General features: G+C 36.5%; 1 protein-coding gene and 1 non-coding gene across 2 annotated transcripts; one reads left to right on the top strand and one right to left on the bottom strand.

Moving 5' to 3' along the window:
- The first annotated feature begins 56574 nt into the window (after positions 1-56574).
- LOC141705527 (uncharacterized) lies at positions 56575-57234 on the top strand. Its single transcript, XM_074508471.1, has one exon. It carries the CDS (start codon positions 56575-56577, stop codon positions 57232-57234), a length of 660 nt encoding a protein of 219 aa, XP_074364572.1.
- A 2082-nt stretch (positions 57235-59316) lies between these two features.
- Positions 59317-59423, bottom strand: LOC141681595 (small nucleolar RNA R71). Its single transcript, XR_012559028.1, has one exon. It is a non-coding gene; the product is annotated as a small nucleolar RNA R71 (small nucleolar RNA).
- Positions 59424-72089: the final 12666 nt, after the last annotated feature.

Below are 72089 nucleotides of genomic sequence, written 5' to 3'. Positions count from 1 at the left end.
TCCAAGCCACCAGTTGCAGATGGTATAGATCTTATAAATGCAGCAACAGCAAATTTGAAAGATGCTGATAAAGAAGAGTTGACTCTGATCAACTGGAAAAAGATTGATGAGGAAATACAGAAAAAGTTTCAATTAGTCAAGGAACCAGATCAGTCAGCCATCCATCACTCTCATGTCAAGCCAATCAATGTGAATGAGATGAGCATGAACTATCTGGAGAAAGGACAATCTTCCTGCATCAAGACTAAAAAGGCTGAGATAATTCTTAAACCAAGGGCAAACTATCCAAAGTCATCTTTGAAGAACCCTATGGATACTGTGTATGAGACACCCAAGCCTGATGAAAAGAAGCTTCTGTCAAGATCTATTCTCCTCTACAAAGATCCAGCTGATTCAGCCTCAAGAAAGAGAATTGCAAAGATATTCAGAAATGGGAAGGAAATTTGTGTGGTAGCTGGACATCCATAATTTGCTCATGCAAAGGAAGAAGAAAAAGTCAGATTGAAGCAGGAAAAGAGGCAAGCTGCTCTAGATGCAAAGAAGTCTAAACAAAAGAAAGAACAGTTTGCTATCTTGACCAAGCTACAGGCTGTGAACTCTTCTCAACAAATTCCCTCTCAACCAACTCAAGCTACTGAATCAAAGAAGAAGATTGAAGAACAGAAGAAATCTCCAAGAAAGAAAGAACTGGCTAAAAGAACAAAAAGAAAGTTGGATATTGTTAACAAGGAATTGGAAGATCAATTTCCAATGGAATCCACTAAAGCTAAAACTCAAGCATCAAAGCCCTCTGTGGTATTTGAAGACATAAGGGTGGTGGACCCCTACAGGAACATACATGGAGAGCCTATTGTGCCAAAGGATGAGCCAATAGAGTGGGATAAATTACCAATTCCTGACTTCAACTTGCCAATTCTCACCAAGCCAAGAAGGACAAAATCAAGGGCAGTCAAGAAAGTGAAGCTGTCACCTCTCAAATCCAAGGCAGTAGTCAAAGCTCAACTCAAGATCAACAAGGGAGACTACTTGTACTTGTGTGACATCGAAGAATTCTCAGACCTAAACCTTTATCTGGAGGAGCTGGATGAGGTAAGGGAAATTGATGCATACAGAAACCTACCTGAAAGGTTGGTATTCAAGTACAAAGGAGGAAGAGAGATTCAGTGGCCTCTTCACAGGATACTTCAAGAAAGCCAAGCTGTGTTGATCAAAGTCTATTCATCCTTTAAGAAAAACTTTGGGTTTAATGTATCTGCAAGAAGATTAGTATTGAAGAAGATTGAAGAGCTAAGGAGTGTTAGAGCCAAAGATGCACTACCCAAAACTCTTAACATCCCATACACAGGGAGAATAGTGCATCTAAGGCCCTACTGGCTGATGGAATTCATGGATGACAAGGGTGTGAGAAGATTCTTCAGATTAGAAGACCAATTGAGTATCTCTAGCAATGAGACTCTCTTGGAAATGCAAGAAATGTTAGATCTCTCAGAATCTGATGAATTAGAATTCCACAGACAGCTCCAGAATCAAATTGAAGAAAACAACAGAAAGCTTGGAAGAAGATCCAGACCTTCAAGAAACTAGAAAAATCTGCTCAGGCTAGAGGAGCATCTTGAACTGACTGTGAGCCAAACCTTGTATATCCTGTTTAAATTGAAGCACTCTCAGTTTTATCTACTTATCTTTAAAGATATATATTTAGGATGTTTTGTTATCATCAAGTATCTCTTAATTTATGGCTACAATTCGAGTAGACATAAATTGGGGGAGAATGTTGTGAATATGTTGTGTACTTGATGATTACCTAAACAAAACATCTAAGTAAATTTTACTTAGTGAAATAATGTAGCACTCGACGGATAAGAATTATAGTCCCGACGGATAACTTGTTTTAGTCCCGATGGATGAGTAACTTATTATCCATCGAGTGAGTAGCTTATGTAATAATAAGTTTGTAGCACAGTGTTGTATGCACCTTTGTATAGAATCTGTAGTAGTATATAAGTCATGTTGACTTTAACTAGATATGCAGAATAGGTTGATTAACTGTACATAAGCAATGTCTTGTAATTCTGTATAAGTGAAATGAAGTCAAGTGCCAAAATAGCTATCAACGGATGCTTAACAAAGCTTCGACGGATGATCAAATGACTTTCAACGGATGTTTAAAATAGCAGTCGACGGATGATCAAGTAAGTCATCGACGGATGATCTGAAAGTCGACGGATGATCTGAAAGTCGACGGATGATCATATCAAGATTCAAACATCAGTTGAACAGTGAAAGCTGACACACAGCCGTCGAGTTGGATACAAACACACCGTGGAAGCCCATTAACTGGGTAATAGAGGACGAAAAGCAGCAAAGATCAAGACTGTTAGATTTTATATTTATTCAGTTCTTTTGACTTTGTAATCTTGGTAATATATAAACCAAGTGAGTAGCAAATAGAAAAACAACTAAGAGAGCTAAGAAACAAACACAGAGAAATCTTTGTAAGCACTATCTTTAGCATTTCCTGTGTTCTTAGTAGTTCTATTTTGTATAAGCAGCTGTGAGCATTTCTGCACACAGAGTCCTCTCGATATATTAAATATATCTCTGGTGGAATTGTTTAAATCCACCAGAAATTTTTAAAGACTCTTGTTTTTAATTACTCTTGTTTTGATTCATTAAAGTTTATATTCCGCATTGTGCTAATCAAAACAAATATATCTATAATCGAGTTGAACATTTTTATTTCAAGAAAAAGTTCAAGAATTCCATTTAACCCCCCTTCTGTAATTCTTGCTATATTGTTAAGGGACTAACATTTATAGAATATTAATACCCGTTGGATCGTATTGGATCGAAAAATAAGTTACTTAGCCGTTAAGTAACTACAAAAATAATCTGATTTGAGACCTGTACTGGATAATTATCCAAACCGGGCTTCTTATAAAACACTTTATATGAAAATAATATAATGATATCCCGTCTTTCGAGAATACGGGTTTTGTTGATGTATCGAAATGATTATCGTATCGAAAATTTTGCATCGGGACTCGTACGAGTCAAACCGTACTCCAGATCGAAAAAGTCAAAACACGAAAAATGTCAGGAATTATCAGATTAGGTTAGGAAGGAGTTTTTCGAAGAGTTTCGGGTTGTAAAAATGTCAAAATGGTTGAAATTGGATTATTCTTGGCTTTATAAAATAGTTTTGTAATTATTCAGAAAATAATTAATAAATTCATAAATCATTATAAAATCATTTAACAGGCCAAAAATTACAAGAAAAATACCATAATTATCTATATTTTATTCTGGACATAATAAATTAACATACATATACTTTACCACATATAAACACCCACATATCAATACCCGTCATCAGATAATTCACCAAAAATCACATAATAATCACATAATAATTATTTATTGATAAAAATAATTACACGCTATGTCATGGATATTACACCAAATGAGGCCATTATATTCCATAACATGTTACAGAAGATGTCATGAGAACACTTCTTTTCGCATTATGTTCCTCGCAATTTCTAGATGAACAAATTTGTAGTAACTTTCAAAATGAATGCATATTTCATGGTGTGATAACGATTTTAAAGTCTGACAAGACAACTATGAAATACCTCAGTTCTTACAGAAGTCTCGACTCATTATATTATATTATATTCTTATCCTCTATATAATTGGAGTAAGGGGGTTTTCGTGGTATGATTTGGTCGTTACAATAGATCAATGTGGGTTGCATTGCACGTGCTAATTAAGTATAACTATAATATAAATTATATTTCATTTATTTTATTATTCTACTATAATATCTAATAATCTGTATAACAAATACAATAAAAAATTAATTAAAAATTTGAACTATAATTATATATTTCTAAATGATATAAAATAATATTAAAAATATTATATATAATGTAGAGGAAAGTTCTATGGAATAATTATCTTAATAAAAATAAATATAATAACAATTAACAAATCATTAATAATCGGGTTAAAATTGTATCATTTTTTCTAAAAACATTGGAGTGGGTAAGTTTGATTTAAAATATTTTTAAATAGATAATTTTTATTTGTATCTTATAAAATAATGAAAGTATTTAGATTATATTTAAGTATAAATATTACATTGTTTTGTTTCATTTTGTTAAAATGGAAAGTTACTAATTGCCTTTAAAAAAATTTTAGAGAACATGAATCCTCAAAAATATAAAAATGAAAAATAGATATAATAAAAATAATAATAATAATAATAATAATAATAAATCTATTGCAATTCAAAATTGAAAATACATATTTAATAAAATACATTATAGATTATATTTATTATATTTATTATATTATACAATTATAATATTTAATAAACTGTATAACACACAGAATAGGTAAATAATTAAGAAATTGGACTATAATTATACATTCTTAAATGATATAAAATAATGTTAAAAGTTATATATATATATAATACCAGCAACAATTATCTTAATAACAATAAATATAAGTAACAATCAAGAAATTATTTGTTTTTTTTGCCAAATTTAAAGCAGATTTCATTAATAACTTTAAAGAGACTCAATCAGAACAAATCCCCAATTGATCATGCAACCAGGTTGAAAAATAAATAGAGCTAAATAATTAGCCGTTTTCTTCTCGGATTGCTTAACAAACTGAATACAAATATTCTGGAAATTAAAAATGAAGGTAATGATTTCCCGGACAATCCAACATGCATCTCATCCGAAAGCAGTAACTTCACAATTGACCCTCTCATTAATTCCATTGACAGTGCAATGTTTAGAAGACTCGGTTGCAACAACTGAGCTTAGAGGTCTCATGTTATGAACAATTTTTTTTTTGTGAGAGGTGAACACGTGTGATTTTCACCACCGTTCCAACCACACCCCAATTATCTACCTTCCGGACATCAGCTATAAACCTGTCGAAAGTGTTATTGATGCGCGATATCTAGATCTCTCAATACACCGTCAAATTCATTTTCAACACAAATACCACATTGCACAAAGCGAGACTCATCGCATAAAGCGAGACAATCAAACACACAAATAATAACTTAAACAAAACAATACTAAATCAAGAAATTATTTGTTAATCGGGCTAAAATATATCATTTTCTTTAAAAAAATTGGAATGAGTAAATTTGATTTAAAATATTTTTGAATTGATAATTTTAATTTTTATCTTATAAACTAAGAAACACATTTATATTAAATTTAGGTGTAAAATATTACATATATTTTATTTCATTTCATAAAATAAGAAAATTACGGATTATCTTTCAAAAAAATTAGAGTACTTGAATCCTATAAAACATAAAAACATGGAAGAAATAAAATAATAAAAAAATATTGCAATTCAAAATTGAAATACAGATTTAAAAGAATACATTTAAATGTACTCTAACAACTGATTAGTAAAAAAAGTACTATGACATTCAGATGTAAAGTATTTTTTTTAAAATCATTATTTGAATAGAAAAAAATTATAAAATATTGTTACAAACACGACAAGATTAAAGCCCAAACAACTTTTCAATCTTTGATCAAACTCCTAAAAAGAAAATATATATAAAAAGAAAAATAATTACTTAAATATATTATGCGGTATGATTAAAGTATTCTGCTTACAAATTTTTAATGTGAAAAAAATTAGACAACGAAGAAATAAAATAAATTATAACACATATGTTATATTTAAATTAGGACACATATGTTATATTTAGGTTATCGATATCAAATATAAAAATTTAATTTTGAAAAATATATTATTTTCAAAAAATATAAAATTTGTTTAGGGAATAAAATTATTATATTAAAATTTAGTTAAAAAATATAACTAGCTTACAACCGGTGTGATACATGGATCTTTTAGTAATAATTTATTTTTATATATAATTTGATGTATAAGTAATTAAATACTAAAATAAATTAATATATAATTATGATCTTATTCTGATTTTTCTGTGTGTACGATTTCTGATTAAGATTAAATAATATAAATTAATGTGACTGATGAGATTTGAATCATTTACCTTTGTTTCTAATTTCAAAAATAATAATGTTAATGTATGATATAACCCGTTGGTGCTGGGATTCGAACATTGTAATTTAAGAAATTAGTTAGATATATTTGAGATGTCATGTCTAATCTGATTTGTGTTTAGTTTTCTGAACTTAACAACAGGACATATCAGGACTTACTGGAAATCAAAATTTACTGAAGTCAGAACTTAATATCAGAACTTAAGGCGTCAGAAGATATATATCAGTACTTAAGTGCGGGAAGACTTCAGATAAGGAATGCGGCTGATTTACATGAGAAGATCTGGACTAAAACAAAAGAAGATATGCATGAAGAGTTAGAGGACTAGAAGACTTGTAGAAGATATCTGATTGATATATTTTAGGAGACATAATTATATTCCATATCAATTAGAATATATCTTGTAACTGTGTACTATATAAACACAGCTTAGGATTTACACTATAAATGTTATCATTATCGAGAAGATTATACATTGTAATCTAGCAGCTCTTTGTGATATTGTTCATCACTGATAGAGAACAACGGTTCTATTGTAATAGAGTTTATTTGAATATACTTGATCTTTGTTATATACTTGTGTTGAAATCAATTTGATTGTATAAACACTATATTCAACCCCCTTCCATAGTGTTGTGTGACCTAACAAGTGGTATTAGAGCCTTTTTGTTAACACACATACAATAAAGATCCAAACAAACAATCATGTCTGAAGAAACACAAACCCCAACTAAGCCCACCAAAACTCAAGAAACTGAAAGTTTATCTGAAGTTGATGTTGATGCAGAGATAATGCAACTATGTGCTCTTATGGTGAAGGGTATCACAAAGATAGCCTACAAGAAATTCAGAAAAGGCAAGAAGTTTTCCAGGAAAGGTGGAAGTTCTGATAAGAAAGGTTTCAGAAATTCTAACGGCAAAGGAGGAAAGTCTGACAGAAGAGGCCACATATCTCCTGACTGCAAAAAAGGAAAAGGTGATAAAGGCAAGGCACTTGTCACAAAGAAGAAAAGTTGGACAACCACTTCAGATTCTGAAGATGAGGTGAACTATGTCTTGATGATAAATGTTGATAGCAGTACTGACACTGCTGAATTGAAAGTACCTCAAACTACCTTTGCTTTTCATACTGATGATATTACTGAGTTGAGATTATATCTTAAATAAATGTTCATTAGTTTTAGAGATCAGACTTTAACATGTGAAAGATTAACATCTGAAAGTCTTGCTCTTAGAAACAGGAATGACTATTTAGAAAAAGAGTTAGTTATCTTCCATCAAACTCAGAAAGAAAGAGATGATGCTTTGTATGTTAGAGATGAAGTGCTAAAATTGAATGAATCTCTAAAAACTGATTTAGAAAAGGAAAGAGAGATCATCAGAACTTGGACTAACTCTGGCAGAACAACTCAGAATTTACTAAGTAGTGGAAACTGGAAAGAGGGCATAGGTTATGGGGATGATAAAAATGAGAAAGGAACTGTGCAAATTGAGCCAATTGTTGTTAAACAGACTGCTAAGCCAAAGGTAAATCCTGTTAAATTTGTAGCAAAAAATGTTATGTCTGATTCTGAAAAGATGAAAGATTCTAAGACAGAAGTAAAAGGAAAGTCAACTTCTGACAAATTAAAACAGGATAAACTAGCTGAAGTAAACATAGGCTTAATGAAAAAGAAGTAGCTTAAGCATAAGCTGAAAGAGATTAGAAATGTGAACAAGGTAAAGGAAGCTAGGAAAAATAGGAATGGAAAGGAAGGTGTGAATAAAATCAATAATTATATGCCTGTTCCTAATACTCCTAGAAAGAAATGTTACAACTGTGGAAACTCTAACCATCTTGCTTCTTTTTGCAGGAAAAATAAAGATATAAACTCTTTACCTCCGAAATCAGGAGTTAAGAGTCAGTCTGTTAGGTTTAAACCACAAAATCCTTGTTTTCATTGTGGTAGTTTATGGAATTCCATTTATACTTGTAAGGAATATCATAGTTGTTAGTCCCTTAACAATATAACAAGAATTACAGAAGGGGGGTTGAATGGAATTCTTGAATCTTTTTCTCGAAATAAAAATGTTCAACTCGAATATAGATATAAATGTTTTGATTAGCACAATGCGGAATAGAAACTTAATTGAATCAAAACATAAGTAATTAAAAACAAGAGTCTTTAAAAACTTTCTGGTGGATTTAAACAATTCCACCAGAGATATATATTATATATCGAGAGGACTCTGTGTGCAAGAATGCTCACAGCTGCTTATAAATTGAACTACCGAGAATATAGGGAAATGCTAATAATTCTGCTTACAAATTGAACTACCGAGAATATAGGGAAATGCTAATAATTCTGCTTACAAAGATTTCTCTGTTTTTGTTTATCTCAGCTCTCTCTTTCTATTTACTACATTCTTGGTTTATATATCACCAAGATTACAAAGTCAAAAAGACTGAACAAATATAAAAACTATCAGTCTTAAGCTTTGCTGCTTTTCGTCCTCTATTACCCGGTTAATGGGCTTCCACAGTAGATTTGTATACATCTCGACGGCTGTGCTCAGCTTTCACTGTTCAACTGCTGTTTGAATTCTTTATTAGTTGAGTACATGATCATCCGTCGGGTTGTTAATCATCCGTCGGGTTGTTGATCATCCGTCAGTTGCTTTGTAGGTTATTCGTCGGGTAGCAATCAAGCATATGACCTCATTTCACTTATACAGAATTACAAGACATCATTTATGTATAATTAATCAACCTATTCTGCATATTTAGTTAAAGTCAACATGACTTATATGCTACTACAGATTCTATACAAAGGTGCATACATAACTGTGCTATAGACTTATTATTACATAAGCTACTCACTCGATGGATAACAAGTTAACATCCGTCGGGACTATAATGAGTTATCCGCCGGGACTGTAATTCTTATCCGTCGAGTACTACATTATTTCACTAAGTAAAATCCACTTAGATGTTTTGTTTATGAAATCATCAAGTACACAACATATGCACAACAATAGTTTGTACTATAATTATTATCAAATAAAACCTTCTTTGAAGAAAGTTAATGTAATTCCTTCTAGTGTAAATTCCGATGCAAAGTCTGATATAAAGTCTGATAATCAGCATGTTAGCATAAACTCTAAAATTAAATCTGCTGCAAATACTGACAAACATAAAAAGGCCAAAGGATCCAAGCAAGTTTGGATCCTTAAAACAAACCAATAGTGGTCTTTATGATTGCAGGGCAACAGGAAAAATATCCTAGTTTTGGACAGTGGATGTTCAAGATATATGACTGGAAATAAAGCCCTGCTATCAGACTTTGTGGAGAAAGCTGGCCCATGATTTTCTTATGGAGATGAAAACATGGGAAAAACTCTGGGATAAGACAATATCAATCTTGGGAATGTCATCATTGAAACAGTAGCTCTTATCTCAGGACTTAAACACAATCTGCTAAGTGTAAGTCAAATCTGTGACAGAGGTTATCATGTGGATTTCTTTGAAGAACACTGTGAAGTTGTAAGTAATTTTACAGGAAAAGTGGTTCTGAAAGGTTACAGACATGGTAACATATATGAAGCCATACTTTCAACAAACTCTAATGATTCTGCAATCTGTCTGTTAAGTAGAGCATCAATTGAAGAAAGCTGAAATTGGCACAAGAGACTCTCTCATTTAAATTTCAACAACATAAATGAGCTAGTAAAGAAAGATCTTGTGAGAGGACTGCCAAAATCAGTATTTGCTCCTGATGGCCTTTGTGATTCATGTCAAAAGGCAAAACAAAGAAAATCTTCATTTAAGAGCAAAACTGAATCCTCAATTCTTGAGCCTTATCACTTACTGCATGTTGATCTATTTGTTCCATTCAATGTCATGTTAATTGAAAAGAAGAAATATGCTATGGTTATAGTGGATGAGTTCACAAGATACACTTGGGTGTATTTCTTGCACAAGAAGAATGAAACTGCATCTACTCTAACTGATCATGTCAGACAGCTGAATAAATTGGTCAAAGATTCTGTTAAAATCATAAGAAGTGATAATGGCACTGAGTTCAAGAATTCAATCATGGAAGAATTCTGCAAAGAGCGTGGAATAAAGCAGGATTTTTCTGCACCTGGAACTCCACAGCAAAATGGAGTTGTAGAAAGAAAGAACTATGCTTGATGAAGCAAAGCTGCCAACCTACTTTTGGGCTGAAGCTGTGCAGACTGCTTGTTTTACACAGAATGCTACACTCATAAACAAGCATGGAAAAACACCATATGAGATGGTGAAGAAAAAGAAGCCAAATCTGAAATACTTTCATGTATTTGGATGTAAGTGTTTTGTTCTTAAGACTCATCCTGAACAGATGTCAAAATTTGATCTAAAAGCTGATGAAGGAATTTTTGTTGGATATCCACTTTCCATAAAAGCCTTCAGAGTCTACAATTTAAGAACAAGGGTTGTCATGGAATCTATCAATGTATCTTTTGATGATAAAAAGATTACTGGACTTGAAGATTTTAAAGATCATGATCAGCTGAGATTTGAAAATGAAGATTTAAATTCTGATTTTAAAAATTCTGATGGCTTAAATCCTGATCCTGTAAGTTCTGACGGGTTAAATTCTGATGTCATCGAAACTGTGGTAACTACTCCAAGGGAAACTGCACCTGTTCAGGGGGAGCATGCTGAAGATCCTACCACAACTCAAGACTCTCAAGAAGTATCAGAACCTGTCACTGGCTCTTCAAGTTCTGATTCATCAAGTTCTGATGAGCCAAATTCTGATAATTCTGGAAACTCTGATTCTTCAAATCCTGAAGGATCCAACTCAAATTCTGAAGTCTCAGAGAGCATAACTACAGGGGGAGCATCCGAAAATGCTGATGGAGACAACATGGATCATGGGGGAGGATCCAGTTCTAGAAATCAACTTCCATCTGCAAGGAAGTGGACCAAATCACATACACCTGACTTAATAATTGGAGATCCTGAAGCAGGTGTCAGAACAAGAACATCAACATCAAATGAATGTCTCTATCATTCCTTTCTATCTCAGACTGAACCAAAGAAAGTGGAAGAAGCTCTTCAAGATACTGATTGGGTGCAAGCAATGCAGGAAGGGTTAAATGAATTTGAAAGAAATAAAGTCTGGACCCTAGTGCCAAGACCAAAGAACAGATCAATTGTTGGCACAAAATGGGTGCTCAGAAACAAAACTGACAGTGATGGCATAATTACAAGAAACAAAGCAAGGCTGGTTGCTAAAGGTTACTCTCAATAGAAGGGTATTGATTATGATGAAACATTTGCTCCAGTTGCTAGATTGGAAGCCATAAGAAGTTTGAAAGTCTTTTAAATGGATGTGAAAAGTGCTTTTCTCAATGAAGAATAGGAAGAAGAGGTATATGTTGAACAACCTCCAGGATTTGTAGATCCAAAATTTCCTAATCATGTCTACAGACTTGATAAAGCACTTTATGGCCTTAAGCAAGCTCTAAGAGCATGGTATGAGACTTTAGCTCAATTCCTTCTGGAAAGTGGATTTAACAGAGGCACAATTGATAAAACACTGTTATACCTCAACCATGGAAAGGACTTACTTTTGGTACAGATATATGTTGATGATATCATCTTTGGTTCTACAAATGCCAAACTCTGTGAAAGGTTTACAAAACTAATGCAGTCAAGATATCAAATGAGTATGATGGGAGAACTTAGCTATTTTATAGGACTTCAAGTCAAGCAAAATGAAGAAGGTAATTTCATAAATCAATCCAAGTATACTAGAAATTTACTGAAGAAATTTGGAATGCAAGACTGTTCAATGACATCCACTCCCATGGCCACTGCAACCAAGTTAGATAAGGATACTGGAGCATCAGTAGATATTACTAACTACAGATGTATGATTGGCTCTTTACTCTATTTAACTGCAAGTAGACCTGATATCATGTATGCTACCTATCTTTGTGCAAGATTTCAGGCTGATCCAAGAGAACCTCATCTAATAACTGTGAAAAGAATTTTCAAGTACCTCAAGGGTATAGCTGATCTAGGATTGTGGTATCCTAGAGAATCAGATTTTAAGCTAATAGGTTACTCAGATGCAGATTTTGCAGGATGCAAAATAGACAGGAAAAGCACTAGTGGAAGCTGCCAATTTCTTGAAGGCAGATTGGTTTCTTGGTTTAGCAAGAAACAGAAATCAATTTCCACATCAACTGTAGAAGCAGAATATATTGTTGTAGGGAGCTGTTGTGCACAGATTCTTTGGATGAAGAATCAGTTACTGAACTATAGGTTAGAATTTTCTAAAATACCTATATACTGTGATAATCAAAGTGCTATTGCTATGACAGGTAATCCAGTTCAACACTCAATAACAAAGTACATCATCATAAGGTACCATTTTATAAGGGAACATGTGATGGAAGGTACAGTGGAATTGCATTTTGTTCCAACAGATCAACAACTAGCAGATATCTTCAAATAACCACTATGTGAAGCTACTTTTACAAAACTGATGAATGAACTTGGAATGGTTTTAGGTTCTTTCTCAAAATCTACTTAGTTTTTGTTCTCATGCATTAGACTTTATGATTAGTGTTTACAGATTGTCTTATCTCTGTGTGATCTATGCTTAAACTCTAATATATTAAATACTGATTATTATCTGATGTGATTCTATATACTCTGATAGTATTTTGAATGTTCTGTGACTATTCAATCCAATGAGGATTACTATGCTAGATGTTGACCTAGTAGTCTTTAACATACTAGAAATCTCATGTTTGAATTAGTTGTTTATGTGGAATTACATTAACACAAGCAAATTCTGATTTTGAATTTAGTCATATTTACTTTGTGTATCTTATTACTAAGTCACATACTAGATTCTTGCTTCTTATCTTTTAAATTCTGATGTCAGTAAATCTTGAGGATGAACTACAAGCTTGATAAGCCTCACTTATCTGATGAAAAGAAAAGAAAAAAAATTGAAGTCAGGTACTCCTTTGAGATCTAGAGTAAATATGTGAAAGGAAAGACCCAAGTGCATTGCTGGTATTAAGTAGTATGCATTAGAAAAGCAAATAAATTTTTCTTGGTGACTTTTCACATTCTCTGATTAATGGAGAAATACACTGATAATAGCATAAATTCTGATAGCAGTTGTGACTCACGTACACTGAGAAGCCACTGTAAAAATTAAGTCAAAAGATGCATAAAATGAGCACAAACAGTTGAGGTGGACTCTTGCATAAATTTATTCTATAGTAGACTTCAAAATTAAAGACAGATTTTAGGCACTTTTCTTAGTTATGCCTTATTTCTAAGATATGCTGAAGTTTATCAGACTTTAATCTTTATCTGATCATTTGCAAATGCACACACTCTCACTCCATATGAATGATGAAAATTACTATGGTGATTAAGTTGTTTTTGACAAACAGTTAAGTATTATTTGCATAAATTCTGAGAACAAGTTCTGTTGGAAGTTTTGATGATTAAACTCTGAAGAAACTAGTCAGTATTTGTATGAAGAATCACAGAAACATACATTCACTTTTTGAGTACAGAAACCATATTTGATGACCGTTAAATTCTGATAATAGTCAAGTTCTGATGCAAATCCTGATACAAATTCTGATGCTTACGTGGCATTATTTAATTACTTGTCTTAGTTTTAATATTTACAGTAACAGTCATATTTTATCAGAATATATTTAAGTGAGATAAAAACAGTCATAATCATTTGGTTAGTGGGAAACGTGTTTGCCTTGACAACTGCATGTACACAATAATTACTGCTTATTTCTCGTGCCCACTAACTTCTGCTTTAACTATTTACTAACTGACAGGTGTAAAGTGTCTGTTTTACTTCCAAAAAGAGCTGTTGAGTGGAGAGAGTATATATATGGGAGTTAAAAGATTTTACAATCTTTTACCTACTTTCTAATTCTTTTCTTATCTCTATTATTCTCTTTCTCTTTCTAATATTCTCTAAAGCTCTATTTTTCACAGGCATTTTATCAAACACTTTGCAAACACACATTTTCTCACTTATTTCTCTACAGAAATGGCACCAAAAGATATCATTTTCAATGGAGCAAAGTTTGTTCCCAACAACTACATGGTTATTCTTACCAAGGATGAAGCTCCATCAGATCTTCACTTTGTTCAGGACTTTCTTGCTAACAGTGAGATTAGGTATGTTTTGACCCAACCAGAAGCACTCTCAGGAACTCAAGTGCTGGAGTTTTGAAGGAGTGGTGTATATGATGATGGTGGTGCAAATGGGTCCCCAAGTATCATATTTACAATAGGGGAGGATGAACATGTGGTGACTTTGGCTACTGTTTGACAAGCTTTACATCTTCCAGAAAATTGTGTTTACAGTTCACAAGTTGGGGAACCAGCACTTCAACAGATGATGGCCAACTTGGGTTCTGAAAAGTCTTTGGCAAAGCTGGGACAATTGAAGAGACCTCACATCAGGAGGGAATGGAGTTTCTTCTTTGACTGTATTACTAAAGCTTTTGCCAAGTGCTCCAATTTTGATGCAATCCCAATCCTGAGTCAGTAAATCGGGTATGCTCTCATTAATCAAACTCATTTTGATTATGCTAGTGCTGTGCTAGGATTTATTGGGGATAGGATGCAAGAGGACAGAAACACTGTATATTTTGCTAGATATTGCCAACTTATTTACAGTTTCCTGTAGTTCTGATAAGGCCCAACTAGCTAGTGAGTTGATTGAACCCTTTAAATTTGCTAAAAGGGCTTTCACTAACTTATTATCTACTGATAATAAGAAGGTTACACTAAGACCCCTCCAAATTCCATAGTCAGTCAAACAAGTCTTAGTAAATTCTGATCCAGCCACCTTGCTGTTATATATCCTGATGTACAAACATTCTAACCTCCATCAGCACCTACAACTAATCAACCATCTACCACTTCTCAACCTCAACCAACTCAACCTTGTTGGATTTTAAACGCAGCGGGGGCATGGTAAAATACTTTTACACATATAAAATCCAAATAAAAGCATATAAATCGTGAATAAAAATTCGAGGGATCGAATCTAACCTTTTAGAATAATTCGGAGACAACGATCAGAGATCCTTAGCAGTTGCTCCTCAAGTGTGAAGCACTCCACCGGTATCCACCAAGAAAACGATGTTAAGGAGGAGGAAGGAGGTGGAGAGAATTGGGTTTTCCAAACTTTTTGGGTTTTGTGTTTCAATTATAAAAATAGGGTCTATAATAGTATATTTATAGGCAAAATTTTCAGTTGAAATTTTCCCATAAATAATATTATTATTATCCCATTTATTATTCTCATTAATAATTAAAATACCTTTTAATTATTAATCCTTTTTTCTAAACACTTTAGAAATAATTCTCTCTCTTGATTTATTTTCCAAAAATTAAATCCTTAATTAATAATATTAAGAACTTTTCTTAATAAATTTATAATCAATTAAATCTTATTTAATCAATTATTAAATTTGCCAATTAATTATTTATTTCACAAATAAATAATTATTACTCATTATTAATTAATTCCTCCACCATTAAATCATTCTCTTTTTATGGTGTGACCTTGTAGGTTCAATATTAAGCCGGTAGTAGAAATAAATAATAATAAAACTATTTTATCATTATTTATATAAATTCTCTAATTTATTAAATATGATTAATTAATCAATCACATTTATTCTACAACGTGAGGGATACTTCTCAGCATATCGCGACTATCCGGATAATATGAATTCACTGCTTAGAATACCAAGAACCTATTCAGTGAATAGTTACCATACAATAAACTCCTTCTACCCTAGAATGTCCCGATTAAATACAAGGCATGGATCTCGTGTCAAGCCTATCTAATTTAATCACTTGCTTTCCATTTACTATGCTTAGTTCTATGCAAATTAGAAACTCCTTTCTAATTTCATTCACTCTGGCCAGAGATTCCTGAACTAGCATAAGTGGATCAGCCTTGAACATTCGCTTCCTTTACTGAAAGGAGTAGATCCTTTATTGATCATACACTATCTTCGTGTACAAATTCCTATACCCAGAAGATCCCTAATAATTATCCCTGGAGACTAAGAACTAAACCAAAGCATAGTTCAGTGTACACAAGATGACTATGATGACCTCAAGTCTAAGGATACTTGTACAACTATCACTATGTGAACAACTGCTGACACGTGAGCGAACTCCATCAGTTGTTCAGCTGTGCGAGTCATGTTCAGTGAACTTATTCTATAATAAGCACCTACATACTAGCTGTAGTGTCACCACACAAATGTCTATGAGAACAGACATCCTTCATAATGAAGCAAGCATAGTATGTACCGATCTTTGCGGATTATTAATTACCAGTTAGTAATCCTATGACCAGGAACTATTTAAGTTTAGAGTTATCATCTTTTTAGGTCTCACTATTATGATCTCATCATAATCCATAAAAAGCTTTACTCTAAACATTGGTATATCTTATTTAAACACTTAAATAGATAGAGCCCGTAATAAAAACAAAACAAGTCTTTTATTAATATCAATGAAATCAAAACAGATTACATAAAAGTTATTCCTAAATCCTAATACATGATTGGACTTAGGACATATTCCTTTCAATCTCCCACTTGTACTAAAGCCAATCACTCTGGTATCTAATACCTATCCCGTCTTTATGACGATCAAAGTGACTTTCATAAAGTAGCTTTGTGAGTTGGTCTGCTATGTTGTTATGTGTGTCAACTCTATTTCAATACAATACAAGAAATGTTACCGCGCTCCCACTAACCCTTTTGTAGACCCATGGTTCATCTTCGTTTTTGATAAAATCAAACTCTTTGATTGTCTCATCAAAACGAATGTTCCATCTTTCGAGAAGCCTGCTTTAAACCACATATGGTTCGCAGCAGCTTACACACTAGGTTTTATTTCCCTTGGAAAGAAAACCATCTGGCCATCTGCCAGATTTCATAGTCGTAGTAAGCAGCATTCGCAAGCAAAATCCGAACTGATTTTAACAGGGCTACAGGTAAAAAGTTTCATCAAAGTCAATCCATTGCCTTTGTTTGAATCCTTTTGCCACAAGCCTGGCCTTAAAGGTCTCCACCTAGCCATCTGCTCTAATCATTCTTTCGTATATCGTATACATAGATTCCATTCCGGATTTCATTGCACTATACCATTTCTCTGAGTCAACACTACTCATAGCCTCATTATAGGTCACAGGGTCGTCATCTTCAATGATCGACAACTCATTGTCATTCTCAATGATAAGGCCATATTACCTCTCAGGTTGGCGAGACACTCTCCCTGATCTATGAATGGGCTGTTCCACAAAAGGTTATTCAGTCAGAACAGGTGTTTCCACTTGATCCGTAGTAGTTTGTGCTTCTTGAACTTCATCAAGTTCAATTTTGCTCCCACTGTTTCCTTCAAGGATAAACTCCTTTTCCAAGAAGGTAGCATGTCTGGAGACAAACACCCGATGATCGGTATAAAAGTAATACCCTAAAGTCTCTTTAGGATATCCCACAAAACTACATTTTAGGGATCGATATTCCAGCTTATATGGGTCAACTTTCTTGACATAAGCTGGACATCCCCAAATCTTAACGTGTTTAAGACTCGGTTTCCTTTCTTTCCATATCTCATATGGAGTTTGAGGAACACATTTGGAAAGCACCTTATTCAGTAAATATGCTGAGGTTTCCAATGCATAACCCCATAGGAATACTGGAAGATTTGCATAGCTCATCATGGACCGAACTATGTCTAACAAAGTTCGATTTCTCCTTTCAGATACCAATCTGGAGGAGTCCACTGGGAGACTATACCATTTACTTTGAGATAATCTAGAAACACTCCATTAAAGTATTCACCACCTCGATCTGATCGAAGAGTTATAATACTATGTTTGGTTGTTTCTCCACTTCATACTTATATTCTTTGAACTTTTCAAAGGCCTCAGACTTGTGTTTCATCAAACACATATCCGAATCCAGATCTATCATCTATGAAAGTAATGAAGTATGAAAATCCACCCATGGCTTGCGTAGACATTGGTCCACATACATCTGTGTGTACCATTCCTAGCAAATTTGCAGTCCTCTCTCCATGTCTACTAAATGGAGACTGCAGTGCCACTATAAAATGAGATTTTCATCATCCCTTTTCTTTTATTAGTTTGTTCAATCTGAAGTAAATTATGTCACATATATACAGACCATTATTTAAAGCACCACGTCCATAAAGAATATTATCTCTAAGAATAGAACATTCATTATTCTCAATAATAAATGAAAATCCAGCCAAGTCTAACATGGGAATAATATTCCTCACAATCGAGGGAACAAAATAACAATTATTTCAAACAATAGTCTTGCCCGTAGGCCTATGTAAATGAAATGATTTTACATCTTCAGTAGCAACTCTTGCTCCAATTCTCATCAGTAGAATCACCTCCTCTTCCTCAAGAGTCCTAATTCTCCTTGGTCCCTGCAACAAATTGCAGATATGAGAACCACGGGCGGTATCTAATACCCAAGTAGAAATTTGATTTAATGACATATTCACTTCTATCATGAACATACCTGAATCAGAAGCGGTAGTCTCACTACCTTTCTTCTTCTTCAATTCTGCAAGGTAAACCTTGCAGTTCCTCTTCCAGTGCCCCACCTTGTTACAGTGAAAGCAAACAACTTTGCTCTTGGGGTCTTCAGCTTTTGGTGGAACCGGCTTTTCTTCACCTACTTTCTTCTTCTTGGAAGAGTTCCTCTTTCTTTTCTTAGGATTGGAACCTTCACCAATTAGAAGAACAGAACTCTTCTTAGGGGGGAAATTCGATTTCGCAGTCTTCAACATGTTATGGAGTTCAGCCAGGCTGACATCCAACTTATTCATGTGAAAGTTCACAACAAACTGCGAGAACGAACTCGGAAGCGATTGCAAGACCAAGTCTTGGCTCAGCTCCCCATCCATGGCAAAACCAAGTTGTCCAAGACGTTCAATCAAATTGATCATCTTAAGTACATGATCATTCACAGATGATCCCTCAGACATCCTACAACCGAACAACTCCTTCGATATCTCATATCGAGCTGTCCTCCCCGCCACATCATACAACTCTTGTAGATGCATGAGGATAGTGTGAGCATCCATATGCTCATGTTGCTTCTATAGCTCAATGTTCATGGAAGCTAGCATGATGCATTAAGCAACATTTGCATCATCTATCCACTTACGATACACAACATGTTCATCATTATGTGGATCACTAGCAGGTTTAGTAGGCTTAGGTGAGTCAATCACGTATTCCAGCTTCTCAATCCTGAGAACAATTCTCAAGTTTCGAAGACAGTCAGCATAATTAGGACCAGTCAATTTGTGAGCATCTAGTATGCTCCTGAGTGATAGTACAGAAGACATAACGTACAAAGTAAATCTGTAAATGATAAACACATAACAACACTTAGCAAATATTCGATTTCATTTCAAAACACTATATGAATCGGGTCTTTATTTATAAGTGGCTCCCACTAGTTTTCCTAATTTATTCAACCCCCTACATGAAAAATTAAGCATTCATAACGCTAGTGGGAATAGGGATCCTACATTCCATTACACGACCCCGGCTGTAGCACGAACCGCCATGTAATGTCCAATAGGCAGACAACTCTTGTCAATTACATCTCATGTTATTCTCTAATCAAACTTTAGCCTCTTGAATAATTGAGTCTCGCCTGTAGCACGACAAACTCAATATTCTAAGTCAAGTCTAACCCAACATTCCGTACAGTTGAATCAGTCCCCAAAGGCCCACGGCTGTAGCACGTACCGACCTTTAGATTCTTATTCAATGTACACATCTCTATGTAATAGACAAGTATTTCTTATTTTGAAATCAAAGCCCTCGGCTGTAGCACGAACCGACAATGATTCAAAAATAAGAACTACTTTTCTATCATGTTGGAAGGCTATGACCGACACAAGCCCGTTGTGTCATTGGCCAATTACTACTTGATATTATTTAATTTTAGAGGGATTATATTACGTTACAATCATAATCATATTATAAAGAAATTCTTCCTTTTAAATTAAATATTTCAAATCAATAATCAGATGATTCCCAGATCGGGTGGAGCATTGTCAAGAGGCGTCACTTAATAACCCTTTCTTACAGATAGAAATCTGTTGTTGACAGAATCATCCTTTCTCTCATATCGAAAATTCATATTCAATTACGTGTTTCATAAACACAAGAATCTCATGATTATATTCATAATATTATTATTAAGGTTATGAAACAATTTCACTATACTAGGTTGTCTAACAAACGCCTTATGTTCATTTAAGTTCACCTAAATCTATCATCGCATGATAAACTAAGCATATATCACATATATCAACATGAATAAACATCAAAGTAGGCATGTTACATCATCTAGCACATTAGAACAAGCAATATACATCTCTATGTATCACAAGAAGCATTTAAAATCAATTCAAACGATCAAAAACAACTTTAAAACACTTCATGGAATATAAACAGTTCAAAAATTTTATATAAACTAAAATTGATCACTCCATTAGATCTGTCTCGGAAAAACGAATCCAACGGTATATTGCACGCCCAAAACGGAGTTACGAAACTCCCAGAAAATCAATTTTAAAATCAACAGACGGGCTGTAACGCATTACAGGAACGCGTTACAAGCCCTGTAACGCATTCCGGTGATGCGTTACACCCCTTTTAAGCCATTAAAGGGTGTAACGCATTCCATGAATGCGCCACAGGTGTGTAACGCATTCCCGGAATGCGTTACACCCCTATATTTTTTTTTTCTTTCAGCATCCGCCGCTTTATCTTCTCGGAAAATGAGCCGCCTGACATTCTCTGTCCTTCTCCGTGCAGCATCAACAGCAGACAACACAGAGATGACTTACAGATGATATATATATATATATGATTTATTTAATTACGAATTTAATTGTAAGAACTTCAAAAATTCATAATAAAAAATCTATACATCATAAAATTATGAAAAAAATACCCAGACGATCTACAACACTTGTAGAACCCAAATCAACATTCAAAATTATTATGAGAAATGATTTCTCATCAGACAAAATTAATCCATAATATAACTTGTAAAAATCATAATTAATTCATACAAGCACATAAAATTCTAAAATTTTTACCACAGATCTATATGCATACAACCTATGCTCTGATACCATTGTTGGATTTTAAATGCAGCGGGGGCATGGTAAAACACTTTTACACATATAAAATCCAAATAAAAGCATATAAATCGTGAATAAAAATTCGAGGGATCGAATCTAACCTTTTAAAATAATTCGGAGACAACGATCAGAGATCCTTAGCAGTTGCTCCTCAAGTGTGAAGCACTCCACCGGTATCCACCAAGAAAACGATGTTAAGGAGGAGGAAGGAGGTGGAGAGAATTGGGTTTTCCAAACTTTTCGGGTTTTGTGTTTCAATTATAAAAATAGGGTCTATAATAGTATATTTATAGGCAAAATTTTCAGCTGAAATTTTCCCATAAATAATATTATTATTATCCCATTTATTATTCTCATTAATAATTAAAACACCTTTTAATTATTAATTCTTTTTTCTAAACACTTTAGAAATAATTCTTTCTCTTGATTTAATTTCCAAAAATTAAATCCTTAATTAATAATATTAAAAACTTTTCTTAATAAATTTATAATCAATTAAATCTCATTTAATCAATTATTAAATTTGCCAATTAATTATTTATTTCACAAATAAATAATTATTAGTCATTATTAATTAATTCCTCCACCATTAAATCATTCTCTTTTTATGGTGTGACCCTGTAGGTTCAATATTAAGCCGATAGTAGAAATAAATAATAATAAAACTATTTTATCATTATTTATATAAATTCTCTAATTTATTAAATATGATTAATTAATCAATCACATTTATTCTACATCGTGAGGGATACTTCTCAGCATATCACGACTATCCGGATAATATGAATTCACTGCTTAGAATACCAAGAACCTATTCAGTGAATAGTTACCATACAATAAACTCCTTCTACCCTACAATGTCCCGATTAAATACAAGGCATGGATCTCGTGTCAAGCCTATCTAATTTAATCACTTGCTTTCCATTTACTATGCTTAGTTCTATGCAAATTAGAAACTCCTTTCTAATTTCATTCACTCTGGCCAGAGATTCCTGAACTAGCATAAGTGGATCAGCCTTGAACATTCGCTTCCTTCACTGGAAGGGGTAGATCCTTTATTGATCATACACTATCTTCGTGTACAAATTCCTATACCCAGAAGAGCCCTAATAATTGTCCCTGGAGACTAAGAACTAAACCAAAGCATAGTTCAGTGTACACAAGATGACTATGATGACCTCAAGTCTATGGATACTTGTACAACTATCACTATGTGAACAACTGCTGACACGTGAGTGAACTCCATCAGTTGTTCAGCTGTGCGAGTCATGTTCTGTGAACTTATTCTATAATAAGCACCTACATACTAGCTATAGTGTCACCACACAAATGTCTATGAGAACAGACATCCTTCATAATGAAGCAAGCATAGTATGTACCGATCTTTGCGGATTATTAATTACTAGTTAGTAATCCTATGACCAGGAACTATTTAAGTTTAGAGTTATCATCTTTTTAGGTCTCACTATTATGATCTCATCATAATCCATAAAAAGCTTTACTCTAAACTATGGTATATCTTATTTAAACACTTAAATAGATAGAGCCCGTAATAAAAACAAAACAAGTCTTTTATTAATATCAATGAAATCAAAACAGATTACATAAAAGTTATTCCTAAATCCTAATACACGATTGGACTTAGGACATATTCCTTTCAAACCTACCATCAGAACATATTTCTAGCCAGCTCAATCATCTCAACCTCAACCATCAGTACCTACCATCAGAACTTCATCCTCCAGGCCTAAAAGAGCAAAATTAGTTCCTAAATCTCCACCAAGGAGAACAAGGATGATTCTTAGGGATGAATCTGATGATGAGGAGCAAGTCCAGGTTCATGCATCAAAACATATGACATTGGAAGCTGAAAAGGCAACTTCTCAGAAAGCAACTGAAGCTGAAAATTCTGATATTTTGAAGAGAAAAAGAACTTCAAGTTTTGATGCTACTCAAGCAACTCCTACACCATCTAGGAGATCAAAGAAACAGAGAGCAGGAAGGCATTTGGCACAACCTCACTCTGAGGATACTGAAGAAGTTGAGGAAGAGGATCAGGAATCTCTGATCTCATAAGAACTAGTTATCATTGAAGCCCTTCCAGAACCTAAAGACACTATTCCAGATACAGTGCTTACACCTCATGTCTCTCCAATCAAAGCTAAAGATAATGTTGAAGAACAAGACACAAGTTCTGATATAGATATTCACAATATGAATATACCATCTATTCTCTATCTGGAAGCTCCTACTGTAGCTCAGCCAACTATTGCTACTTCTCCTATCTTACAGGCTGAGATACCAACAACTCCAATTCTGGAGATAAATTCTGATGCTCAGAATTTAGATGAAGTTACTGTAGAATCTCCTTCTGTTACACACACTCTTGTGTTGTCAGAAAATGAGGAGATGTTAGCAAGTTCTGGAGACAGTGCTCCAGTAAATGCTCCCATTCTTGGAAAGGATGCACTGATTGAAAAATTTGTTGAACAAGCTGCTCCTATTCCTTGGAAAGAAACTCACAGAGGAGTGGAGTGGAATAAGAAGTGGAAAAATCTGATAAACTGGATATGGAGATCAAGCTGGATAAAAAGAGGTTTATCAGACCTATTTCTGAGAAATTTGAAGCTATTGAGAAGATTTAAGAACAGCAACAGGCCCAAATTTCTGCGGTCCTGCAGAATCAAGCTTCTCAACAAGCTCAACTTAATAAAATTCAATCTTCAGTAGAACTTCTTCTCTCTCTCCTACTACCAGATGATTCCAAAAAGGGGGAGAAGGTAGTTAATTCCAAATGCTCTAATACTCAAGTATTGAAGAAAAAGGATGACAAATGTGATGACCAGGGAAACCCAAGCAAGGGTCAAGGTCAAGGGCAAAGCAACAAAGTTTCTTCAAGGAAACTAATTACTGATGTTAGCAAATCTTCTACTTCTACTGAAAAGAAGACAAATTCTGATGTTGTAAATGCTCAAGCTCTGATAGCAAGTTTTGAAAATCAAAATCTGATATCAAGTTCTGATGTTCTGATTCAAGGAGTAAGTAAAGACTCTCAGAAGTTTTTGCAAACTCTGAAGCTCTAGGGAAAGCAGACTACTGTCTACTACAGAGTCCCTAAAACTCAGACACTTGATGAAGAGATTGCTAGAAGACTATTTCTCAAGCATAATCCTGGAATGGATTTAGAGAATCTCAAGGAGGAAGAAGCTAGATTTGCAGCTGAGAAGACAAATCTAAAGTCTAAAGCTTCTGATGCTAAGAAACCTCCAAGGCCTAAGGTAAAAGGCATTGTGATCAAGGAAAAATCAAATTATGAGGCTTCAAAGCTCAAAAAAAGATCACAGATTGATCCCAAAGATAAAGGGAAAGGAAAAGTTGATGAACCAACAAAGCCACAAGAGATGAAGATTCCTCAAATCCTGATGAAACCTGTGTGCAAAATGGTTCAAGTTTATGATGATACTGCTGTTAAAGATGAAGATGTTCAAACTCTGAAAAGAAGGAAGATAACTGAAGAATCCAAGACAACCTCTGACAAAGCTCAAGTTGTTCAGAGTGAAAAATAACAAGCTACATAGGAAAAAGCAAATTCTGATCAAGTCATCAAGAAATCAACCTCTGACAGTGCTCAAGTTGATTTAGACAAGATGAAAGTTGCTGATAAGAAGAAACTCCTATGGAAGAATGTTAAACCATCAGATCCAAAGAAAAAGCCAATTGTTATCTGATTTCATGACTGTTGGATTGAAAGCCAGAGAAGCAAGAGATATAGCTGGACTAGGATCTGATGAAGCCAAGATCAAGACAGGAGTTGAAGTGCCTACAAGAGATTCATTCTTATTGACTGACAAACCTCTTAAAGAAGTTACACAGAAACACCTTGATAAGGTTATAACCGTTCAAGTGGTACTGAATGCTCATGATAAGCATAATGTCAAAGAAAATCAGATTCTATTTCTTGAAGATGGAAGAACATATCAAATGTCAGAATCAGATGTGCTGAACAAATCTCTGAAAGAACTTCAATTCTTTCATTATCTTTTAAAGATAAAGTCTGAGATTACCAGGAGATGGTCAAATTTCATTATGAAGACCATAAGAGATAAAGCAAGAATTTCTGGTTCAAGGGTTACAGAATTCATTCCAAACATAATTGAAGATGATAGAAATGAAATTCCAATGAAGAAGGATTCTGCTAAACTTGAAGTGATTTTGAAAGAGAAATGTTTGTGCTACAATGAAGACTCTTCTCATCCAAGAGTAATCTTACTTGGTGATGGTTTAGAAAGAAATCACATCTTAACACTTAGGACTGCAATCTACCAGGTTGGAAGTCAGGGTGAAGAGTTGAAGCAAGTTAAAGCTACAATAGCTCAAGTCCTGAGGAATAAAGAAGAAAAGCCGATATCAAACTTTGTCGAGAATTACTTTAGATTCAGATTGACTCAATGAGATTGATAAAAGCTACAAGGACTGTAAGTTGTAGTTAATTGTCTATTTAAACTCTTATTGCATTTGTACTTAAAATGTTTTTGACATCATCAAATCTATTAACTTGTATATTTTGCATAATTTACAAGTTGGGGGAGATTGTTAGATATATTTGAGATGTCATGTATAATCTGATTTGTGTTTAGTTTTTAGAACTTAACAACAGGATATATCAGGACTTACTGGAAATCAGAACTTACTGAAGTCAGAACTTAATATTAGAACTTAAGGCGTCAGAAGATATATATCAGTACTTAAGTGCGGGAAGACTTTAGATAAGGAATGCGGCTGATTTATAGGAGAAGATCTAGACTAAAACAAAAGAATATATGTAACACCCCCAACACCTTTTTCTGGCACAATATGCTCTTTTCCAATAATTCGGTCTCTATTGCAATCTCAAACAGCTTTTCGGTACCGGCTCCGGTTACCTTCACTTCTATTTCCATTTTCTCGAAATCTCTTATAAACTCTCCCAAAGACATTATTATCTTGAGTCTCTCCTTTTTACTAAGGGCATCAGCCACCACATTGGCTTTCCCTGAATGATAAAGAATCTCCCAATCATAATTCTTGATTAGCTCTAACCACCTCATTTGGTGCATGTTGAGCTCTTTCTGCGTGAAAATGTACTAGAGCTCCTATGGTTTGTGTAAATCTTGCACTTCTCTCCGTACAAGTAGTGCCTCCAATCTTTAGGGTAAAACTATTGCCACGAGCCTAAGCTCATGGGCGGGGATATCGAATCTTATATTCCCTTAATTGTCTTGACATGGACGCGATTATCTTGTTGTGCTGTATAAGAAGCACCCAAATTCCTTATGCGAAGCGTCACTACAAATCATAAAATCTCCTTTTTCCATCCGGCAACGCCAACATAGGGGCCGTCACCAACCTTTGCTTCAGTTCTTAACAGCTGTTCTCGCATTTCTCTGTCTATTCGAACTTCTCAGTCTTATGAGTAAGCCGCGTTAAAGGGGCTACTATCTTTACAAACTTGAACGAACCTCCGGTAGTGACCGACCAATCCTACCTCTGGGAGTTGCCCTAACCATGGTCATCAATTCCTCAGTGGTCCTTTATTCATTCTTGTCAGGATCCTTCACGAGATCCTCCTCAGCAACAATCCCTTCTAGGATAACATCCTCAACCGTTACATCCTCAATATCAACATCATCCGGTCCTGCGTTAGGATGCTCTATCAGATCCACAATCCGATCTCCAATTAGTAATAAAACATCATCGCGTTGTTACTCCTCAACCTCAGGGTTCGGTGTCCCGCTACCATATACGATAATGAACTACGCTTCTATCACGATATTTATAAGGGTTCCCATAAGGGTTTTAACTGTCAGTACTACGTTAGGTAGCCCGACTATGAACTTGGCAAGAGTTCTTATTATCTTAGTGAACTTATTATCTTAACGTCGCATCATCTCTGAGGTTTATAACGCTTAGCTCTGATACCATTTCTGTAACACCCCCAAATCCGGGGTCGGGGATCCAGGTTGTCACGAGTTCCATTTCCCTTAATAACACCCAATCTTAATACACAATCAACTACTCTGAACTGTGACCCCACAATAAACACACACACCACAAGTTATAGTCTCAGAGATGAATATCCAAAAATAATCACAAGTCATTTTATTCCACAATTATATGTCAATACACCTTAAAAAGGTTTCTGAATAAATTTACATTTCTTTGCCATTATTACAATTCATAAATATACATAATCTGGTACGTCAAAAGTTGAAAGCCTAGCCTATTGGTAATTTCTACCTCAGCTACAGCGGCCTCAACGCTTCCCGAAAGCTGCGGAACATTTCCTATCCGCTTGCGAATTGGGAGCTTGGTCCTGTTCATCTTGTCTATCTGATGTTGTGTGATGAAAGAAGAAAGTAAGGGTGAGCAGCAAGCCCACCAAAATAATATGTATAATGATTAACAATATATGAGCCTTCTCATAGTACTCATGAAAATCTTGGTCAAAAGAAATGAACCAAGTTTGATATCTTAATGCGATGAAGTCGCAAAATATTCAGTATATATATATACATATATACTTTCAAAATATTGGAAGTTCTCTTCCATGCATAATACACACAGAGTTCCAGTGTATAACTGTATAAAAATATCGTTGCAAGGTGATCTCATATATCTAACCTTGTCTCAACGTTTTTCTGAAAATCTTTGTCATGCATAAGTTAATCATTTACTAGATATAAGTTTAAAAGATGAAGTTATAAGATACTCCAATATACTTATATCTTTTCCAAATACTACTTGAACTACCACCATTCAAGTTATAATTAGTTTCAAAAGTTCATCACACTGATGAGACTACAAGATAAGACTTGAATAGATTCAATCTTTGAAATATTTTGAAGGAAATGAAGTTATGATATACTTCAATAAGTCCCGATATATATATACACCTATATATATACATACGTTTCCTGAAAACCTCTGTCATGTAAAGTATGAACAGAATTGCAATATCCAATAAATTTGGAAAGGAAAGAATTTTGGCATAAACCTGATATCTTGCTGATCAGGCAAAGATACCAATAAGTAACCTTTTCTACTAGTAGATGGACGAATTCCCCACTGGTCATCACCCTGGTCGCAATAGGACCTAATGTTGGACTGCCACTCAGCCACTTATGCATTTGATGGACTCCCACTGAGCCACTTACACTATCATGGACGCCCACTGAGCCCATGTTGCTTATGCCGACTCGATAGATGGACTTACTTCCCGAACGTTGGGTAAGTAATCAATTCATTTACCAAAACTGCAACCTTGTTGCGAATATAAAATACACCATAGAGCCGGATCCCTCAGGTTTTGAGCGAGTATTTAAATCCCCTTTTTAAAAAGGAAGATCTTAAATATAAAAATGAGTTTTGGGATCCGCTCTAACTTTTAAAAATCATTTTGAAGACTCGAAAACACTTTAAAGAGTGTTTGGAGTAATGCTGATTTAATGAAGTAAATCAGTCCCAATATATTTAGAAAATGTCTGAATATTATTATTTAAATAATATTCCCATAAAGAATAATCTTTATACAAATAATTGAAGTAGAAGTTGTAAGACTTATACTTGAAATGAGTATTAAATAACCAAAGATATACTTATATGAAAGTACTATCTTTATTTGAATAATCGAAAATAAGTTTGATTATCGAAACATTATTCTTTAATAAAATAAAGAATATTATTAAATAATAAGCGGAGTCATAATACCTCGAATGAATATTATAAATAATATTCATTAAATAAAATAACGGAGTCATACATCCTCAAATGAATATTCAAATAATATTCAATAAATAAAATAAGCTGAGTCATAAGCCCTCGAATGAATATTCGAAATAATATTCAATAAATAAATAAGCTGAGTCATAAGCCCTCGAATGAATATTCGAAATAATATTCATTAAATAATAAGCTGAGTCATAATACCTCGAATGAATATTATAAATAATATTCATTAAATAAAATAAAGGAGTCATACATCCTCAAATGAATATCCAAGTAATATTCAATAATAAAATAAAGGAGTCATAAGTCCTCGGATGAATATTCGAAATAATATTCAATAATAAAATAAAGTTATCGAATAAACCTTATTCGATTAATAGTTTTGAAAACTATAACCATATATATATATAAATATATATATAAAATCTACTCGGGATCCTCGACTCCCGGTTTTAGAAAATGTTTTCACCTTTGGGTCCCTATACTAAGGGTATATGCAAATTACCACTATTCTCTAGCATAGGTATTATCAACTGAACCAACAGATATATATGGAAAGAATACGAAACAGGCATGCATATATATACCATATCAGCATGCTTCAATATATCGCAAAATTTGCTAATTAACCAACATGCATCTATCACAAGATAATGCATATACATATATACATCACAATAACAGTATAACGGGTAGAAAACTTGCCTGAGCGACTGGGGGTTACGAATGGCTCGGGAGGAGTCTGGTAGAACGGCTGCTTTTTCTGATGTTCCTGAAATTAGGCTTCCATATTTCAGTTATCTCTGACAACCCATGTGCCTCTGTCTGCTGTTACAACTACCACTTATCAACTGCTATTTAACAGGACATCCGTTGAAGCCTTCATCCGTTGATGGCTTTATCCGTTGATGTGTTAGCAGTTGAAGCTCTATCCGTTGAAGCTTTAGAGACATCCGTTGAAGCTTTGTTTCTCATCCGTTGAAGGTCTTTAAGATATCCGTTGATACCACTTCATTTATACAAAATTACAAGGCATGAAATATTTACAATTGGCCTTCCTATTTGCATATCTTCTAGTAGTCAACATGACTTATATTTTCTCTCAACTTCTAAGAATTATATCTCAAATACAGAGACTGAAATGTGCTACAACACTAGACTTATTTCTAAGTAAAGCTGCACCATCAACGGATAGCCAAAGTGGTCTTATCCGTTGAGGCTGCAAACACTAAACTTCTACTTAAGTGTTTTGTTAAACATATCATCAAACTAATGCACATATATTCCTAACAATCTCCCCCTATTTATGTCTATAAGAATTGTAGACATAAATTCAGGGTTAACTTGATGATAACAAAACACTTAATAGATATATGAATTGAAACTAAGTAGAAATTTAAAAGTGCTGCAAAAGTGTATGTACTAGGAGGTAATTGAAGATTTACAGAATTTCCAAGGGTGCTCCTTTAGCCTGAGCAAATCATCTTTTTATTCTTTGTTCCCTTGTTTTCTTTCCTAGCCCTTTGTCATTTTCCTCAAATTGGAGTTGGAGTTGTCTGTAGAATTCAGCTTCATCTTCATCACTGATATCCAACTTAGATTGCATTTCCTTGAGAGTTTCATTGCTGGCAATCTTGAGTTGGTCTTCAAGTATGAAAAATCTTCTGACTCCTTTATCATCTCTAAATTTCATCAACCAATGAGGTAATTTGTGAATTGTAATTCCCCTTTCTTGAATGAGTAAAGTTTTGGGAAAAGCATTGGGCTCCCTCCAAGTTTTCCTTATGTTGGCAATCTTGTTGAGAATTTCAGTCTTGGCAGTCCTGGTAAAGCCAGAATCCTTTTGTATGGCTGAAAAGACTCTGATCAAGGTAGAGTAGCCTTCATTCAGAATCCTGTAGAGAGGCCATGTTCTTTCCCCAGCTCCTTTATATCTGAACACCAATCTCTCTGGTAGCTGTCTGTAGGCAGCTATTCCCCTTACATCCTCCAGCTCATCCAGATAGAGTTCAATGTCTGAATTTTCTTTTATGTCACAGATGTGAACATAATCATCTTTAGAAATGGGTGGCATAGGCTTAGGTTTTTGTTTTTGAGTGAATTTCTTAGAGGTTAGGGGAGGTGTAGATTTGGATTTTCTTTTCTGTTTCTTTGGTAGTGGAAGAGTGGTTAAAAAGGTAGGCAATTTGATGGTGTCCCAATCAATAGGTTCCTCTTTTGGGATGATTAGTTCACCATGGATGTTTATAGTGGGATCAGCAACACAAGGTTCAGGTATGGAAGGTAGTGGTTTAGATATTGATTTGGTTTCTTCAGTGTTATCTTCACTCCTTCTATGTGCCTTGGCCTTTCTTCTGTTTCCCTTCTGCCATTCCTCTCTTTCCTCCATACTCTCACCAAATATACTCCCAAAAACCTCATCTAGGTTTGCAATCTTGTCTTCACCCCTGACTTCAATTCCTTTCTCTCCTTCAACTTGACTTGACTTTAGCTGTTGTTCAAGCTTTGCTTGTGCTCTTTTGTCAGCCTTGAGTTTTTCAGCTTCTTTCTTTAACCTTTTGGTTTCTTCCCTCTTGGCCTTTGGAAATTTGGGATGTCCTTGCATCACACAGATACTCTTTCCCTCTCTAAAGATAATGGCCATTTTCATTCTTTCAACTATGTTCTTGGTCTCCTTGTACTTTATGATGTTAGCACCCAAAACTTTGTCTTCATCAGGCTTTGGAAGAGGAAAGTCCACTTCTTTCATCTGAGCAAAGTCTAGGGGGTTCTTTATGGAGTCCTTGTTGGATCTAGTGTTGGGCTTGAGAACCATAGGTTTTAGATTCTTGAAAGAAGTCTCTCCAACCTTATTCCTCCTTTCTGGCTTGTGCTCCATAATGATTGGTTCAACCTTTGTGCTATGTTTCATAGATATTGATTTATCTTGTGTTGAGCCAAACACTTGTTGCACCCTTTCATAAATTCTCCTCCTTTGCTCTTTCACTTGAATTTCAGCTGCTGCTAGTTGGATTAGGTCAATTCCATCAGGCTTTCCTTTGATTAGCATAATTGGAGAAGTAGTGATGGCAGGAACTAGCACTTTAGATATCTGGATTTTTGTAGATGACTCTCCTTCCCTTTTTCTCTCCCCCTTTTTGTTATCATCAAGGAGAGGGGTCAAGCCTTGTGCCTTTGCCAGCTGCATAAGTAGACTTGTTTGAGATTGTTGGTTGTGAAGAATGCTGGCCACAGAATTTTCAATAACTTGGACTCTGTCTTCTAACTTAGCCAGCCTCTTTTCAGTATTTGAATCCTTTTTCAATCTCAACAATAAGTCCTTCATTGTACCATAGGGCATGACTGAATCCAATTTTTCAGAATTGTAGGATTTCAAGTCAGCAATATCCTTCTTGAGTTCATCCACACTCAGGTTCTGTCTTACTTGCTGCAATTTCATGAGATGCAGTGAGTCCAGGTGAGCTGTAAGGATTGCCTTGGTACCAGCATGTGAAGTTTTCTGAATGGCCTGTTGGATAGTACTGATTTGTTTGACTAAGGAGACATTGAATTGCCCTGGTGTAGACTCCTTTGTCAAGGCCCATTCAGGTAAATTTGGAATAGAACTAGGGCTTTCATCTCCCCCTAAGTTCATGTTTCCATCAAAACAAAACAGAGTCATCATCATCAGAATTTACTCCAAATTCCTCAGATGACTCACCAGCTATAGAAGGCATCTTGTTAATAGCAGCTTTATCCCTTTGAAGAGATTCTGTTGTATGTACTAGATGTAGTGTCTTTTCTGCCTCCTCATTGCCCTGAGCAGCCAACAAATGATAGGCTGACACATGATGAGTAAAAGTGTCAGCATCCAAGGAAATGTTATCAATTACAGCTTTGTAATGTTGCTGAAATTGTCTTTCCTTTTCAGCATCATCCACAATCATTGACTCATTAGCAATGGCTGGATTCACCCTTATATCTGCTGTACCTGCCTTTCTCTCTTTTTCTCTATATTCTTGCATCAGGGGCTCCCCCTGGCTCACACTCCTCACTTCGTCACCTTCACCTACTAAGGTGGTACTCCTCTCACTTACTTTTGCCATGCTGGAAGAAATAGCATGCATATTTGAGCTCTCAATCTCTCCTTTTGCCTGGGTGCAACCCAGCCTCTCACTCAAATTGTCACTCCCTTCCCTCAGACCTAAAAGTGATTGTACAGTAATCATGTCTTCTACACTTGGAATTGTTTCAGTTGTGTGTGTAGAGACTATCAACGGATATGAAATAGTCGTTGAAGGTGACACTGATGGTATCAACGGATAACTGCTGTTAAGCTTATCCATTGAAGAACAACCACTTGTCAACGGATGAGTGATATCCGTTGAAGAAGGAAAAGAAGTAGAAATTGAAAGTGATATAACTGTTGAATCTGTGTGGATTGATTTGAGTTTTGGTGACACAGATCCTTCAATCACATCTGAAAGAATTTGCGGGTGATCCAACAAATCATCTAAAAGATGATGATCACCTATTTTTGAGTGGGGCTCCTCCCTGAGTTGTAAAGAAGGAGAATCAGGAATTGATGGGAATAACATATCCACATCCAGAGATGGTGATGAAGTGTGTGTTGATTGATGTGTGTTAATTGTGAGAGAATGGGGCTGTGACTCCACATTTGTTGGGGCCACATCAAACTGAGTTTGAGAAGGCATAGATACAGATGGATGTATCTGTGCAGTGTGTGCACCCTGTGTAGAAGATTGGGTTCTAGCCCTCTTTCTTCTAATAAAAGCTTTTGTTGGTGAGTGTTTGGCTTCTGTGTCCCTCCCTCGTTTGTTCTGTGTTCCTGGTTGGGAACTATTTTCAATAGTTGCATCCTTTTGGGAGAATGCAGCTAGGGATGTGCTAGTAACCTTTTCAACCACCACAGCTTTTTGAGAAACTGTGGCTTGGCTAGCTTGGGAAACACTTATCTCTCCTTCCTTATCCTGGGGGTTTCTTTGATGTTCACCCCTCCCCTCACCACTCACACCCTGTTCACTCCCCTTAGGGTTAAGGGTAGGTGTTATAACTGTTGTCTTTTGAGAAACAACAAAGGTGGTTTTCTTTGTCTTTGATTTTGAAATTTTAGTTTTGGTGACCTTGGTAGGAATCTGTTGGGGCATTGTCACAGATTCCATGGGCACACTAGAAGATAAAGAAATAGAGGGGTTGGAAGAAGTAGGAGTTGTAGAGACAATTACCTCACTTACCTGAGGTGCATCCATGATTGGTAAATATACCAATGGTACACTGCTGTTGAGATCCATTCTCAATAAATCTGCAAGAACTCTTTTCTCTTGTGCCCAGCACTTGAGTTTGTTATTCTCATTGGTTATGACCAAACCTTCAGCAACATGGTTAGCCAATAACATAAAGAATCTAGCATAATAGATGTTATTAGGTCTATTAGCTTTGTTACCTAATCTAGTACCCAATTCTAGCATAACATAATTGCTAAAGTTAAAATACCTATCAGAAACAAGCATATAGAGCATATTAACAAGAGATGAAGTTATGGCATCAAAATTACTAATTTTCCCAGAGAAAACCTTGATAAAGGCATCCCCAAGAAAACTCCATTCTTTCCTAAGGCCTTTTCTTTTAATACTCCCTAAACTAGCAGAGTTAAGAGAATAACCTATGGAATCTAACATGCTGGATACATCATTATCAGTGTGTGGTGTCATGGCATTGTTCTCAGGTAATTTAAAACATGCTAGTAAATCATCACAGTTAACACAGTGATTTTTACCTTTGAGAGTGAAAGAGATGGTCATATCTATGGAGTTGAACTCAGCAGTTGTCCAAATCTCCTCAACTACTTCACAGTAAATCGTTGGGGCTTCCAGCATTGCATAGCTAAGTTTACAGTTTTTGATGAAGTCCATCATTTTGTGATAATCTGAGTGGGCTTCATTCTTTGCTACCAAAGCTATGAAATTATTCTTCTCATAGATGAACCCAGATTGAGACATAATTTTTACTACTGGTGCCATTGTTGTAAGTAGAAGTTGCAGAGAATAACTTGAAGGATTTGCAGAGAGAAAATGTAAAAGCTTTGAAATTTCAAGAAAGCGTAAAGTAAAAATGAAAAATCAAAGGGCTTTTATACTTTCTTAAATTAAAAAACATAAATAAAAGATTAAACAATAAATATATGTAAGTGAGTTTCAGCCGTTTAAGAATAAACTGTAAGTATTCTAAACACTACCTTTAAAACAAATACATACAGCTGTATGTATGAGTATCAATGGTTAAGAAAATAGAATCAACGGCTGTGAAACACTTGAATCGACTGATGTGACATTTCAACGGATAAAGTAAACTGTCATCTGTTGAAAGGTACTACAGTTTTATCCGTTGACGGATAAAAATTCCAGAAATGTATATGTCTTTCAACGGATAATGATCATCCGTTGATGGAACAATTTTGACTTTCAACGGATAGGAAATATCCGTTGATAGAATAATCTGTGTTAAAAAGTCAAATTTGTTCTAGCAACTAATACATTTCAGGCTTCAATTCAAATTGCAATTAGGACATAAATTTTATGAGTAATTAAGCATACCTAGCTCACTTACCAATCTTGTGAATGTTGATTCATCAAGTGGCTTGGTAAATATGTCTGCAATTTGTTGTTCACTTGGAACAAAATGTAGTTCCACTGTACCATTCATGACATGCTCTCTGATGAAGTGGTACTTGATATCAATGTGCTTGGTCCTTGAGTGCTGCACAGGATTCTCTGTTATGGCTATGGCACTTGTGTTGTCACAAAAGATAGGAATTCTATCAACATGAAGTCCATAATCAAGGAGTTGATTCCTCATCCATAACACTTGAGAGCAGCAACTTCCAGCAGCAATGTATTCAGCCTCAGCTGTAGAAGTAGAGACTGAATTTTGCTTTTTGCTAAACCATGATACAAGCTTGTTTCCCAGGAATTGGCAGGAGCCTGTTGTACTTTTCCTGTCTATTTTACAACCTGCATAGTCTGCATCTGAATAACCAATTAGATCAAAGCCAGATTCTCTAGGATACCAAATACCTAAATTTGGTGTACCCTTGAGATATCTGAAAATCCTCTTGATAGCAATTAAGTGAGACTCTCTAGGATCAGCTTGAAATCTAGCACACAGACATGTAGCAAACATTATATCTGGTCTACTTGCAGTTAAATATAAAAGTGAACCAACCATGCCTCTATAACTTGTAATGTCCACAGACCTTTCAGTCTTATTCAATTCAAGTTTGGTGGCAGTGGCCATGGGAGTTTTTGCAGATGAACATTCCATTAAGTCAAACCTTTTTAGAAGATCATGAATATATTTAGTTTGACTAATGAAAATTCCATCACTAACTTGTTTAACTTGTAAGCCAAGAAAATAGGTTAGTTCTCCCATCAGGCTCATTTCATATTTACTTTGCATTAGCTTAGCAAACTTTTTGCAAAGTTTATTATCTTTAGAACCAAATATTATGTCATCTACATATATTTGAACAAGTATACTAGAGCCATTAACATTCCTAAAGAAGAGAGTTTTATCAACAGTACCTCTAGTGAAGTGATTCTCCAAAAGGAATTTTGATAGGGTTTCATACCAGGCTCTAGGTGCTTGTTTCAGTCCATAGAGTGCTTTCAACAGATAATACACATAGTCTGGAAAATTTGGATCTTCAAACCCTGGAGGTTGACTTACATAGACTTCTTCCTCCAATTTCCCATTTAGAAATGCACTCTTGACATCCATTTGATAGACTTTGAAATTGGCATGGACTGCATAGGCTAGAAAAATTCCGATGGCTTCAAGTCTTGCAACAGGAGCATATGTTTCATCAAAATCTATTCCCTCTTGTTGAGAATAGCCTTTAGCAACCAATCTTGCTTTATTCCTTATGACAATGCCATTTTCATCCATCTTGTTTCTGAATACCCATTTTGTGTCAATAGGACTCTTGTTCTTTGGTATGGGTACCAGCTTCCAAACTTTGTTTCTCTCAAATTGGTTCAGCTCTTCCTGCATAGCTAATATCCAATCTGGATCCAATAAATCTTCTTCCACTTTCTTAGGTTCCTCCTGAGATAGAAAACTACTATACAGACATTCATCTTGAGTAGCTTTTCTTGTTTGCACTTTAGATGATGCATCACCAATGATCAGTTCAAAGGGATGATTCTTGGTCCATTTCCTTTGAGGTGGAAGATGTGCTCTAGATGAGGAGGCCTCAGTATTGTCATGATGTGAGACAGAGTGTTGATTAGTTGAAACTCCCCCTGAGTTGTTGGTTCTTTGCAGGGAATTTGGAGTTCTATCAACTGATGATGTAAATCGATTATCCGTTGATGAACTATGATCAACGGATGCTACATTTTGTACTTCAACGGATGATGCACTATGTCTTTCAACGGATACTGCATTGCCTCTATCAACGGGTGCAGAATTTTGTGAATTATCCAAGGGCATATTTTGAATCCCTTTTGAAGTGTCATCTCCATCAATCTCCTCTTCACTATCATCACAATATATCTCAATGTTGTCAAATTTGAGTCTCTCATGGTGTCCCTCATCTGTTAGTCCATCAATCTTTTTATCATCAAACACAACATGCACAGATTCCATAACAATGTTGGTTCTTAGATTGTAGACCCTGTAAGATTTTCCAGCTGAGTAACCAACAAATATCCCTTCATCAGCCTTTGCATCAAACTTTCCTTTATGATCAGATTGATTCCTCAGTATAAAGCACTTGCATCCAAAGACATGAAGAAAGTTTAGAGTTGGTTTTCTTCTCTTGAACAACTGATAAGGAGTCATGCCTTTAGCTTGATTGATCAAAGAAATATTCTGAGTGTAGCAGGCACAATTAACAGCTTCAGCCCAGAAATATGTTGGTAACATTGATTCTTCAAGCATTGTTCTGGAAGCCTCAATCAAAGATCTGTTCTTTCTTTCAACTACCCCATTTTGCTGAGGTGTTCTTGGAGCTGAGAACTCATGCATGATTCCATTTTCTTCACAGAACAGCCTTATTGACAAATTCTTGAACTCAGTCCCATTGTCACTCCTGATATTCCTAACCTTCAAGTCAGGATGATTATTGACTTGCCTGATGTGATTGATAATGATTTCACTTGCTTCATCCTTTGATCCAAGAAAATAGACCCATGAAAACTTTGAGAAATCATCTACAATCACTAAGCAATATCTTTTTCTTGCAATTGACAATACATTGACTGGTCCAAACAAATCCATATGCAGCAGCTGTAATGGTTCATCAATTGTTGTTTCAAGCTTCTTTTTGAATGATGCTTTCCTTTGTTTGCCTTTCTGACAAGCATCACACAAACCATCCCTTGAGAATTCAACTAGAGGAATTCCTCTAACTAGGTCCTTTTTGACTAGATCATTCATTGTCTTGAAATTCAAATGGGATAGCTTCTTGTGCCATAGCCAACTCTCAACTGAACTTGCTTTGCTGAAGAGACAAATAATAGATTCTGCATCTGTAGAGTTGAAGTCAGCTAAGTACACATTCCCTTTTCAAACTCTAGTTAGAACCACTTTGTTGTCTTTCTTGCTGGTGACAACACAGGCTTCTGAATTGAAGGAAATTGTATTCCCTCTATCACATAGTTGATTGATACTCAGTAGGTTGTGCTTGAGACCATCAACTAATGCAACTTCATCAATGATGACATTCCTTGTTGAAATCAAGCCATATCCCATAGTAAACCCTTTGCTGTCATCTCCAAAGGTTATGCTAGGGCCAGCTCTCTCCTTAAACTCACTGAGCAGGGAGAAATCTCTTGTCATGTGTCTTGAACAGCCACTGTCCAAGTACCATAGATTTCTTCTTTTTCCCTGCACACCATAAAATCAATCAAGTTGATTTTGGTACCCAAGTTTCCTTGGGTCCATTCCTGTTAGCCTTTCTCCTAGACTTCATTCCTCCTGCATCTTTAGACTTAGGTAACTTTGAGTCAACCTTGATCTTAGATGTAGTTGGTTGAGGTGTAGGGTTAGTCACAGAATCATTTAGCACATTTGGAATTTGATAAGGCATGGATTGTGCAAGCATGTTATTCCACATTGGCATATTGTATGGCATTTGAGGCATACTAAATGCAGCAAGATAAGGATTGTTAAAATATGGCATGTTTGCAAAATGTGCATAAGGATTCTGTTGAGACATAACAGGCATAGCATGCAGAGGTGATGCAGACATATTAGGCATGGAAGAGGGTACAGGTATGGGAGTTTTCTTAATAGATTTGCAATTAGCAGATAGATGATTAACACTACTACAATGCACACAGCTTTTTCTAGGAGCATACTTATCAGGTGTGTAATTGTTATGTTTGTTAACCCCTACCTTCCCATTTTTATTAGATTTCCTTTTAGTTTCCTTTTTATCCTCAACCACTTTGAGCCTATTCTTTAACTGTTCTAAGGTCATGTGTCCTATATTCACCTTACTGAAATCTTTGGATGTGCTTGCTTCTCCTTTGACAAAGTTCTTGGAAGTTGAACCAAACTTTTTATTGAGTTTCTTTAGATTTTCACTATTAGAAACATCTGCCTGTTTTAATTGAGGAACCTTCAACAGATGCTCCTTTTCTTCCTTCAACGGATAACTTTCATCATCCGTTGATTCCACATCCGTTGACAGCCCATTAATTAATTCCAGTTTCTTTTTGTTTTTATCCCAGGCAGTCTCACAGAATGATTCAATTCCTTGGACCTTGGAAATTTGAGCACTAACATCCCTAGATGTCTTCCAGGCTTTAATCACCTCTTGCTCTCTCTCTAATTGATTGGAAAGTATTTCTACTTTCTTGACAGATTCAGCTAGTTCATTTTCAACAGATATACAATGTAGCTTAGTTTTCTCTAGGTCAATCAACTTATCTTCTAACACAGCATTTCTATTACTTAAAAACAGATTGTTCTCTTTAATCCTACTATTTTCTTTAGCAAGAGATTTAAGAGACACACGCAAATGATACAATTCAGTAGACATGTCATTAAAAGCATCATTGCACTCTTCTTTAGTAAGCTGTGTTAAATCAGTAGTGATTACCTGGTTGCTTGATGAACTAACTTCATTTTCCTCAGAATCAGCCATGAGAGCCAAGTTGACATATTCCACATCTTCATCCTCTTCTTCTCCATCAGCTGCCCAATCTTTTTCTTGAGTAATGAAAGCCCTCTCCTTTTGTTTGAGCAGATCAAAATATTTCTTTTTGTAATCTACTTGGTCAAATTTCTTCTTTTCAGAAGTTGGCTTTCTGCACTCACTTGCAAAGTGTCCACTTATACCACAATTGAAACACTTGAACTTGGATTTGTCCACCATGTTCTTATGAGGTTTAGTGGCTCTAGTGTTTTTCCTAAATTTCATCTTTGCAAATCTCCTGGACAGAAATGCAAGATGCTCATCAATACCATCAGAGTCATCTTGGCTGGAGTTATCTTCATTCTCAGCAACTTGCTCCTTACCCTTGCTTGATTCTGATTTGCTTGTGCCATCTTTGGAGTTTGATGTAGATCTCACAGTTTCTTGTCTGCATTCTTTCTCATTTTCAGCTACCAAGGCAACTGAACCTCCTTTCTTTCTTCCCTTCTCCAATACCTCATCCTGTTCCAGCTCTAGTTCATAAGTCTTCAAGATTCCATATAATCTTTCAAGAGTGAAGTCCTTATAATCTTGAGAGTTTCTCAAGGAGACAGTCATGGGTTTCCATTCCTTTGGCAAGGATCTTAAAAATTTAAGATTTGAATCCTTCACCTGGTACACTCTACCATACAGCTTCAGTCCATTCAACAGCTTTTGGAATCTATTGAATGTGTCATTTAAAGATTCATTTTCTTCAAAATGAAAATACTCATACTGTTGAATGAGAAGCTGCATTTTGTTTTTTTTTACTTGTTCTGTACCTTCACACAGTAGCTGAACTGTGTCCCAAACCTCTTTGGCAGTTGTGCAATTTATCACATTATCAAACATATCCTTGTCAAGACCATTAAACAAAATGTTTATAGCCTTCTTATCCTTGTGGACTTCTTCTGTGTCTTCCATTGTCCATTCTGCTCTAGGTTTTGGAATGGATTGACCAACAGCAATTGTGGCCGTAGCAACTGTGGCTACTTTGTGGGGAATGTGAGGACCATTCTCAATGCAGTTTACATAACCTTCATCTTGGGAGAGTAGATGAAGGTGCATTTTCACCTTCCAATGGTGATAACTGTCTTTGTCAAGAACTGGGATTTTTACTCCAATATCCTTCTTACTCATCTTTGTTAGTTACCAAGATCTTTAAACTATTTGTGTGTCAAGAGCTTGCTCTGATACCAATTGTTATTCCTAGTGGACTAACAATGAGATTTACAGAAGGGGGGTTGAATGTAAATCTCAAAACTTTTTCAAGTTTTGAGCAGTTTTAAAGGCTTTGTGTTCAAGATAAACAAGTGTGTGAATTGCTTTAAGCTAATACAGACAGATATATATTCAAGCACTAAAGTAAAGAACACAACAGACCTTAAAAACTTTTCTGGTGGATTGTTGTTCCACCAGAGATGGTATTTCAGAAAATCTGTGATTCAAGATGTTGATCACAGTTGCATCCTAGTACAAACTAGATAATTTTTCTCTCAAGATTTTTCTAAACAGCACTGGAAAAATTCTTATCTAATTACTAGCTGCTACTTGGTTTATGTATCACCAAGTGTACAAGTGAAGACAAAGATAAAAATACATTAATAAAATAAGTTCTCTACTTGTTTCTTCTCCATATCACTCAAGTACTTTGTTGACTATTGCCTCTTTGTACTAGAGTAGAACGACTGCTTTTTCTGATGTTCCTGAAATTAGGCTTCCACATTTCAGTTATCTCTGACAACCCATGTGCCTCTGTCTGTTGTTACAACTACCACTTATCAACTGCTATTTAACAGGACATCCGTTGAAGCCTTCATCCGTTGATGGCTTTATCCGTTGATGTGTTAGCAGTTGAAGCTCTATCCGTTGAAGTTTTAGAGACATCCGTTGAAGCTTTGTTTCTCATCCGTTGAAGGTCTTTAAGATATCCGTTGATACCACTTCATTTATACAAAATTACAAGGCATGAAATATTTACAATTGGCCTTCCTATTTGCATATCTTCTAGTAGTCAACATGACTTATATTTTCTCTCAACTTCTAAGAATTATATCTCAAATACAGAGACTGAAATGTGCTACAACACTAGACTTATTTTTAAGTAAAGCTGCACCATCAACGGATAGCCAAAGTGGTCTTATCCGTTGAGGCTGCAAACACTAAACTTCTACTTAAGTGTTTTGTTAAACATATCATCAAACTAATGCACATATATTCCTAACATCATGCTTGCATCACTTTGTGATGTCATCACCCCTCCTTTGTCCTCTTTCTATTGGTTGGATGACACCATCCTCTCTAATCCCTTTGATTAACTTCCTAATTGTTTGCCTAATGACCGCTGATCTGTTATACGGTTCGCTTAACTTTCGTTTTCGTTTATCGTTTGAGGGATCATACACGGGATCTTATTACTTGGGTTCCCTTAACCTTTCTCCATACATTATATTCCTTTTATGATCCTCTCTTATAATCCTTGAATTTAAATCCTTTTAATCATGTTACCTTATACTCAATTCTTTCCGTATCTAGTGGATTTCCGGGAAAATCAAAGTGTTCGGAAATTGGATTCTGACGATCTTTACATACACTTATATACCACATAGAGTACTAATAATATCCCAGAAGATCAATAACAGAACCCCTACATAGTGTGGCATGAAAAGTTTTCTCATTCAGATTAATCTGCAAAATCACTATTCATAAGGGTTTCAAAAAATTCCCAAAAATTGGGGTTATTACAGTCTCCCCTCCTTAAAAGGATTCCGTCCCGGAATCAGATAGAAAATGAATAGGGATACTTTCTTAACATTGCACTTTCTAACTCTCGAGTAAATTTTCCCACATTGTGGTCCTACCACCAAACTCTGTGTAGTTTGATAACCCTTCTCCTAAGCACTTGTTCCTTTTCAGTCTATAACCCTTCCTGGTTGCTCCATATAGGTTACGTCGGGTTGCATGTCTATGCGCTCATATGCCCCTATTTGTCTGGCATCCGAATTATACTTCCTTAATATTGATACGTGGAACACGTTATGAACTTGCTACATGTTCGGGGGTAGGGCTAGCTCATAAGCTAATTCCCAATATGTCTTAATATGTCCAAGGGTCCAACAATTCGTGGACTTGGCTTTCCTTTCTTTCCGAACCTCATCCATCCTTTCCAAGGGAATACCTATAACATTACTAGGTCCCCTATTTTATACTCTTTATCCTTTTGTGTCAAATCAACATACTTATCATGTCCATCTTAGGCTACTACCAGCCGTCCTCTGATTAGATCTATCATATCCTTGGTCCTTTGGACCACTGCTGGTCCGAGCATCTTGCGCTCTACAACTTCATCCTAACATAAGGGAGATCGACATTGTCTTCCCTCAAGGATCTCATAAGGCGATATCTCAATACTGACATATGATCTATTGTCGTAAGAAAACTCAATCTGTGTTAAGTGATCATTCCAATTTCTTTCAAGTCTATTGCACAGACTCTCATTATAGCTTTTAGCATTAGAACTTTTGCTTCTCAATACCCATTCTTTTCCGGTTCGTAATCGCTACTACCTTCTGTTCCTAATATTATACTGGTTATACTTTTGCTCGTTAGCGTTTTATAACCTTTTAATAACCATGCCAACCTTAGTATCACGAATGTGTTTCCATTCCGAATACTACCACAACTTTATTACTCCTTTTTCAGCTATTTCTATTTTCGAAAGCTTAATCCTTCATATAGAAGTAAAAGAATTTATTGAGAGATCACTATGATCATGAACACTTGTTATATCGCATAGTTAGTACAGAAGGTGGCCAGCCTTTAGTACTTGACAAGCAATTAAACAATAGATGGTATCCTACTAGGCTTCTATCACACAGATAGATAGTCATTCGGCAATACCTCCCCTTTCTGGAAGGGTTGTTCTTCTCAGCTTACATGAAATGAAAAGAAGAGAAAAGAACGAATTGAAGAGAATTGTATATATGAAAAAAAAATATACTACCACAAAATATCTGGCTTGGAACCTACCTCTGAACTATAGAGGTTTGTCATAGGAGAACAAAACATATATGTATTTATATCAACATCAAGTATTATAGCATCATATTTCACATGCCTAAATATTTTTACTATTTCGTCCATCATTCTATGGACCCATGCTCTCCCTCGAGCTTATACACAATCACCTTTGAAACTCCCTCGATATCGAAAATCGAACCTGGGATCTCATTCTAGACATCATCGTTACTAGAATTCTATGCTTGCACCGCAACCTTCCTCGTATAATGATACGACTCTCTATTGATAAGAAAGAATAAATATTCAATAGGTAGATACTCTACTTAATTAGTCTATCAATGATAACTTATACCCTACCACGACCCGATTAGTGGTACTCAATCTCAACTTCCATTCCAATACAACTCTCACGGTTGTAATCAGCTCATTACTCGCAGAATCATTGCTACATTACTATGGCCCACCACTGACCTACTGTCGTCATTCACGTTCCATGAAATCTTAATATCTAACCATACGGAGTCCATACATGTCGTATCAAATCCTTCTAAGGAGGTAACATAATCACCATTCATGATTCATGAAGAACACTCCTGATCCTGACATACATACATGACATGAAGCAGATAAAAGTGCAGAAGAGTTTCAGTGAAAGCAACGATAGCAGGTTAATACCATTCTTAATCATATGCCTTCAATAGAAGACTTAACTCAAAGGTTCGTTTAGTCCTTTTTGAAATATGGTCCTGGATTATTCTCAAGATAGGACCTTCTAAGATAGATAGCCCGCTAATGGCGATTACACGAATTAAACCTTTACCCAACTACTATTACGGTTGAGTATTACACAGTCATCAGAAGGAATGTCAATCTTCCAAACCGTAATACAACCTTCCCGGCTTCAACCATCATCACTGTATTCCTTTGGCACACGCGCCTATAATTATCCTCTTACCTTTAAAGTGTCAGCCACCTTTTTGGCCTTTCCTGATAGTAAAATTTCCTTACAGTCAATGTCATTTTAACCACCTCCAAATAATTTTCTACCTCATTTCAATCACAGCTTATGTGAAAATGCTTTTCTTTAATATCTGATGAGTAAAAAAAAATATCACCATTTTTCCATAAGTTATTGCCTCAATCTTTAGAGGTTAATCACTGTCACGACTGACTCTCAATCATACTTAGAACATCTTTTATCTTAGGTCCTAATTGCCCTGAACAATTTCGACCTTTACTGGTTCGATCCATACTTTCTCGTGGTTTAACACGTGCCCCACTTGGCATTATTATAATTATGTCATATTTCCTTTATCAACATTTTTATTCTTGAGAATTTCGAATATTTCCTTTCTCCTTGTAAAACCTCTAAGGTTATCCTTCAATCGTTCCTCCTGTATTCTCTATATACAGGGCATATCAAAATACCATTTACTAATACTAGAACCATTGTCTATATACTTCTGAAAAATTTCTCCACTGATCCTTAAAGGTTATTATTACCTTAATCCTTTCCACTTCAGTTTCTTTTTATTTTCCTTTCTCTTATTATTATTTCATGAACCAACACAACATAAGCATTGATTTCAAACATCCCGTCATTCTGGATTCGTGTCCTCAGAACGAATCTTGACAACTTTTACAACATAGATTCATAATTCATCATACTCGTCTGCCTTTGTTCTGGCATTAAAGCTTTTACACTATCTCCATAACCTTGGGAAGTACTTTCCCGAAAACAATTGACTGAACTTTAATCAGTTTATTCTAACCTCTGGCTCCATGCCTTTCTTGGTCTTTCACCAGCGGGTGGCCTCTTTCTTAGGAGGGTAAGTGACAAAATAGTCTTTCGTGACTCGTCAATCATTTAGAATCTCAAATGATTCCTGAATTTCCTTTAACCAGGCTATTGCCTCGACTGGGTTAGCTATTTCTTTGGAACTCTGAGAGCTTAGCGACTTAAAGGTCCTGAAAGAATTTCTCACCGCATTGTTTCCTCAAGGCGGTGGTTGGGGGTAAAAGTATAAGTTATGTTTAGACAGGTCCATGAATTGCCGTATAGGAGTACCGTCTCGGGTCTCCTTTCCTTACTCGACTTCTGTTTTCTCAGTATGAAATGTTTTCTCATCCTCCCCATAATCGGGGTCATCCTACAAGTTTTAAATCCTCATTTTCCACTTCATTATGTTATGGGTTCTTTCTTTCTTGATGGCAACCTCCCTGACTATCACATTTAGGGTTTGCCCTAAATCCTATTCCTCAAACTATGGCTCTCATCTAAGTTCTCATCCTTAAGCTCTTGAACTTTCGGAACCCAAATTCTATAGGAATACCTCATTATTCCCTTATCATCTTTCTCGGTATTAATCTTTCTCGGTATTAATCTACCTTCATTCATCACCTTTTTCTGGCACAATATGCTCTTTTCCAATAATTCGGTCTCTATTGCAATCTCAAACAGCTTTTCGGTACCGGCTCCGGTTACCTTCACTTCTATTTCCATTTTCTCGAAATCTCTTATAAACTCTCCCAAAGACATTATTATCTTGAGTCTCTCCTTTTTACTAAGGGCATCAGCCACCACATTGGCTTTCCCTGAATGATAAAGAATCTCCCAATCATAATTCTTGATTAGCTCTAACCACCTCATTTGGTGCATGTTGAGCTCTTTATGCGTGAAAATGTACTAGAGCTCATATGGTTTGTGTAAATCTTGCACTTCTCTCCGTACAAGTAGTGCCTCCAATCTTTAGGGTAAAACTATTGCCACGAGCCTAAGCTCATGGGGGGGGATATCGAATCTTATATTTCCTTAATTGTCTTGACATGGACGCGATTATCTTGTTGTGCTGTATAAGAAGCACCCAAATTCCTTATGCGAAGCGTCACTACAAATCATAAAATCTCCTTTTTCCATCCGGCAACGCCAACATAGGGGCCGTCACCAACCTTTGCTTCAGTTCTTAACAGCTGTTCTCGCATTTCTCTGTCTATTCGAACTTCTCAGTCTTATGAGTAAGCCGCGTTAAAGGGGCTACTATCTTTACAAACTTGAACGAACCTCTGGTAGTGACCGGCCAATCCTACCTCTGGGAGTTGCCCTAACCATGGTCATCAATTCCTCAGTGGTCCTTTATTCATTCTTGTCAGGATCCTTCACGGGATCCTCCTCAGCAACAATCCCTTCTAGGACAACATCCTCAACCGTTACATCCTCAATATCAACATCATCCGGTCCTGCGTTAGGACGCTCTATCAGATCCACAATCCGATCTCCAATTAGTAATAAAACATCATCGCGTTGTTACTCCTCAACCTCAGGGTTCGGTGTCCCGCTACCATATACGATAACGAACTACGCTTCTATCACGATATTTATAAGGGTTCCCATAAGGGTTTTAACTGTCAGCACTACGTTAGGTAGCCCGACTATGAACTTGGCAAGAGTTCTTATTATCTTAGTGAACTTATTATCTTAACGTCGCATCATCTCTGAGGTTTATAACGCTTAGCTCTGATACCATTTCTGTAACACCCCCAAATCCGGGGTCGGGGATCCAGGTTGTCACGAGTTCCATTTCCCTTAATAACACCCAATCTTAATACACAATCAACTACTCTGAACTGTGACCCCACAATAAACACACACACCACAAGTTATAGTCTCAGAGATGAATATCCAAAAATAATCACAAGTCATTTTATTCCACAATTATATGTCAATACACCTTAAAAAGGTTTCTGAATAAATTTACATTTCTTTGCCATTATTACAATTCATAAATATACATAATCTGGTACGTCAAAAGTTGAAAGCCTAGCCTATTGGTAATTTCTACCTCAGCTACAGCGGCCTCAACGCTTCCCGAAAGCTGCGGAACATTTCCTATCCGCTTGCGAATTGGGAGCTTGGTCCTGTTCATCTTGTCTATCTGATGTTGTGTGATGAAAGAAGAAAGTAAGGGTGAGCAGCAAGCCCACCAAAATAATATGTATAATGATTAACAATATATGAGCCTTCTCATAGTACTCATGAAAATCTTGGTCAAAAGAAATGAACCAAGTTTGATATCTTAATGCGATGAAGTTGCAAAATATTCAGTATATATATATACATATATACTTTCAAAATATTGGAAGTCCTCTTCCATGCATAATACACACAGAGTTCCAGTGTATAACTGTATAAAAATATCGTTGCAAGGTGATCTCATATATCTAACCTTGTCTCAACGTTTTTCTGAAAATCTTTGTCATGCATAAGTTAATCATTTACTAGATATAAGTTTAAAAGATGAAGTTACAAGATACTCCAATATACTTATATCTTTTCCAAATACTACTTGAACTACCACCGTTCAAGTTATAATTAGTTTCAAAAGTTCATCACACTGATGAGACTACAAGATAAGACTTGAATAGATTCAATCTTTGAAATATTTTGAAGGAAATGAAGTTATGATATACTTCAATAAGTCCCGATATATATATACACCTACTTCCCACTGAGCCCATGTTGCTTATGCCGACTCGATAGATGGACTTACTTCCCGAACGTTGGGTAAGTAATCAATTCATTTACCAAAACTGCAACCTTGTTGCGAATATAAAATACACCATAGAGCCGGATCTCTCAGGTTTTGAGCGAGTATTTAAATCCCCTTTTTAAAAAGGAAGATCTTAAATATAAAAATGAGTTTTGGGATCCGCTCTAACTTTTAAAAATCATTTTGAAGACTCGAAAATACTTTAAAGAGTGTTTGGAATAATGCTGATTTAATGAAGTAAATCAGTCCCAATATATTTAGAAAATGTCTGAATATTATTATTTAAATAATATTCCTATAAAGAATAATCTTTATACAAATAATTGAAGTAGAAGTTGTAAGACTTATACTTGAAATGAGTATTAAATAACCAAAGATATACTTATATGAAAGTACAATCTTTATTTGAATAATCGAAAATAAGTTTGATTATCGAAACATTATTCTTTAATAAAATAAAGAATATTATTAAATAATAAGCGGAGTCATAATACCTCGAATGAATATTATAAATAATATTCATTAAATAAAATAACGGAGTCAAACATCCTCAAATGAATATTCAAATAATATTCAATAAATAAAATAAGCTGAGTCATAAGCCCTCGAATGAATATTCGAAATAATATTCAATAAATAAATAAGCTGAGTCATAAGCCCTCGAATGAATATTCGAAATAATATTCATTAAATAATAAGTTGAGTCATAATACCTCGAATGAATATTATAAATAATATTCATTAAATAAAATAAAGGAGTCATACATCCTCAAATGAATATCCAAGTAATATTCAATAATAAAATAAAGGAGTCATAAGTCCTCGGATGAATATTCGAAATAATATTCAATAATAAAATAAAGTTATCGAATAAACCTTATTCGATTAATAGTTTTAAAAACTATAACCATATATATATATAAATATATATATAAAATCTACTCGGGATCCTCGACTCTCGGTTTTAGAAAATGTTTTCACCTTTAGGTCCCTATACTAAGGGTATATGCAAATTACCGTTATTCTCTAGCATAGGTATTATCAACTGAACCAACAGATATATATGGCAAGAATACGAAACAGGCATGCATATATATACCATATCAGCATGCTTCAATATATCGCAAAATTTGCTAATTAACCAACATGCATCTATCACAAGATAATGCATATACATATATACATCACAACAACAGTATAACGAGTAGAAAACTTGCCTGAGCGACTGGGGGTTACGAATGGCTCGGGAGGAGTCTGGTAACCTATAAGCAACAAGTAAGTTGGAATTAAACCAAAGTCACTTGTAAATCTATACTCTAACCAACTCAGACTCTAACGCTCGTTTTGCGCTTAACGATTTACTTAAGTCGCTCGAGTACCCTCGGCTCCACCATTTTTAATAAATTACCCATTACGAGTTTTAAAGCGATTCTTTCGCGAGTGCTTTACCATTTGCCTAATACACTTTACATAAATGATTCATACTCCAATTAGTCCTTTAGGGTCCTTAACCAATGTTTCAAAGTAATGCGAGGGATAATGTTTTGTTCGCGAAACGCCGTTACTTAAAACGGCCGTTTCTCCTAAACCGTACATCGGAATCAAACGAACTACATATCAAAACGAAGCTCGTAACATGAACTATCTAATAATGGCAATGGTCAAAACCTAGCAGGGAGTTCTCGGGTCCTAATGTTATGAACAAAAGCAGTCTAAAGTAAATCGGACATTACGACGGCTATGTTTACGCGATTTCCCAAATTTAATCCAATTCAAAACAACCACAATTCAACCACAAATCCTTCATACAACCAAAATCCATCCATACCATACTACAACAGCCCCAACAATTTAATATTTCCAATTCATACTTATTTCTCAATTATGAACTAAGAGTTTACTTAAGTTCATTAACTAATAACCAAGATTTCCAACTCCAAAAATATCACAAAATCAACCAATCTCTAAACACACAATAATCATGCCTCTCACCAACTAAACTACTCATAACAAGCTCTAAACATGATTACACACCCATTACACTAACCCATCATCTAAATATTAGGAAATCTAAACAACAAAACTTAAAACTAAGACCATGAAGAGTTATACCTTCCTTGAAGCTTTTAATCCATGAAAGGTCCTTGGAATGCCCATGGAAGCCTTAATCTAACCTCCTACAAGCTTGTTCTTTCAAAGAAATCAAGAACACAAAAATTAATTTCAAGAAAGTACTATTCACCATCTTCTTGAATGATTTATAGGAAATGCTAGGAAAGGATTTTGAAGCTAAGATTTCTAGGAAGTATGTAACTTAACTAGGAGAAGCTAGGATAATTACCTTGTAAAATAGCAAGTGGAGGAGCTTGGACTTCCCAATTCTTAAGAAAGAAGCCGAGAGCTTCATGAAGAAATGGAGGGTTTGGTGTTTTGTGATTTGTTTTGCTTGGTTGCTAGGTTTTTTTTTGTTTTGTTTTAGGTCAATTACCCATTTACCCTTGATTTTGTGTGGTTAATATTCCACCACATTTCCTTCCCTCTTATGTCATGCTTGCATCACTTTGTGATGTCATCACCCCTCCTTTGTCCTCTTTCTATTGGTTGGATGACACCATCCTCTCTAATCCCTTTGATTAACTTCCTAATTGTTTGTCTAATGACCGCTGATCTGTTATACGATTCGCTTAACTTTCGTTTTCATTTATCGTTTGAGGGATCATACACGGGATCTTATTACTTGGGTTCCCTTAACCTTTCTCCATACATTATATTCCTTTTATGATCCTCTCTTATAATCCTTGAATTTAAATCCTTTTAATCATGTTACCTTATACTCAATTCTTTCCGTATCTAGTGGATTTCCGGGAAAATCAAAGTGTTCGGAAATTGGATTCTGACGATCTTTACATACACTTATATACCACATAGAGTACTAATAATATCCCAGAAGATCAATAACAGAACCCCTACATAGTGTGGCATGAAAAGTTTTCTCATTCAGCATAATCTGCAAAATCACTATTCATAAGGGTTTCAAAAAATTTCCAAAAATTGGGATTATTACAATATATGCATGAAGAGTTAGGGGACTAGAAGACTTATAGAAGATATCTGATTGATATATTTTAGGAGACAAAATTATATTTCATATCAATTAAAATATATTTTGTAACTGTGTACTATATAAACACAACTTAGGGTTTACACTATATGTGTTATCATTATCGAGAAGATTATACATTATAACCTAGCAGCTGTGAGTGATATTGTTCATCACTGAGAGAGAACAACAGTTTTATTGTAACAGAGTTTATTTGAATATACTTGATCTTTGTTACATAATTGTGTTGAAATCGATTTGATTGTATAAATACTATATTCAACCCCCTTCTATAGTATTGTGTGACCTAACAAAATTATCATGTAAATGTATCATTTAATATATTTTTGTTGAGATTTGAACCTAGAATCTTAGGTTTATTATGTTTTTGGTATCTACATCTAACGGTAACGATTCTGATCATAAAGATCTAACGGTTGTGATGAGGGGTGTCCAATTAAGGGGTTGACCAAACCAAAAATTATACCTCAGTAGATTAAATCTTGTGCAATGCACATGTTTCATTAATATTTGAATAAATTTTAAATTTTATTTATCCAATCACATATTAATTTTAATGTATTTATATAAATATATAATAATTATAAATTTATAGTAAAAATAATAAAAGAATTAGGAAGGAGCTGTGATCGTAGTTTAGTAGGATAAGTTTTGGTTTTAGTTTAGACTATATCTAATAACTTAGCAATTTAGTAGTTTAGCATGTGTCTAACACTATTTTTTTTATTTTTTTTTATTTTTTTGCTAAATAACACTATTCATTTTTATTTTAATAACCAAAATAAGGGGGATAACCGTTGAACCAAAATATACCCCATTCCGGTTATTATATTATAGTACTAGTTTATGACCCGTGCGATGCGCGGACTGATTATAACATTTGCTATTTTATTATTTTATATAAACAAATTATAAAAACAATAATATATGTTATTAAGATTAATAAAGTTAAAATATTTACGTATTATTTTGTATATATCATATTATTGAAATATTAAAAAATATAGATAATTAAAATCTTAAAATGTCCTCTTACGGTCTATAGGTCGCTTTGCTGCATGGGTACAGAGCGTATTGGAAAGTGGGAGTCTTGAATATGAGTGGTATATGTGGATGACTTGGTAATAATTGGTATAATTTTTTTAAATATTTATTTTAATTTTTCTGGATTTAATAATTATTTTGTTATATTATAATTTGAATTACCAACATTAATTATAAACGACATATGGTTTTCCTAGAAAGTATATCAACACCTTTCAAAACAAAATTTAAGCAAATATAATTTTATCAAAAAAATTAAATCATGTATCTAATATTACTACAAACTCTATAAATTATTATCCAACTAAATTTCTAATTGCATTCAATTTTCTTATTAGAAAGTTTAGTGCAATTATAAATTTTAGTTGGATAATAATTCATAGAGTGTGTAGTTATATACATTTTTTTGAGAAGTAATTATATTAGATACATAATTTAATTTTTTTAATAAAATTATATTTGTTTAAACTTTATTTTGTAAGGTGTTAGCGTACTTTTTAAGGAAGGTGTTACCCAACCGACCAAATGAAAACATGTTTCGCTTATAATAGTATAGTATAGATAGATAGATTCTGATCAGGGATACAATAATTATTTTAAAAATAGTAATATCAAGTAAATAGATACAGGTTCGACTCATCATGACTACAACAACTAACTTATTACATCCTATACTATTCTATATATGATTAGTATAAAGAAATTAATTTGATTTGATGATCAGGACTAAAGTAATAGTTTAATTATTTGGCTAAAATAACAATTCTACATGTATTACAGCATACACAAAACAAAATACATCAGATATAATACGATGGAGTGAAGGAAAAAAAATTAATAATTAAATAATTATAAAATTAATTGTTGAGAAAAAAATAATTTATAAATCATTCCGTGCATCACGGGTATGGAGCTAGTTGATACTAGTGAGTATAAATTTGCATATTTGTGTAAAGAGTGATGTATTGGATTAAAAAATTTCAAAATCATTTAACCAGAAAAACTATCAAGTAAAAAAACTATCAAGTACTGTATATGGTGCCCAGGTTTTGTATTATAATAAGCAAAACTAAATGTAGCTACATGCCGGATATCACCACCATGTTTTTAAAGAAGATGAGTCATAAAAATATGTGCGTAACCTTTTGAAGCTAACACAAATCTTCAAATGCATCCAACACAAGTACATGCCAATGAATTATGACTCGCTAATAATCCTATGATAGACCAGGAATGTGTCTAAGTTATACCGAAGGAATCATGAGTGATATGGATAGAAAATACATCCTAAAAACACATTAAATGTCACATTAAATACACTTGGGATTCTTGTCTGAAGTATGGGACAGACCTGTCTGGTCCGAACTCATAGCAGACTCAAGACGACCTATGTAGACAAGGCCCACCAGCTGAGGTCGTCAAGGTCCACGAACATAAGTTGTTCACGGACTAGGCCCAATATGGCTGGAAGGGCAGAGACATGTGTTCAAAACGGACTCAAAGTCCTACACAGAAGGTTCTGGAGTTCCTTCCCTTATAGGACTCCTAATTACCATCTAAGTTGGAGACTTGTTCACCAAGTCTCCCAACAGAAGTCCAACCTAGACTCACCTCTATATATAGGGCTCTACCCCTCAACCTAGAACTACATTTTTGTATTGATTCTCTACAACACAGAGATACATAGACATCTTGCAAGGATCGATAGTCCCGAATGCAAGAGCAGCCATTAAAGCTCGAAGCTCACCAACCCTAGGCATTAAATACTAACACACTCAGGTGTTTATTCCATGAAATTTGGCGCCGTCTGTGGGAACACTACAACAACCATGGAGAATACACGGAAAAGAAACAGTAGTGGACCAGACACTTCTATCCCATCACAAACGATCGCATCAGTGGTGGAAGTACCACCTCACTCAACCTATGCCTCCACCCAAGGGGGAACCCTGGTAGGGACAACTGAGGCTCAACCACAAGGGACGAATCCCCCGGCTCCTCAAGGGATGAATTCCCAATTTCAGTAGCTACATGCACCTGTGAACTCTCAACCCATTGGGTATGAGTACTCGACAATTGTGACTACTAACCCCCTTACGGGATGCCTCTATATCCCGAAGTTGGAGGGAGTGGACACTCTAATAGGAGTGAAGCATAAGGGCGGACACCCCAAAACATATGTGACTTGGCTCCTATTCCGGAGGATCAAGAATTCTATGGACCTTATACTGAAAGAGACTCCAAATCATTAGATTATGATGTTGCTCCAAGAAGGAGGCGTGCTGGAAAAGAGCCGATGGATGATACTGAACAACGCTCCAGGAGCACTCAAGGAACGAATCTCCAAGATGTTCAAGAGAGGATCAGGGCTCATAAAGCTGAGATCCAGAGGATGAAGCGTGACCTGGAGAAACATCTGACCCCAAGACCCCCACTCGCTCCGAGGCGGAGAAATCCTCCTCCAATCATAGACTTGGATGGTCCAATACCAAGAAGGGCAGTTGCCCCAAGGGCTAATCCAAGTGATCTTATGCCCCTAAAAGATCCTGATGACCCAAACCCACCATTCATTGGTGAGATAATGAATGCCCATATCTCAAGGAAGTTCAAGATGCCCACCATCAAAACATACGATGGTACCGCCGACCCTGCTAATCATGTTATTATGTTCTCTAACGCCCTGTTGCTACAGCCCGTGAACGACGCTATTAAGTGTCGGGCCTTCCCTCAAACCCTATCAGGTATGGCTCAAAGGTGGTACAGCCGTCTGATCCCAAACTCTATGAGATCCTTTAAGGACTTGAGCCAAGCTTTTATCAAGCAGTTCATAAGTGGCAGATTACACAAGAAGAGTTCAGCCTCTTTCATGGGCATAGTCTAAGGAGCAAAGGAATCCATGAGAGAATATCTGAATCGATTTACGAAGGAGACTTTGAAGGTCCCTGATCTTGCTGATAAGGTAGCTATGATAGCCCTGCAACAAGGGACTATTGACGAATTCTTTAGGATGTCCCTGGCTAAGCACTCTCCCGAAAGTATGATGCAGCTCCAACATAGAGCCGAGAAATATATCAAGGTGGAGGAGATTATGAAGAAGACAACTATGAATAATGAACCTACTGGGAATAAGAAGCGGAAGACGGATCAGGAGTACGATGTCAAGGACAAGTATCCACGAATTGGCAAAAACTCTGACTCCTCTTCAAAGAAGAATCAGCAACCAAGGTTCACTGAATATGCGAGGTTGAATGCTCAAAGGAGCCAAATCCTTATGGAAATTGAAAAGGACAAAGACTTCAAATGGCCGAAGCCACTAAGGGGAGACCCCGAGAAGAGAGACAAAAGTCGATACTACAGGTTTCACAAACATGTTGGTCATGATACAGACGATTGTAGGCAACTAAAGGATGAGATTGAGTATCTGATCTGAAGGGAAAAGTTCAGATGTTTCACCAAGGGTGAAGAGATCGGAGGCCAGAAGAGAGATAATGATCGAAGAGATGACGATCGAAGGGGTAACAACCCGCAGCCCCGAGGGTCAGTAATCAATATGATCTCAAGAGGACCTACAGTAGCTGGTACTACAAGGAACTCCCGAAAAGCTTATACAAGAGAAGTAATGAGCATAGTTGGAGAACCATCTAAGCATTATAAGTCAGAGATAATGCTTGAATTTGGTGACCCAGGCCCTGAAGTTTGGAAATTTCCTCAGGATGATCCTCTGGTTATCACTCCGATTATTAGAAATTATCCTGTTATGAGGGTCCTAGTGGATAATGGAGCTTCCGTGGACATTCTGTTTTACTACATATTCATAAGGATGGGCTACAATGATTCTCAACTAACTCCATCTAACGCACCCATCTACGGGTTTAACCATGTGGAATGCAAAGTCGAAGGAGCAATACAACTTCCCGTAACTATCTGGGAAGAGCCCAGGGAGGCCACACAAATGTTAAACTTTCAGGTTGTTAAGACAGCCTCTACCTACAATGCTATCATGGGTATAACAGGGATCCATGCTTTTAAGGCTGTTCCCTCAACCTACCATATGGTACTGAAGTTCCCAACTAGGAATGGTGTTGGAGAAGCAAGAGTAGATCAGAAAATGGCCCACAGTTGCTATATTGTAGCACTTAGGCCCAATAGAACCGAGGGGCAGGTCCTCCCCATAGAAGACATGGATGTCCGAGAGAATGACGAACTATGAGGGAAGCCAGCCGAGGACTTGGTCCCAATTCCTTTAGACCCCTTAGACCCGGAGAAGGTCACATATATTAGGGCATCTCTAGACAAGCCCTTGAAGGGCCAGATGACTACTTTCCTCCAAGAGAATGGTGATGTGTTTTCTTGGACATGCGTGGGATAGACATGAACCTTATAACTCATAGGTTGAATGTTGACCCAACCCGAAAGGTTGTGAAGCAGAAGAAGAGAACTTAATCCCCTGATAGGCTAAAAGCCATTAAGCAGGAGGTCAAGAAGCTTTTAGAAGATTTATTGAGGAAGTGCAATTCCATGAATGGTTGTCCAACCCCGTAATGGTTAAGAAGGCCAATGGGAAGTGGAAGATGTGCACTGACTTCACTGACTTGAATGATGCTTATCCCAAGGACTGTTACCCCTACTGAAGATTTATACCATGATCGATGCCACTACTGGACTCGAGATGTGAAGCTTTATGGTTGGCTTCAGTGGTTATAATCAGATTAGAATGCATAAGGATGACACCCCTAAGATATCATTTATAACTGACTTTGGTGTATTTTGTAATCTTGTTATGGCTTTTGGACTTAAGAATGCATGAGCTACTTACCAAAGACTTGTAAATAAGATATTTGCCCATCTAATTGGGAAAACCATGGAGGTCTATGTTTATGATATGTTAGTCAAAAGCCTAAGCAAGGCCGATCATATTAGCCACCCCAGAGAGGTATTTGAAGTGTTGAATCACCATAAGATGATGTTAAACCCAACCAAATATGCTTTTGGTGTTGGGTGTGATTCTTAATGAAGCGAAAGTGAATTTAAGGATTTAGAACTTGCCATGCTAGCATAGGTTCATGTATTTGTGATGCATGATGCGTAGGTAATTTTAACCATCTTACTTTCCCTATGTAATCAAGATAGATAACTTGGGATTAAACCGTTATGTTGTCAAATTTTATAGACATATAGGGTCTCAATATAATTGGTGTCTATTCAGCTTCTATCTCTTTTTTGGATGTCTGGTAGTATGGTATTCGTGCAACAAAAGTTGGCGTTTATCAGTTTCGTGTTATCTGATTAGTGTCATCACCATTACATGCAAAGGTTAAGAACGAAAAGGCTATTGAATGAAGTATTTAATGAAGTTAGAATCTCATATTTGTCATATATATTAATTCAATCAATCTTATTCCCTTAGTTATAATTGTTAGTTTAATTATTAGTTATAAAAAATCTCAATTTGTTATCGTCTTAGCATTGAATAATAACCATACATTGTTGCTTAAGTGCATAAATTAATTAGTTAGCCAAGCCAGCCTTTGTGGGAACGAATCTGATTTACATCTTATACTACTTGCGAACTCGTATACTTGCGTGTATTATTAGCGCATGTTTAGCGACTAACAAGTTTTTGGCACCGCTGCCAGGGACTGCAGTATTAATTTTTAGTTTATGTGTTTTCTATCAGTGGTCGTTAAAGTTCATTGACTCGGACCTTGTTACTTATTCGTTTCCTTGTCTTATTTTAGGTACTCTAGCGAAGGTGTATGCATACGCGTTTGAGTACTCGTAAGAGAACACTAGATAAAGCCGAGGAAGAAGCTGTAGTGGTTCGAAGGGAAGTTATTGAGGACGAAGAGAAAGTAGTAGAAGAAGAAGAAGAAGAGTAAGTCGAGGAACCAGCTTTAGTAGTGATGGGAGATCAAGAAAAATTCCTAAGGCTTTGAAGGACTATTCTCAGCCTAAGATCAATGCTATTTAGTCAAGCATCATTAGACCAGCCATCTCGGCTAACACTTTTGAGATCAAGTCGAGCATGATTCAGATGATACAGAACTCAGTTCAGTTTGGGGGTTCTCCTACAGAAGACCCCAACATGCACATCAAGAATTTTATCGAGATCTGCGACATTTTCAAGTTCAATGGGGTGACTGAAGATGCTATCAAGCTACGACTCTTCACATTCTCTCTGAGGGATAAGGCTAAGTGCTGGTTACATTCTCTACCAGTAAGGTCTATCACCACTTGGAAAGATCTTGCTTAAAAGTTTCTCATTAAATTCTTCCCCATGGCGAAGAATGCTGCAATCAGGAATGCTCTTACTCAGTTTGCTCAGCAAACTGGAGAATTTCTGTGTGAGGCTTGGGATCGATATAAGGAGATGCTAAGGAAGTTCCCACACCATGACATGCCTGATTGAATGATTATTAATTGTTTCTACAATGGATTGGGTGCTACTTCTAGACCCATGCTCGATGCGGCATCAGGAGGAGTCTTGTGGGCTAAGAGCTACGATGAAGCTTATGAATTGATTGAACTGATGGCTGCTAATGAGTACCAGAATCCTTCTCAGAGAATGACTCAGGGAAAAGTTGCCGGAATTCTGGAGTTGGATACAGCAAATGCTATAGTTGCCCAACTTAAGGCTTTGACGATGAAGATGGACACTTTGGCTAATTATGAAGTTAATCAAATCGCTAGTGTCTGTGAGCTTTGTGTTGGTGCCCATGAGACTGATCAGTGCACAATTTCTAGTGAATCAGCTCAGTTCATGAGCAACTTTCAGCATTCGCAGCAACCTGTGCCAGCCACTTATCATCCTAACAACCGGAATCATCCTAATTTCAGTTGGGGCAACGCTCAGAATATGGTCCAACAGCCATATCAGTAGTATCCAACTAAGCAGTACAACCCTTAGTTTTCAGCAATCGCAATATGCACCAAGACAGCAACTTCAGCTGCAACAAGCTAATGAAAAGTCTGAATTAGAAGAGATGAAGCTTATGTGCAAGAGTCAAGCTATTTCTATCAAGACCTTGGAAAATCAAATTGGGAAAATTGCCAATGTCTTGCTAAATCGTCAGCCTGGTACACTACCTAGTGATACTAAAGTGCCAGGAAAGAGGGAAGCTAAGGAGGAGATAAAGGCAATCACCTTGAGGTCTGGAAAGGTTACGAATCTTGAACAAACTCAAGTGTTGACTGAAGAAGCTGGGGTTGAGAAAGAAGAAGAGCAGCAGGAAGTAGAAGTGGAAGCAAGGAAGACTACTGTTGAGCACACTCCTCATGAGGGTAATATAGGGGAGAAACAGATCTATCCTCCACCGCCTTTTCCTAAGCGGCTGCAGAAGAAATAGCTGGGCAAGCAATTTGAGAAGTTTCTGAAGGTGTTCAAGAAACTTCATATCAACATACCTTTCGCTGAGGCTCTTAAGCAGATGCCTAGTTACGCAAAGTTTATAAAAGGTATTCTCTCTCGGAAAGTGAAGCTAGATGATTTAGAGACAGTCGCTCTCACGGAGGAATGCAGTGTTGTGCTGCAACAGAAGTTACCTCCGAAGCTTAAGGACCCAGGAAGCTTCACTATTTCGTGTACTATTGGAAAAGTGTCTTTTGAAAGATGCTTATGTGACTTGGGAGCTAGCATCAATCTGATGCCTTTGTCAATCTTCAAGAAGTTGGACTTACCTGATCCAAAAGCAACTTATATGACTTTACAATTGGCCGACCGTTCTATTACATATCCGCGAGGTGTTGTGGAGGATGTCTTGGTCAAGGTTGATAAACTCATCTTCCCTGCTGACTTCGTCATTCTTGATTTCGAGGAGGATGAGAAGATTCCCATAATTTTGGGAAGACCTTTCTTGGCGACTGACCGAACCTTGATAGATGTGCAGAAGGGTGAACACACAATGTGAGTGCTGGATCAGGATATAACTTTTAATGTGTTCAATGCTATGAAATTTCCTACGGAAAATGAGGAGTGCTTAAAGGTGGAGTTGGTCGATTCTGTGGTTACTTCAGAACTTGATCAATTGCTAAGGTCCAATGCCTTAGAAAAAGCCTTGTTGGGGAATTCAGATAGTGAAGATGACAAAGGTGAAGAACAATTACAATATTTGAATGCTTCTTCTTGGAAGAGGAAGATTGATATGCCTTTTGAATCTCTTAGAATGGAGCAATTGAACAAACCTCCTAAACGCCTAAAGCCATCTATTGAGGAAGCTCCCACTCTTAAGCTTAAGCTTTTACCTGAGCATTTGAGGTATGCGTTTTTAGGTGATGCATCTACTTTGCCCTTTATTATTGCATCTGACCTTTCAGGTAGTGATGAGAAAAAGCTTCTGAGGATTCTGAGAGAGTTCAAATCGGCAATTGGTTGGACTATAGCAGATATCAAGGTAATCAGCCCTTCTTATTGCATGCATAAAATTCTGCTAGAGAAAGGTAGCAAGCCTACGGTCGAGCAGCAAAGAAAACTTAATCCGATCATGAAGGAAGTAGTGAAGAAGGAAATTCTTAAGTGGCTAGATGTAGGGATCATCTATCTTATTTCTAACAGTTCATGGGGTGAGCCCAGTTCAATGTGCACCAAAGAAAGGTGGAATTACTGTGGTAGCCAATAAGAAGAATGAGCTTATTTTTACAAGAACAGTCACGGGGTGGAGAGTTTGCATGGACTACAGGAATCTAAACAAGGCCACTAAGAAGGATCACTTCCCTTTGCCCTTCATTGACCAGGTGCTTGATAGATTGGCTGGTCACGAGTATAACTATCTTCTGGATGGCTATTCGGGTTACAATAAGATTTGTATCACTCCTGAAGATCAAGAGAAGACTACCTTCACTTGTCCATTTGGTACTTTCTCCTTTAGACGAGTTTCTTTTGGTCTGTGTGGTGCACCAGCCACATTCCAGAGATGTATGATGACCATCTTTTCTGATATGATTGGCCAGAATATGGAGGTATTCATGGATGATTTCTCTGTATTTGGAGATTCTTTTGATGAATGCTTGCAAAATCTTCGACACGTTCTCAAGAGGTGTGTTGAGACCAATCTGGTTCTCAATTGGGAGAAAAATCACTTTATGGTGTGACAGGGCATTATTCTCGGGCACAAGGTTTCTAGTAAGGGTCTTGAGGTGGACAAAGCCAAGGTGGGGGTCATTGAGAATCTTCCTCCTCCTATTTCTGTTAAGGGAATTCGCAGTTTTCTCAGCCATGCAGGTTTCTAGAGGCGTTTCATCAAGGATTTCTGTAAGATTTCGAAGCCGTTGTGCAGTTTGCTAGAGAAATATGTCCCTTTCAAGTTTGATGACGAGTGCCTTGCAGCTTTTGAAACATTGAAGAAGAATTTAATCATGGCACCGGTCATAACTGCACCTGATTGGAATGAACCTTTTGAGATGATGTGCGATGCAACTGACTATGCAGTTGGAGCAGTTCTTGGACAGAGAAAGAACAACATATTTGATGTGGTCTATTACGCTAGAAATACCCTAAATGGTGCTCAACTGAATTATACTAATACAGAGAAAGAACTTTTGGCTATTGTCTATGGTTTTGAGAAATTTCGATCTTATCTACTTGGGACTAAGGTGACAGTTTTCACTGATCACACTGTAATTCGCTATCTCGTCTCAAAGAAGGACTCGAAGCCTAGATTGATTAGATGGGTTCTTTATCTTCAAGAATTTGAACTAGAGATCAAGGACAGAATGGGGACTGAAAATTAAGTCATTGATCATCTCTTGCGTTTAAAGAACCCTGAGGCTACTTCATTGGATAAACATTGATAAATGAGTATTTTCCCGACGAGTAGCTGTTTGGAGTGCAAGAAGAAGAAATGTGGTTTGCAGACATTGTGAACTACCTTATGAGTAATATCATGCCTCCCGACTTCTATTATGCTCAAAGGAAGAAGTTTCTACATGAAGTGAAGTGGTATATGTGGGATGAGCCGTTTCTTTTCGATAAGGAGCTGACCAAATCATAAGGAGATGTACTTCTTACAGCGAAACGGGGGGGATCTTGCGAGATTTCTACTCAACGGCTTATGGAGGACATTATAGTGGAGAAAAGGCATCAGCTCATATTCTGCAAGCAGGTTTCTTTTGGCCAACCTTGTTTAAAGATGTTCACCAGTTTGTTTTGAAATGTGATCGATGTCAACGTGTGGGTAATATGTCTAAGAGGGATGAGATGCCTCTTAATGTGCTTCTCGAGGTTGAGGTCTTCGATGTTTGGGGAATTGACTTTATGGGGCTATTTGTCTCATCTTGTAACAATCAGTACATCTTGTTGGCGGTTGATTATGTGTCAAAATGGGTTAAATTTAAGGTGTTGCCAATGAACGATGCGAAAGTGGTGCTTAATTTTCTTCACAAGCAGATATTCACAAGGTTTGGAACTCCAAGAGTCATAATTAGTGATGAGGGGCCGCATTTTTGTAATCGCAAGTTTACTGTTATGATGAAAAGGTATAATGTGAATCATCGTATTGCTACGACTTATCATCCTCGGACAAATGGTCAAGTTGAGGTGTCTAACAGAGAGATCAAGCGCATTTTAGAGAAAGTTGTGTGTCCGTCGAGAAAAGATTGGTCTTTAAAGCTTGATGAAGCTGTTTGGGTGTATAGAACAGCATATAAGACTCCATTGGGAATGTCGTCGTTTCAGTTGGTTTATGGTAAAGGGTGTCATTTGCCTGTGGAGCTCGAGCATAAGTCATATTGAGCTTTGAAGAAATTGAATCTTGATTTGGATGCAGCTGGAAAGAAGAGGATGCTTCTATTGAATGAGCTCGACGAGTTTCGACTTCAAGCTTATGAGAACAACAAAATGTACAAGGAGAAAGTCAAGAGGTGGTATGATCGGGGTCTAGTCCTCAAATCATTTGTTTCGGGGCAACAAGTTCTTTTGTTCAACTCTCGTCTCCGTCTTTTTCCTGGAAAGTTGAAGTCAAGGTGGTCAGGGCCCTTCATAATCAAAATTGTGTTTCCACATGGAGCGGTGGAAATTTTTGAAAGTGATCCAGGCCAAGCATTCAAGGTAAATGGTCAGAGGTTGAAGCACTACTATGGTGACACGGCAAACCGTGAAGTGGTTAGTGCCGTTCTATTGTCCATTTGAGCTCAAGGTTCTACGTCGAGCTAGCGACGTAAAAGAAGCACTTTTTGGTAGGTAACCCAAGTTTGTTGTACATTAGTAGGTAGAGGAAGCAAGAAGAAAGGAGAAAAACACAAAAAAATTAGAAAAAGAAAAAAAATCAGGGCCAACTTCAGTAGCCCAGCACGCCTGCGCTGATCTAGCGCGCGGCCACGCCGGTTTTCCAGAAGGTGAGCGTGCCCGCGCTGTCCAAGCGTGCGGTCGTGCCGGGTCCCTGTTCGAAAAAAAATAAAAATAACAGTTTTTAAGGGAATTTCGGGATTTTAACCACAAAATCAATTTCAACCCGAATTTTACTCTTCCACGTCCCAAATTTCTCTCTCCAAATCAAACCCATTATTCCCACGATTCCCATAATCAATTCTCACTTTTATTCCATATCTAATTCTCATCTCACCACCTATAAATACACACACTTATACACAAACTTCTCCACAACTTCACAAATTCTCAAACACAAATATCTCTCAAACACGTAGTTTTTATTCTCTCTTATTCAAATCCAATGGCACCCAAGATGCAAATAACACAAGTAGGCAGCAACACCACGGATTCTTCATCTGCGGGTGGTGTGAGGCCAAGGTTTTCTACTCCTGAGGCTGAAGAGGAGTACACGAGGCTTCTCTCGAAGCCTATTGCTAAGGAGCGAGGTTTTCTGTCATCAGGGAAGGATAGTAAGTTGTTGGAGATGATTCTTGAGACAGGCTGGGTTCCTTTTTGTGAGGCTCCCGCTGCTGTGCCCATGAGTGTTGTGCGGGAGTTTTATGCTAACGCTAATACGAAGAAGAATGGCTTTACGGTGGTTAGGGGGATGACTGTAGAATACAGTGCTGATGCCATTAGGAGGGTGATTGAGCAGCCCGCGGGGAAGCCCGGTCAGGATACGTGGAACGATAAGACTCCCGAGGACTTCAACTTGGATCTGATTATTGTAACTCTGTGTATGCCTAACACTCACTGGAAGTTCAAGATGGGCACTATTGATTACTCCATGTTCCATGCATCGTGTATGAACAGGTTTGCACGGGCGTGGAACTCGTTTATTTGTGCTAACATCATGCCATCTTCGCATGTGCATGAGATTACTGTGGAGCGTGCTCGTCTGCTGTGGGGTATTCTTCAGGGTGATTACATTGATTTGGGGATGGTGATTTATCAGGGGATTTTGAGGTTCTTGAGAGGAGGTACTACAGGTGCTATACCTTATGCGTCCATTATGACAAAGCTGTGCGTGGCAGTTGGTGTTCATTGGCCCGCACATGAGCAGTTGCAGCTTCCCAGTGCTCCTATCGACAGTTCTACGCTGTTGAGCATACAGGAGTAGTATGGAGGGAAGCCCGATCCTAAGGAGCTTGGTTATTCATATGCTCATTTTCCAGGTGGTGTACCCATGGATCAGGCTACTGTGGGAGGTTCTTTGCAGGCCCGTAGAGCAGCTTGGAGAGCTCAGTTAGGAGAGGAGGCTGGTTCATTGCAGCAGCAGCAGAAGGAGGAGGCTGGAGCAGATGTTGGAGCTGGTTTGAGTTCGACACAGTATAAGCGTCTAGCGAGGAGGATGGATGTGATACACGACATCCATAGTCGATTTGCACATGATCTCACCCAGACACTTGAAACAACGTTTAGAGCCATCGGTGTTGACATCCAGTGGCCAGTATTTGGTGAGGATTACGTGTATCCGCCTCCTGACACACCTAATACTCCACCCGTTGAGGGTGATGATTCTGGTTCGCAATAGGTATCCCTGATTCCTTACTATTACCTTCACTGAGGACAGTGAATATTTTAAGTTTGGGGGTAGTAGTTGAAGGAATATGTTTGTGTGAGTCACATTTAGTTTGCATATTCATGATAGTTTAGTGCATATATTTGCATATTTTTCCATGTAGTTTTTTTTTATTTTTTGGTAGTTTTATGATAATTTGTTCATGTAGTTGCATGCATGTGCATAATAACATGATCCCATAGATGATTTTTCCGATTAATCTGTGATATTGATGCTAGTGTAGTGATGTCGTGTTTAGTGATGTTAAGTCTTATTGAATTAATTTGCATGCTAGAAATAATTATATTTCACTAAGTCTTATAGGTTGCTAGAGTGCTAGATCATGGTCATGGTTTATTTGTTTGTTGAGGTTTAATCGTTTATTTATATTTAGAATTTAGGATATTCTCTTAATAATAAATTAGCATGGAGATTTAAAAAATTGGAGAAAATTGGATTTCATTGCTAGTTGTGTGGCTAGGTATCAAATGGCTAGTAGTCGGCTCATAGGTATATGAGTAGTCTAGGGTTGAGTGAGATGGAGCGAAATACACTCGTTCAGAAATTTGAAAAAAAGAAAGAAAAAAAAGAAGAAAAAAGAAGGTGTTATGTATAATTGATCACGAGTGGGCTCTTTAGTACTCGAGTTATTAAGTTCTTAGGGGACTTTGTGCGTAGTGACCTAAGGCTTTTATAGTTTGGGATCCGCTAACCTAATGCTCGCTACATGAATACTATTGTATAAGTATTTTGTGGACCTCACTCATTGCACGATCAAATAAGCATACTTGTGTGTTTTGTTGTGAATAAAAGCGTGAATCCATGTTAAAATCCGATATAAAAATTGAAGTGTTATAAGTTATTTGATTCTAGATTTTATTCTATTTATAAACTTGCGATTGCTTTGATAGGTAGTGAGTCATGATTGTTGATCTAGCTGCGATAGTATATCTGTAAGCAGTTGCACACACACACGTCTTTGGTTTGTAGATTGATTTGTGAGGTTTGGTTGATCTTTATGCGAATAACTGCATTTGCTGAAGTGTTGCTTGTTGATTGGTTTAGTTATTCTATGGGGATCATTGCATTCATTTAGTTGTATTCATGCATTTGTATTTCTTGTTTTTTTAGTCTGATTATGCTTGAGGACAAGCATCGATTCAAGTTTGGGGGTATGTTGAGTGGCATTTATGACACTTTATAATGCTCTATTAAGCTTTGAATTGGTGTATTTGTACTCAAGTTACTGGTGTTTTAACGTATTTTCTAGTGTTTTTGCATTTCAGGCATTAATTTGAGAATCCGGTGAATTAACATTATTTTGATGCTAATATGGTGTTAGGATGGTGTCCAAGGAATAAAGCTCGCGAAGACCTGCTCAAATCTGCAAGGAAAAGAAGAAATCAAAGTTTTGGCAGAAGCCCAGCGCGCCCGTGCTAATCAAGCGCGCGCCCGCGCCCAAACTGCAGAGAGCCAGCGCGCCCGCGCTGATCAAGCGCGCGGCCGCGCCGTGTCGGGATAGCAGAATCCTGTTTCTACTTGGCTTTTGAGAGAAAGACTTCTACAATGTATGGGGCTGCTATATAAACAACTTTAGGTCATTTTTTATAATATATCAAGTCAGAGACATATTAGAGCTAAGGAGAAGACGGCAAGAGACCTATAGCACAATTCAATAAAGGCGAAGATGATCTAGTTTATTCTTGTGAATCTTTGTTTTGAGTTGTAATCTTGGATGCTTGTTTCTTGTTTTGTTGAACCTATACTCTTGTGTTAACTTTGTTTGATTATTCGTTATAAAGACTACGTTTATTATACCAAGCTTTCATCGAAACCCACGTTGATGATGAGTTCGATTATGGGCTAATCGTTATCGTGGGGTTCTAGCGGATTTATTTATGGATTTCTTTAGTTAATTTGTTTTGATGCCTTAGTGTGTGGTGATTGTATGATAACCTAGTATTGGTTGCGCTTATTTGTCTTATGAGCGTCGCGAACTTATAAGATAGTGTGTTAATTCTTAATGAAGCGAAAGTAAATTTAAGGATTTAGAACTTTTAATGCTAGCATAGGTTCATGTATTTGTTATGCATGATGCGTAGGTAATTTTAACCATCTTACTTTCCCTATGTAATCAAGATAGATAACTTGTGCTTAAACCATTATGTTGTCAAATTCTATAAATATATAGGGTCTCAATATAATTGGTGTCTATTCATCTTCTATCTCTTTTGTGGATGTCTGGTAGTATGGTATTCGTGCAACGAAAGTTGGCGTTTATCAGTTTCGTGTTATCTGATTAGTGTCATCACCATTACATGCTAAGGTTAAGAACGAAAAGACTATTGAATGAAGTATTTAATGAAGTTAGAATCCCATGTTTGTCATATATATTAATTCAATCAATCTTATTCCCTTAGTTATAATTGTTAGTTTAATTCTTATTTATAAACAACCTCAATTTGTTATTGTCTTAGCATTGAATAATAACCATAAATTGTTGCTTAAGTGTATAAATTAATTACTTAGCCCATCCAGTCTCTGTGGGAACGAATCTGATTTACATCTTATACTACTTGTGAACTCGTATACTTGCGTGTATTATTAGCGCGTATTTAGCGACTAACAAGTATATATGTTAAACAATTGCACACACACACGTTTTTGGCTTGTGAGTCGATTTGTGGGATTTGATTGAACTTTGTGCGAATAATTGCATTTATTTGAGATGTTGCTCATTGGTTGGTTAATTTATTCTGAGGGGATCGATTGCATTATCATTTAGTTGCATTCACGTAGTTGCATTCATGCATTTTTGTTTTGTTCTTTGAGTTTGTTTATGCTTGAGGACAAGCATCGATTCAAGTTTGGGGGTGTGATAAGTGGAATTTATATCCACTTATAATACTTCGTAAAGGCTCGAATTGGTGTTTTGTACTCAAGTTGTTTGTGTTTTTTATGTGTTTTCGTAGTGTTTTATATTTCAGGGCATATTCGAAAGAATGAATGGATATTGCATATTTTATGTTTAAAAAAGTGTTAGGATGGAACCTCGGTCGATTGCGCACAAGAAACCAGCACGAGAAGGTCAAGAAAGCAGAAAAATTCAGATTTTCCTGAAGGTCAGGGCGCCCACGCTAGTCTTGGGAGCGGCCGCGCCCATTTGTCAGAAACTTAGGGCGGCCACGCTGGATATTGAGGGCGGCCACGCTAGGTCGAATTTCAGGAATCCTGTTTCTATTATAAGATTGATTTGCTGGACTCCTGATCTGTTGGGCTGGTATTTAAAGACTTTTAAAAGACGTTTTTCACAGAGAAGAGAAATGAGAGAGCAGCAAGAAGACCTAATAGCATAATATATACAACGAATGAGAAGAAGATCTTGTTTTTACTTGTGATTCTTTGCTTAAGTTATAATCTTGGATGCTTGTTTTCTTTGTTGTTTGAACCTTATACTCTTGTTAACATACTTTGTTAATATTATTCAGTTTTTTATACATAGTTTATCTTAGTTATTTACAATGCTTTCATTGGAACCCATGGTGACGATAAGTTCGGTTATGAACTAATCGTTATCGTGGGGTTCTAACGGATTTAGTTATGGATTTCTATAGTTAATTATTTTGATACCTAAGTGTGTGGTGATTGTATGATATCCTAGTATTGGTTGTGCGTATTCGTTTTATGTGCATCTTGAACATAGAAGATAGTTTGTTAATCTCTATTGAAGCGACAGTGAATATAAAGATTTAGAACTTGCCATGCTAGCATAGGTTCATGTATTAATTATGCATTATTCGTAGGTAATTTTAACCATCTTACTTGCCCTATTTAATCACGATAGATAACTTGTTCATTAAACCTTTATGTTGGAAAATTCTATAGACATATTGGGTCTCAACATAATTGGTGTTTATTCAGCTTCTATCTCTTTTGTGGATGTCTGGTAGTAGGGTATTCGTACAACGAAAGTTGGTGTTTACTAGTTTCGTGTTATCTGATTAGTTGTCATCACCATTGCATGCTAAGGTTAAGAAAAATGACTTTGAATAAAGTATTTAATGAAGTTAGAATCCCATGTTTGTCTCATATAGTTAATTAAATTACTTTTATTCTTAGTTAATTGCATGTTAGTTTAATCTTAGTTATAAACATAAAAAAACTTGTTATTGTCTTAGCATTGAGCGATAGCCATACCATTGTTGCATATGCGCATAATCTTTAGTTAACTAAAAAGAGTCTCTATGGGAACGAATCTGATTTATATCTTATACTACTTGCGAACACGTATACTTGCGTGTAATTTTAGTGTGTGTTTTCGCCCTAACAACCATATGAGGAACATGGGCTTTGTGTTGTATTACAACCCAACCGGGCCGATTCAAAGGAGAAGACTTCATCATGAAAATACTACGAAACATCATCATACTTAAGGGGATACCTAATTCATGACATCTCACTATGAACAGAATGATGAAAGACCACCCATTAGGGTAAAGCTGGCAAGGATGAATCTTGAGTTCAGCTAGAAGCCTCAGAATGAAAGGGTGCAGGGGAAATCGTAGTCGGGATTTAAGGGCCGCCTTGAACACAAATATCCTTTGGTGGAAGAGGTTACAAGCCCTCTCACTTTGCTTAACTTTACGAATCTTTAAGCAGTCGGTCCAGGAGTAAGTCGACTTAATCTCCTTGACATCCCTCTCACGGAGCATACTTCTATGATGAAACGCATTGAAATGGACGGTACTAGGGTACTCATCCGCCCTCTCGTCTAACATACTCTTCAGGCTATTTGAACAATGGTTAATTAAGAAGGGGGAGACAAGAGCTATACCTTGGAGGGAACGGAGAGTGGCCCTCTTGTGCAGAGCTTACTTCTGGGAAAAAAAGGACTTGCTAGGACCGTGTCCGCTAGACATTCTTGAAGAGCTTGAAGAAAGATAAAATCTTGAGAGAATTTAAGAATTTGACAAGTTGAGAAATCAAAATATGAATGAAAATGAGCACTTCTCATCTTCTTTTATAGGAAAAAGGTCACCTGCTACATCAGGTCGTATGTCTGGCTGGTTCTCGCTAGCGGGTACCTCACTAAAAGAACACCGGAAATGGTGGAGGAGAATGATCAAAAGGCAAGAAAGGACGACATATTAAACAAAAAAAGCGATACAGGACATCGCTTATCGTATCAGTCCTCCGAAAAAGCCTGGCTGAACCTAAATACAAGTAATTAGTCTTATCTAAGGGACGATTATGTTAATCATCATGATTAACAAAACATGTAAATATTAAGACAAGATTAGCTTTTCAACTGAACTAACGAGTATGAGAAAGGAATGTTCTCGCTTTGACGGATCAGGCTACCCTGCAGGAGACTCCCAAGGTCCTTTAAGACCACTCTCGGCCGACAAGCCCACAAATGGGGGCCATATGGCCGACCTGGAGCCTCCGTATTAGAGCCATGACGGCCAAAACTTGCATCTGAAGTAGCCCCGGCCGATCAGCCCACAAATGATAGGCATATGGCTAACCAGGAGCCTCCGTATTAGAGCCATGACGGCCACAACTTACATCTGGAGTACCCCCAGCCGACCAGCCCACAAGTTGGGGCCTTTTGGCCGACCAGGAACCTCCGTAGTAGAGCCATGACGGCCACAACTTACATCCGGAGTAGCCCCGGCCGATTAGCCCACAAGTTGGAGCCTTTTGGCCTGCCAGGAGCCTCCGTATTAGAGCCAAGACGACCACAACTTACATCCGGAGTAGCCCCGGCCGACCAACCCATGAGTTGGGGCTTTTGGCCTACCAGGAGCCTCCGTATTAGTGCTATGACGGCCACAACTTACATCCGGAGTAGCCACGGCCGACCAGCCCACATGTTGGGGCCTTTTGGCCTACCAGGAGCCTCCGTATTAGAGCCATGACGGCCACAACTTGCATCCGGAGTAGCCCTGGCCAACCAGCCCATAAGTTGGGGCCTTTTGGCCTACCAGGAGCCTCCGTATTATAGCCATGACGACCACAACTTGCATCCGGAGTAGCCCCGGCCGACCAGCCCATAATTTGGGGCCTTTTGGCCTACCAGGAGCCTCTGTAGCAGAGCCATGACGGCCACAACTTGCCTCCGTAGTGGCCTTGGCCTACC

The sequence above is a fragment of the Apium graveolens genome, chromosome 1, assembly GCF_009905375.1.
Source record: "Apium graveolens cultivar Ventura chromosome 1, ASM990537v1, whole genome shotgun sequence".
NCBI lineage: Eukaryota > Viridiplantae > Streptophyta > Magnoliopsida > Apiales > Apiaceae > Apium > Apium graveolens.
Note: the sequence above shows the minus strand (reverse complement) of the source record. Positions and strands in the feature narration are given on the sequence as shown.

Coding starts and splice junctions, on each gene's coding strand:
- LOC141705527 (XM_074508471.1), top strand. CDS start 56,575: ATGATCTCAAGAGGACCTACAGTAGCTGGTACTACAAGGAACTCCCGA.